Raw genomic sequence first — 71,455 nt, forward strand, 5'->3', positions numbered from 1 at the left:
AGTCTGCACAACTCTGCCAGGACCTAGGATCAAGAGAGACGCTCAAGTGTTTTAGTACTATATCTCTTGACACAATGATGAAAATAATCATGGCCTCTAAACCTTCTAGCTGCATACTGGACCCTATTCCAACTAAACTACTGAAAGAGCTGCTTCCTGTGCTTGGCCCTCCTATGTTGAACATAATAAACGGCTCTCTATCCACCGGATGTGTACCAAACTCACTAAAAGTGGCAGTAATAAAGCCTCTCTTGAAAAAGCCAAACCTTGACCCAGAAAATATAAAAAACTATCGGCCTATATCGAATCTTCCATTCCTCTCAAAAATTTTAGAGAAGGCTGTTGCGCAGCAACTCACTGCCTTCCTGAAGGCAAACAATGTATACGAAATGCTTCAGTCTGGTTTTAGACCCCATCATAGCACTGAGACGGCACTTGTGAAGGTGATAAATGACATTTTAATGGCATCGGACCGAGGCTCTGCATCTGTCCTCGTGCTCCTAGACCTTAGTGCTGCTTTTGATACCATCGATCACCACATTCTTTTGGAGAGATTGGAAACCCAAATTGGTCTACACGGACATGTTCTGGCCTGGTTTAGATCTTATCTGTCGGAAAGATATCAGTTTGTCTCTGTGAATGGTTTGTCCTCTGACAAATCAACTGTAAATTTCGGTGTTCCTCAAGGTTCCGTTTTAGGACCACTATTGTTTTCACTATATATTTTACCTCTTGGGGATGTTATTCGAAAACATAATGTTAACTTTCACTGCTATGCGGATTTCACGCAGCTATACATTTCAATTGAAACATGTTGAAGCCCCAAAATTGCCCTCGCTAGAAGCATGTGTTTCAGACATAAGGAAGTGGATGGCTGCAAACGTTCTACTATTAAACTCGGACAAAACAGAGATGCTTGTTCTAGGTCCCAAGAAACAAAGAGATCTTCTGTTGAATCTGACAATTAATCTTAATGGTTGTACAGTCGTCTCAAATAAAACTGTGAAGGACCTCGGCGTTACTCTGGACCCTGATCTCTCTTTTGAAGAACATATCAAGACCATTTCGAGGACAGCTTTTTTCCATCTACGTAACATTGCAAAAATCAGAAACGTTCTGTCCAAAAATGATGCAGAAAAATGAATCCATGCTTTTGTCACTTCTAGGTTAGACTACTGCAATGCTCTACTTTCCGGCTACCCGGATAAAGCACTAAATAAACTTCAGTTAGTGCTAAATACGGCTGCTAGAATCCTGACTAGAACCAAAAAATTTGATCATATTACTCCAGTGCTAGCCTCTCTACACTGGCTTCCTGTCAAAGCAAGGGCTGATTTCAAGGTTTTACTGCTAACCTACAAAGCATTACATGGGCTTGCTCCTACCTATCTCTCTGATTTGGTCCTACCGTACATACCTACACGTACGCTACGGTCACAAGACGCAGGCCTCCTAATTGTCCCTAGAATTTCTAAGCAAACAGCTGGAGGCAGGGCTTTCTCCTATAGAGCTCCATTTTTATGGAACGGTCTGCCTACCCATGTCAGAGACGCAAACTCGGTCTCAACCTTTAAGTCTTTACTGAAGACTCATCTCTTCAGTGGGTCATATGATTGAGTGTAGTCTGGCCCAGGAGTGGGAAGGTGAACGGAAAGGCTCTGGAGCAACGAACTGCCCTTGCTGTCTCTGCCTGGCCGGTTCCCCTCTTTCCACTGGGATTCTCTGCCTCTAACCCTATTACAGGGGCTGAGTCACTGGCTTACTGGGGCTCTCTCATGCCGTCCCTGGAGGGGGTGCATCACCTGAGTGGGTTGATTCACTGTTGTGGTCATCCTGTCTGGGTTGGCGCCCCCCCCCCCCCCTTGGGTTGTGCCGTGGCGGAGATCTTTGTGGGCTATACTCAGCCTTGTCTCAGGATGGTAAGTTGGTGGTTGAAGATATCCCTCTAGTGGTGTGGGGGCTGTGCTTTGGCAAAGTGGGTGGGGTTATATCCTTCCTGTTTGGCCCTGTCCGGGGGTGTCCTCGGATGGGGCCACAGTGTCTCCTGACCCCTCCTGTCTCAGCCTCCAGTATTTATGCTGCAGTAGTTTATGTGTCGGGGGGCTAGGGTCAGTTTGTTATATCTGGAGTACTTCTCCTGTCCTATTTGGTGTCCTGTGTGAATCTAAGTGTGCGTTCTCTAATTCTCTCCTTCTCTCTTTCTTTCTTTCTCTCGGAGGACCTGAGCCCTAGGACCATGCCCCAGGACTACCTGACATGATGACTCCTTGCTGTCCCCAGTCCACCTGGCCATGCTGCTGCTCCAGTTTCAACTGTTCTGCCTTACTATTATTCGACCATGCTGGTCATTTATGAACATTTGAACATCTTGGCCATGTTCTGTTATAATCTCCACCCGGCACAGCCAGAAGAGGACTGGCCACCCCACATAGTCTGATTCCTCTCTAGGTTTCTTCCTAGGTTTTGGCCTTTCTAGGGAGTTTTTCCTAGCCACCGTGCTTCTACACCTGCATTGCTTGCTGTTTGGGGTTTTAGGCTGGGTTTCTGTACAGCACTTTGAGATATCAGCTGATGTACGAAGGGCTATATAAATAAATTTGATTTGATTTGATTTGATTGGGGATCATATATAAGTTGTCATTTTCCTTTTGGGTTTTGTGGGATCTTGTTTTCTGTTCAGTAAAAATAAATATACGATGTACGCCTACCACGCTGCGCCTTGGTCTCCTTCTACAATCGAGAGCTGTTAAAGAAGATCCCACCAAAAACGGAACAAGCAGCATGGCCAGGAGGAGTGGACATGGGAGGAAGGACCCTGGATGCGGCGTCCAAGGGAGCAGATGGAGGCAGCAAGAGCAGAACGGTGACGATACGAGGAGTTAGAACAACGACGGAAGCCCGAGAGGCAGCTTCCAAATATTTTTTTTGGGGGGGGTACACGGGGAGATTGGCGGAGTCAGGGGTTAGACCTGAGCCAACTCCCTGTGCTTACCGTGGGGAGCGTGTGACCGGTCAGGCATCGTGTTATGCGGTGATGCGCACGGTGTCTCCAGTGCGCATTCACAGCCCGGTGCGCTCTGTTCCAGCTCCCGCATTTGCTGTCCTAGAGTGGGCATCCAGCCAGGACGGATTGTGCCGGCTCAGCTGTCCTGGTCTCCAGTGCGTCTCCTCGGCCCAGTATATCCTGCGCCAGCTCTACGTACGGTATCCCCAGTTCGCCAGCACAACCCTGTGCCAGCCCCCGGCACTTGCCGTGCTACAGGGGGTATTCAGCCAGGATGCGTTGTGCCCGCTCTACGCTCCAGACCTCCAGTGCGCCTCCACGGCCCAGTATATCCTGCGCTGGCTCTACGCACTGTGCCTCCAGTGCGCCTTCATAGCCCAGTACTTCCTGTGCCAGCTCTCCACACTCACCGAGCTAAAGTGGGTATCCAGCCAGAACGTGTTGTGGCAGCTCCATGCACCAGGCTTCCAGTACGTCTCCTCAGTCTGGTGAGACCTGTTCCGGCTCCACGTACGAAGCCTCCAGTGATGATCCATGGCCCGAAGCCTCTAGTGATGATCCATGGCCCGAAGCCTCCAGTGATGATCCATGGCCCGAAGCCTCCAGTGATGATCCATGGCCCGGAGCCTCCAGTGGTGATCCATGGCCGAAGCCTCCAGTGATGATCCATGGCCCGGAGCCTCCAGTGATGATTCATGGCCCGGAGCCTCCAGTGATGATTCATGGCCCGGAGCCTCCAGTGATGATTCATGGCACGGAGCCTGCAGTGAAAATCCAGGGATAGGAGCCTCCAGCAACGGTCCCCAGTCCGGAGCCTCCAGCGACAGTCCGGAACCTGCAGCGAAGGTATGGAGCCTGCAGCGACGGTCCGGAGCCTGCAGCGACGGTCCGGAGCCTGCAGCGATGATCTACGGTCCGGAGTTCCCGGCGACGATCCCTGCACCAGAGGCTTCACCGAAGTGGGGGGAGCCTCAAGCGGAGTGGGGTCTGCGTCCCGCACTGGAGCCCCCACCGAGAGTAGATGCCCAACCGGACCCTCCCCTATAGGTTCAGGTTTGCGGCCGGAGTCCGCACCTTTGGGTACTTTCACGCCCTGATCCTTATTATTCTCTATGTTTGGTTAGGTCAGGGTGTGACTCGGGTGAGAAAGTCTATGTTTTCTATTTCTTTGTTTTTGGTCGAGTGTGGTTCCCAATCAGAGGCAGCTGTCTATCGTTGTCTGTGATTGGGGATCATATATAAGTTGTCATTTTCCTTTTGGGTTTTGTGGGATCTTTTTTTCTGTTCAGTATCTGAGCCTGACAGAACTGTGCGCTTTTGTTTTTTTGTCTTTGTTATTTTGTTTGGTGTCATTAATAAATATACGATGTACACCTACCACGCTGCGCCTTGGTCTCCTTCTACAAACGAGAGCCGTTACAAGGACAGGGATATTTGTCTGCTATACTTTTGGGGGACACAACAGCCTTTTGACTTATTTGGCACATTTATTCTCACATACAGTAGGAAAAGCTGTCACTAAACAGTATCTTTTTCCACTGGATGGCTAGGATGTAAAATCACATAGAGAAGAAGAGCACATGGTTAATTCATTTAGATCTGCTATCATCTTGGGTGACTCTACAAGTCCCATCCACTTCAGCAGTACCAACAGTCCCCGGGGAGATGTCCTTAACCCTAATAATCAGAGTGATATAGGGAGCCTGCTAGGTACAGGCAGGATGCAGAGGGGGTTTCAATTAGTTGTCAACGGCTATTTGGAGGCCCCGTGATGCTGAGAGAAAATGGCTGGGGACCCAATTCATCATCCTGACTGGCTTAATGTTAAGGACATTTTCATTACCAGTCCTGTGTGTCCCAGTTAGACACAACCATGGTATAAATGTGACTGATGGGGAAGGTGCAGGGTGGGGTCGGCTGTCGCCTCTCTTTAAAGTCACCCCCTATTGGCCCGTTACAGATCTCAGCTCAGACATAATAGGCCCCCTGACCTTTCTGTTGTCTCTAATTAACCCCTAACCCCCGCCCCTCCCTGACTCGCCCACCAATCCCCAGACAGAGATAATAGATGCGTTTTGCAGTGTCAGCCTCTCAGAGGTGTTATTTAATACTGAAAACCACTGAGGGCAACAAAGTAAAATGGCTGAGTGTATGTGTTTCACTGGGGCTGCCTGACCAATAAATACATATAACATATTTTATGCCGTTGCGTGTGGGGGACGATGGTGGTTGTCGTCAATCATTTGAAACATAATATTACTAAATATTATTGTTGTTGTCTAAATGCCATAGAGAATTGAGAATATTATCAAACATAAACTAAATTAATGAAACGCCTTATTTGAAATTCCACCTATGCACATCTGTGCCAAGAAAAGTCTGTGTTTTTGAAAACATGTTTGCATGTTCCAGCATGTCCTCAGGTCCCCAGGGCTCTCAGAGTGGATCAAGAATAACCCATAAGGGCTTGACATATTGTCTCTCTCTGTGCCTGACTGACATTCTGTGAGTCTCCATGAACATCTGTACTGTGTTGTGTTCAGAAGACAAGCCAGGAATGAATAGAGAAACGTGCCTCCCTCAGAAGGTTTATTGACATTTACAGCAACAATGAAATACCAACCGTCACATTTGTGGTATTGCCTAATGAACCAGAGTAATAATGGAATGGAAAATTCTCCATAGTTGCATGATTAGACATTCTGTGAGGTTTGTAAGGAGCAAGTTATGCAGGCACACAGGGGCACACAGTGCTTTCTATCATTCTAAATACATGAGAAAGAAACACAGGATGGGAAAGAATATGTACTGAAACTTTAGAAACAGAGGGTAGTTATTTGTGGTTCCAAGTCTACTAATTCATCATTGTCGAGGAAAATTATTGCGACTATAGGCAAAATGCTAATGTCATTTAGCTGGCAACACAGAAGCACCAACACCAGCATGTGTGTGGCATCTTGAATGATAATGACAAAGCATTCCGTATCCCTTGTGAGCAAGTCTGTGGAACGCTGATTACAGATTGGACAGTGTGTCCTCACCCCTATGAGGACCAGGATTCTAATGCTAATCACTGTTGGCTCCCATTGAAATATAATGTTTTCCATGTAGCTTTAAAACACGGAAATAAAACGGAATACACCAGTTACACTATTGTACAGAGCTCTGTGTGTTTTGTCATTTTTATCCCTACTGCATTTTGTATCCCACTTGCTCACTGCCAATTTTAACCAATTGCACCATCTACTGGCCCCATAATAGAACTAGTCTGTTTTTGTGATGAACCAGTCACTGGTCAGACCTTTCAAGTTGAATGTATATGCTCAGATTCTAACAGGAGGAAAGGTAATATATGAATATATGAGGAGTGCTATATGATGATGTTTATTCACTCCTATAGTATATTTAACCAGTCGTCATACAGGTATCATCAGTTCACTCTCAATTTGAAATGCCCTACATGGGATTCATCATCAATTACAAACTGTGAGACACTCCATAAATATCAGACAGCAGACACTTTATTTTCATTCAGGAGAAACATGTCGGAGCCGAGCCCAGTGACGCTCAGCCCAGTGATGCTCAGCTGCACATCTAATATAGGTTAATTGAAAGGAGGGAGATTCAGTGCATTTGTTCCCATTGGCTGGCTGGGTGCAGCTCCTCTGTAGCACAAACTGTCTGTATTAATCAGCAGCCATCTCTTAAACAGCGGCCATGACTATCAGTGAGGTGAGTCCATTGCTATTCAGGACCGAACAGATGATAAATCATTTGTACATAATTAGTGCTCAGCAAGGTTACAACTGACACAGATTTTCATCTTAATTAGGTGGGAAATTTGTTCCATTAATTTAATTTGGTGCGCATGAGTGGGATAGCGCCTAACTAAGTTCATCTTACACCTGTCAGTGTGGGCAAAAAGAGGGCCTTGGATGACGGGTAAACGAAGATTCTCTTCTATCAACTGGCTTGTTTCATATGTATACTACCATTGTGAATGTCGTCTGTTTTCAGTAGTGTTTCACAGTAAGCCATAGTATTGTAGTCGCCCTAAGAAAAACATGTAGCCTATTTTGTTATTCTGTTATAAGTAACTTGCAACATGGCTCCAACATATAAGAAAAACCTTTGGCCAAAAACCCTGTTTTGAGATGGCTGCAGTCCATACACCTCTTGTCAGGTGATATACTGTTCTAAGCGTCTTATGTTTGAGTGAGAGACACTGCCTGTAATGGTCTCAGCCGGGTGGGCATGGGTAGGTCCAAGGACTTGGTTTCTTTTCATTGTTGAGGAGGCAGGGGAGTAGAGTGTATGAAGCTGTAGTAATTACCTGACAGAAGCAGTTCAATACACACAGAGAGAGAGAGAGAGAGAGAGAGAGAGAATGACTGATTTAGGAACTGTGGGTCTCTAATGGAATCCTCCACCTGGGCGCTTAACCTGACAACTGTTACCTGAACTGATGCATAGTCCATTATGGGATCCTCCACTTTAATAGAGTGTCCATCATGTGAAATACAGAGATGGCGGGGGCCAAAGGACTCACACCTACTTGAAGGTGTAACCCGCTCTGTAATGGTGTTCTTTTAGACAATGCTGCAGTATTACTTACAAATATGGTGAATATATTCTTTGTAACAAACATCATACTTGAGACAGAGGCAAATGGGAATTAAATGTGAGTGTTGTAGTGTTCTCTTTCTCTCTCACTCTATCTCTCTCACACACACACACACACACACACACACACACACACACACACACACACACACACACACACACACACACACACACACACACACACACACACACACACACACACACACAGAGAAAGAGAGATTAATCTCAAATTGTATGATTTTGTTGTCTCCAAGAATATTGACAACCCTGTTCAAGTGAAAGATACTGATGTTGAAAGGCTTCAGACCTAGAGCTTCATCTTGTGCACGAGAAGACTTTTCCATTGATTTTTTAGTGGCATTAGCTCTCTCCACTGGACAAATGTGGTATTGCAACTTTTAAAACAGTTGAATCGCTTCAAATGCACCATTCGTGTTACCTCAATACTCACTTTATCAACTCTCTCATCACTCTACTGTGGCCGTGGTACAGTCGATATTTAGCTGAGTTTACCCTACTTGTATTGAAATCGTAAACACAATTTCTCACGGAATGACCAAAGTCATATGCTTTCGTCATGTGACTACACATCACACCAGTCCAACATGGCGGCCACGTCTGTTTTCCAGAGAGTGAGAACAGGGTCGAAAATAGGAGCTCAATATGATCAAGAAGGAAATCTTATTCAGGTAACATAATTAAATGTTACGCTGTAGTCTTTCGTTTTTACAAATATGGTGCGGTTTGTGCCTTTATAACAATACAACATTGCAAGGTTAACATGGCTGGGTTTGCCAATTAGCTACGTTAGCTAGTTCACCGTTTGCTATATACACCAACTGATGTTCGCAACTTTGGCTTGCAGGTTGAAACACGAGAGGACGAGGAGCAGAGTGTCAAGCTTGCAGAAATCCTGGAACTTCTGCTTGCTGCTGGATACTTTAGAGCCCGAATCAAAGGACTGGGACCTTTTGATAAGGTGAGTACTAACAACTTGCGTAGGGGTGGCCAAGGCCAACCCTCCTCCTTGTTAGCTGCAGACTCCTTTCGATTCCCGGTATATCATCTCCTTGCTACCCTGTAGATGACACATCCATATTTCTTCATCCACTTCCCTGAACCATATATTGTCATAGGTGGTTGGAGGGATGACATGGTGCATCACAACATGTAACTTCGACATTGACGTGGATCTATTGTTCCAGGAAAATTCAACTATTGGACAGAAAATGTAAGTAGTTCACAGCCAGCATTATTGTGTTTACTGTTAGTGATGTTGCTGGACCACTGATATATATTGACCTTGTGTTTCTCATTTCAGAGCTCTCACAGAGAAAATAGTGTCTGTTCTGCCCAAAATGAAGTGCCCTCACCGCCTGGAGCCCCATCAGATCCAAGGGCTGGATTTCATCCATATATTTCCAGTGATACAGGTGTGCATTCCTAGACAATAGAGTTTTGTAGTAGAGTACTGCACTTAGTTTGTGACCTGATGTCTGATTCATTGCCTGTGTTGTATGATCTTCAGTGGCTGGTGAAGAGAGCCATAGAGACGAGGGAGGAGATGGGAGACTATGTGAGGGTCTACTCTGTCTCTCAGTTCCAGAAGACACACAGCTTTCCTGAGGTGAGCACTGTTATTGTAGGGTGGCTCCATAGCATGGCTATTAAACTCCAGTGCTACTCATAACATTTCTAAGTGCAACGTTCTGAACGTTTCGCTGAATGAACCTGTCTTATGCACCCTGTCTGTATTGGCCCTCCATCCTAGGATGAAGACTTCCTGCAGAGAAAGGAGAAGGCTGTGAAAGCAGTCCTAGATGTATCGGTGAGTGACTCGCTGACACGTAATTTCTGGGTCACATTATCCCATGTCCCTTCACAATACAGGCCCCCCTTGTTATAGTATAAAACCATTAAAATCACATATACAGCATTTGTTTTTCTCCTATGGTATTGACAGGAAGTGTATAAACCTCAGAGGAAGTACAAGAGACAGGTTGAAGCAGGAGAGCTGCTGGATGAAGAGTCCAGGGTTCACTCCACCTTGCTGGAGTATGGAAGGTAGGCTACCTCTCTGCCTCACTCTTTCTTTCTCGCTCTCTTTCTCCGTATTCAGTTCTTCATATCCAACTTTCTCCACAGTTCATGTCATTTTCACATTGATTATCAGAAGCAATGTGATCTCATCCCATTTGATAATTGTGTTCCTTCCATTTTCCTATCCTTTTCCTGCTTATCATCCATCCTTGTATTAGAATGTCAGATTACCTTCTGTAAGTATGTAAATGGGTTCGTTCATTGCAGGGAGTGTTTCACATGAATGCTTGTTATGTGTGTTTGAATACAGAAGATAGTACAAAACACTTCAAATAAGCATGTAGTCTGTGTGTGTGTGCGCATGCATGCATGCATGTGTTAATGTGTTCCTTATAATGTACCAGTATCTTAACAGTGATTTAATATAAGCACGTATTTCTCCTTGATTTTAGACGATATGGATTCAGCAAGCAGACAAAACAGGACAAGGTGAGCCTCATTGAAATCGCATCAAGTTACAAAAATGTCTTTCATACCTGACATGTGAAGTTAATTGTAGAATTATATGAATTGAAAGCCTAACACTTCTACAGAAAGATGCATACAGGGGCGGCAGGGTAGCCTAGTGGTTAGAGCGTTGGACTAGTAACCGGAAGGTTGCGAGTTCAAACCCCCGAGCTGACAAGGTACAAATCTGTCGTTCTGCCCCTGAACAGGCAGTTAACCCATTGTTCCCAGGCCGTCATTGAAAATAAGAATGTTCTTAACTGACTTGCCTGGTTAAATAAAGGTAAAATAAAAAATAAAAACAGGGACAGTAGGTTGATCATTTCATCCATTATTACAGGGATGGTGACTGGTGGATTATAGGTGTTCTGTCAACTGTAGTAGAAAGTGAAACCTTCATAATGTTCCTTACAGACAGAGGATCGGAAAGCCTCGTTGACCCCGGGCTCACAGGCCACGCCTCAAGGGATGACAGAGGTGTCGCAGGAGGAGGAGGACCTGCAGGCAGCAGAGGAGGTGAGGTCACTTCCCACGTGTATCGCTCTAAACCCAACCATTGCCACATGTCCAATACTTCATGAATGCATCTCTCTGTATGATGATGTCCTGTCATATTTCCTCTCAGATGCGCATCAAAACACTGATGACCAGCATGGCTGCCATGGCGACTGAGGAGGTAGGCACGACTTTAGTTCTTCTCTTTGCCTGCGCCTTTACTGTGTGGTTGCAACGCCAAGGGTTGTGGTTTAAATTCCCATTCAGGCCACCCATAATCACGCATGACTAAGTCTCTTCGGATAAAACCATTGCTTTATGCCATGTTGTGTTTGCCTGCAGGGGAGGCTAACAGCTAGCACCGTGGGCCAGATAGTTGGGCTACAGTCTGAGGAGATTAAACAGATAGCATCTGAGTACGCTGAGAAGGTAAACGACTCTCACATCAGGGCTCACTTAAATGGTTAACTGCAATCAACAGGTTTCTGTCATATTTGAAAGGATAAGTCAATGCCACATTGTGTAGTTAATTTGTTCCCACACACGCATTTCCAGCAGTCAGAGCTGTCTACAGAGGATCGTCCAGAGCGGTACGGGCCAGTCCAGCAACACCGAAGGATGGTAACCTCTCTAAACAAACAGATCCAACAGAAAACCAAGCAGTTGGAGGAGGTGAGGACTGGACTCTGAACTGTACTGTACTTTATTGTGAAATAGCCATTTATTTCTCTAATGGAAGGATACAATGCTCTTTCTTTTAGTGACAGAAGTAAATAAAAGTATGTATTTTGTGTATTTTCAGCTACAAGCCAAGCGCTTGGAGGTAAAATCAGGGTGTGAGCAGGCTAAGAGCAAACTGATGGAGGCCACAGAGCAGACAGAGAGACTGGAGAAAGAGCTGAGTGCCCTAGAAGAGGCTGAGGGCCAGGCTGATGCTGGGTGAGTACTGCACATGCAGACCAACCATAGGGCGTTCATTCAGCGGTTGTTAGTATAGAAAAACCCTGAAATGATAAATGTGCTTTGGACATTTCTCTCCTCCCTGTGTGTACCACAGTCTGTTGGAGAAGCTGAGGGCTCTGGTAGGCATGAATGAGAACCTAAAGCACCAGGAGCAGGAATTCCGAACACACTGTAGAGTGAGTCTGCACACTTTCCCTAATACGTCATAATAGTCCATATGACTTGTTAGACATACTTCATAGATGGACAGTTGAAGTCGGAAGTTTACATACACTTAGGTTGGAGTCATTAAAACTCGTTTTTCCACCACTCCACAAATTTCTTGTTAACCTCTTACCTCTACCTGGGACGCTTGCGTCCCAACTAGAGCTCTGGAAATGCAAATGCGCTACGCTAAATGCTAATAGTATTAGTTAAAACTCAAAAGTTAATTAAAATACACATGCAGGGTATCAAATTAAAGCTACACTCGTTGTGAATCCAGGCAACAAGTCAGATTTTTAAAATGCTTTTCGGCGACAGCATGAGAAGCTATTATCTGATAGCATGCACCAATACACTACAACAGAAAAGCACAGCAGGGGACGTAAACAAAATAATTAGCATTTCGGCGTTACACAAACTGCACAATAAAATAGAAAACAGTCATTACCTTTCACCATCTTCTTTGTTGGCACTCCTAGATGTCCCATAAACACTATTGGGTCTTTATTTCGATTAAATCGGGCCATATAAAGCCAAGATATCGTTATATGTAGACTGTGTGATAAACGAAAAAAACAGCGATTTCACAACGTAACGTCATTTTTTAAAATTCAAAAAGTAGACGATAAACTTTCACAAAACACTTCGAAATACGTTTGTAATGCTACTTTAGGTATTAGTAAATGTTAATAAGCGATAAAAATCATCCGTAGGCGATGTACATATCATTAGCTGTCGTCTTGGAAAAAATTTCAGGAGAGAGCTCTTCCGGAATGATCTGGGCGGAGACCGGAGGTACGTCGTGCCCCTCTTTCGGTTCAACCAAGAATCAAAGAGGATTAAATTCACAAGATACTCGACTACATGGGGATGCTGTGGGAGTTGAATGCTCGGTCTTATCTAATTCGGCTCACTGTTAACAATTGCTGGAAGTGGCGCAAGGATATTTATTTCCATTTTCTGTGATCAGGTTTTCCTGCGCTTTCCGATGTAACGCACGTTATGTAATAGCCACAGTCGTGATTTAACCAGTTTTAAAAACGTCCGAGGGTTTCCTATACACACATTCTAACCATATGAACGTACTATATTCCTGGCATGAGTAGCAGGGCGCTGAAATGTTGCGCGATTTTTAACAAAATGTTCAAAAAAGTAGAGGGTAGGAGCAACTAGTTAACAAACTATAGTTTTGGCAAGTCTGTGCCTTTTTAAACAGCTTGGAAAATTCCAGAAAATTATGTCATGGCTTTAGAAGCTTCTGATAGGCTAATTGACATCATTTGAATCAATTGGAGGTGTACCTGTGGATGTATTTCAAGGCCTACCTTCAAACTCTGTGCCTCTTCTTTGCTTGACGTCAAGGGAAAATCAAAAGAAATCAGCCAAGACCTCAGAAAACAAATTGTAGACCTCTGTTTCATCCTTGGGAGCAGTTTCCAAACGCCTGAAGGTAAAACGTTCATCTGTACAAACAATAGTACTCAAGTATAAACCACATGGGACCACGCAGCCGTCATACCGCTCAGGAAGGAGACGCGATCTGTCTCCTAGAGATGAACGTACTTTGGTGCAAAAAGTGCAACTCAATCCCAGAACAACAGCAAAGGACCTTGTGAAGATGCTGGAGGAAACAGGTACAAAAGTGTTGACATCCACAGTAAAACGAGTCCTATATTGACACAACCTGAAAGGCCGCTCAGCAAGGAAGAAACCACTGCTCCAAAACCGCCATAAAAAATCCAGACTATGGTTTGCAACTGCACATGAGGACAAAGATCTATTTTGTCCCCATCGTACAAAAATAGAACTGTTTGGCCATAACGGCCATCGTTATGTTTGGAGGAAAAAGGGGGAAGCTTGCAAGCCGAAGAACACCATCCCAACTGTGAAGCACAGGGTTGGCAGCATCATGTTGTGGGGGTGCTTTGCTGCAGGAGGGACTGGTGCACTTCACAAAATAGATGGCACCATGAGGAAGGAAAATTATGTGGATATATTGAAGCAACATCTCAAGACATCAGTCAGGAAGTTAAAGCTTGGTTGCAAATGGGTCTTCCAAATGGATAGCATTCTTCCAAAGTTGTGGCAAAATGGTTTAAGGAAACATCACAAAGCCCTGACCTCATTTTTTATGGGATTGAGTGGGCAAAACTGAAAAGACGTGTGTGAGCAAGGAGGCCTACAAACCTGACTCCGTTACACCAGCTCTGTCAGGAGGAATGGCCCAAAATTCACCCAACTTATTGTGGAAGGCTACCATAAATATTTGACCCAAGTTAAACAATTTAAAGGCAGTGCTACCAAATACTGAGTTTATGTAAACTTCTGACCCACTTGGAATGTGATGAAAGAAATCAAAGCTGAAGTCTGTCTACTATTATTCTGACATTTTAAATTCTTAAAATAAAGTGGTGATCCTAACTGACCTAAGACAGGGAATTTTACTTGGATTAAATGTCAGGAATTGTGAAAACTGACTTTAAATGTATTTGGCTAAGGTGTATGTAAACTTCCGACTTCAACTGTATTTGATATATTTCACTAATTTCCTGGTAAGAGCACCACAACTAATATGGAGTGCTATTTGATTCCAGGAGGAGATGGTTCGCCTGCAGCAGAACATTGAGAACCTGAAGATTGAGTCAGGAGATGATACAGAGGATGAGAAGGTAGCACACTGGCCCTGAGAGGAGCACTCCCAAGACCAGCTAACTCTTCTTTGTCTATGTGTAACTCTCTCTCTCTCTCTCTCTCTGTGTGTCTCTCAGGAGAGGAGTCAGCTAATAGAAAAGCAGTACAACACAGACAAAGAGAAGCTACAGAAAATCAGACTATTGATGGTAAAATCTCCAACACACACTGCTGGAGCAGGATTAATTCATGCTTATTCCGCTTGAATTGAGTTAGGAATTTTGTTTGGATCATGCAAATAGTGGTCTCTTACCACTTCCATTATTTTGCTCATGACCTGAGGTCTACTCTCTGATAGGCTCGTAGGAACCGTGAGATCGCCGTCCTGCAAAGGAAGATAGATGAGGTGCCGAGCAGGGCAGAACTGACCCAGTATCAGAAAAGGTTTATTGAGCTCTATGGCCAAGGTGGGTGTCTTAGTCTCATCCTCTGTTTTTGGCATATTGTTTAACAAATTCTTGCATCAAATGCAGTTATACACAGTGTACAAAACATTAGGAACACCTTCCTAGTATTGAGTTGCATCTCTTTTGCCCTCGAAACAGCTTAAATTCGCCAAGGCATGGACTTTAGACAAGGTGTCAAAACCGATCCACAGGGATGCTGGCCCATGTTGATTCTAATGCTTCACCACAGTAGCTTCAAGTTGGCTGGATGTCTTTTGGGTACACACAGGAAATTGTTGAGCGTGAACCCACCAGCGTTGCAGTTATTGACACACTCGAACCGGTGCGCCTGGCACCTACTACCATACCTTGCTCAAAGGCAGTTAAATATTTTGTCTTGCCCATTCATCCTCTCAATGGTACACATACACAATTCATTTCTCAATTGTCTCAAGGCTTATAAAATAAATATTTAACTTGCCTCCTCCCCTTCATCTATAAGAGACCATAGCTTTCACCTGGATTCACCTGGTCAGTCTGTCATGCTTTATACACTGTGTATATTTTCTGTTTTCAAGTTTGTCATATGGACAGGATACACATAATATACACAGTCCAACTAAATGCTTGCTTGCAGGTTCCCTCTCGTTAATGTGACAACAATGAGAAATAATAAAAGATAAGAATATAACTTACTAAGTAAATGAGCTCAATAGAATATAATACATTTTTTTGCATACGTATAAATATAGGAAGGCACTCAACAATTTACAGTACAATATTTATACGTATCGGGGAAGGGTGACTGGAGGGCAAGTGTTTAAATGGTGCAGTATTTAGCAATAATAAATAAGTCTAGTAGCAGCATTCATGATGTGTATGTACCATGAATGTATATGTGTGGTTGCATGTGTGCTAAGGGGCAGAGAATCAGTGCAGATGGTCAGTCCAGTTCAAGGGTTCAGCAGTCTGATGGCTTGTGAATAGAAACGGTCTCTGTGCCTGTTGGTTCGAGACCCGATACCGTCTGCCTTGCGGTAAGGGAGTGAACAGTCTGTAGCTGGGCTGTGTGGGTTCCTGAATGATGCTGTGTTAATAATGTTTGCTTTTTCGTCCTTTAGTTTCAGCAACACATAAAGAGACCAAGCAGTTCTTCACTTTGTATAACACATTAGATGACAAGAAGGTTTACCTGGAGAAGGAGGTAAGAGAAGAGGGTAAACTGTCTCAATCAATTTCATAGAGCCATTGCAGTTGAAATCAGCGGTTTACTCATCATAGTCATCCTCTGTCTTGATCTGTTTCTTTAGGTGAACTTGCTGAATTCCATCCATGACAACTTCCAACAGTAAGTATTGTCACAATTAAACCTCTCTAAACCTATCCTGTATTATGGGTAATACCAATCCAGCAGATTTACTTCCTGTCCAAGCTGTGATTTTCTGTCTTGCTCAGGGCAATGGCATCTTCGGGGGCCAAGGAACAGTTCTTGAGACAGATGGAGCAGATAGTCGAGGGAATCAAACAAAGCCGCATCAAGGTAACCATCTATTATTATCTTTACTGTCTACTGCGTAATGACAGCTTTCACTGAGCATGCCAGGTGCTCACCCCCTGGCCCTAGTGACACATAAATTAGACAGCGATGTGGAAGTGGAAAAAAATTAAGCAGAGCATATTGGTAATGTGATGTGTGTACAGATGGAGAAGAAGAAGCAGGAGAACAAGATGAGGAGAGACCAGCTGAACGATGAGTACCTCGAGCTGCTGGATAAACAGAGGCTCTACTTCAAAACTGTCAAGGACTTCAAAGAGGTGAGGCCTGAAAGAAAAGTGTTCTGGGTCTGTACAGTAAAACATAGGAACTAGTTAACTGTTTTATGAATGTATTTTATTGTAGTCTCCCAGAGCTGAATATTGTTTTCTAAACTGTTAAAGAAGAGAATCACTGAGGTTGTTTACTGATCCAATACTCTTTCTTACAGGAGTGCCGGAAGAATGAAATGCTGCTATCCAAGCTGAGAACTAAGGGTGCTTCGTAACTCAAATCATCTCTTATTGTTTAGAAAAACTCATCTCAAAACAAATCTCATCAGTCAATGACTTTGTCTTGCTGTCTGAATATGTATTCTCCTATTGGAGGTCATCATTGTTTTGTCTTATTCTGCCTATTGTATTGTGCTTTGAGATTCCATGTTTATTTGCAGCATGTGGTTAGGGATGTCACTTGTGGCAGGGCAGAGGGATTCTTGAGAGAAGGACATTAACTGCCCTGTGCACTGTGACGTGAGGAATGTTCACTCTACTTATGTGCAATTGGTACTAACGTGCAGGGCTATCTGTACAGTTGTATTCATTAGCTTTCTCAGATGTTGATTAGAGTGTAACAGTGCAGAATGAGGCATGGTTGACACTGTTACTAAACGACAGCATTTCAAATTAATAAATACTTATGCAGAAATATGGTTCACGTTTATGTTGCTGACAATTTTTTCAATCAAAATCAAATGTTTTACCTGTGTCTTATTCTCTGTCTATCCTTTCCAACAGTTTATTATCAAGTTGGCACTTAATAAAACAAACTATGCAGTCAGTAAGATTTCCTGCTTTTCAATTCTTGATAATTTCAGAAGCTACATTTAAAATGCCTTATGATCTTAATACAACGTGATGTAGCTTTAATCCAATCAAAATCCAGGATATGAGTTGTTGTAGTAAATCAATGTACCCGCTAGTTGGCTCTTTGATAGGCGCAAGGTGAACAAGCCAGTATGGCGGAGGAGGAAAGTGATTTGGAAACAGACAGACTAGAATTGAAACTGGAGACTTTGTACATATACTCTAACGACAACTGTTCAGTACAAAGCAAAGAATATTGCTCTGAGTTTTGTAAGGTAAGCTAAACCAAGGCAATTTCTGGTTTTATCTGGGAGAGAGGCAAGGAGTAGTGTGCTTCCGCCAAGCTAACGTTAGCTAGCTAGTTAGCCAGTTGCTCATCAGTACAAAGCAAGGTACAGTAGCCCAGCTAACTAACGTCAGTAGCTAAAGTAATTATGTAACTTAATAGCTAAAAGATACATATACTAGCTAGCATTAATAACAAATTCAGTCAACCCACGCCGGCCTATAGTTACTATTTTATTTAGCTAACTTAACTAGCTAACTTTAGCTTGCTAACGTTCCTATTTCAATGTGAAGTTGCAAGCTACTATAGTTAACTAGAATTACTAGCTAGCATGCAAATGCAAAACTGTTTGCCTATTAGTGTGAAGTAACCTTAGTCCACCGATTGTGTCTACTAGATAACTGGAATAAATTATAACTAAGGCTCTAAACGTTTTCCTCTCTAGTATGCTAAACCAGTGTTTACATTTAGCCAGTTGGCTAATGATAGGCTAGCTAGTGAAGCTGTCGCACTGAATATAATAACCTATACTTGTTTGCAAAGAGAGCTAACTAGTTAGCAAGTTGTGTTTGGCACTCAAGAGGGCCGGTTGAAATCTGCAACTATCTAACTAGCGACAAGCAATGAACCCCAATTCCAGCTAGCTACCATATAACGTTCCACGACACTTCACCGAAGCGTTCCTGTGACATTTGGCTTCAAATTCAGATAGCTAGCCAGCAGCCACACAGGTCTGCGCCGATCTCTACAATGCCGCACCTGGAAAAAGGTTGATCATATCAGTATTCAGGAACCACATCAAAAATAATCTGGACAGGAATTTGTACCTGAATCACACCCCCTGTATCTGTCTCCCTGTCTAGCTGGTGGAGGAGCATACAGAGAGATGGCAGGTGCCGCTGCCCCAGCTGAAGGTGCTGAGGACAGCTCTTACCTGCTTTACCAGAGCCACTGCTGCCTACCCCGATGACTGTCAGCATGTCAGTTATGCTCTCAGCAGTCTGGCCTTGTAAGCACTTATTTATATGGTTCTTACACTTTCATGCAGACTCAAACTGTGCTGTGTTGACTTGGATATTTATTTTCTACATTGTACAATCCTTCATGACTCGTCTCTAAAATCGAGCTGAACTGGCCCAATGCATATGTCACGTTTTCAGGAGCTTCTTTGAGCTGATGCTGTTCTTCGGTAAAGAGGAGTGCCAGGAGGCCCCCTTGAAGGACATACTAGCCTCTTTTCAGGTGAGGCCAACTGTGATGTAGCATATTTGTTCATACAGAGTGAAACCATGCTGATCATGTGGTGTAACATGAGACCCATCTCCTCCTCTGTAGGCCTGCCACCGCCGCCTGCTGAGACACAGGAACGTCTACCTGCTACAGGTGAGGCAGGTGATCAAAGATGGCGGCCCCTGGGAGAGACCCACTCTGCAGGCCATCCTGAAAGACACAGTCCTCACACAGACAGAAGGTACCTTCACTACTTTTTTTTAGCTTGTGAGTTCTCTATGCATTTCTTATTCTCTCTCATCTCCTCACTCTCTGCTCTCACTTTCCCTCGCTCTCCCCGGTACAGTGGAGAAGTATCTGAGCTCGGAGAAGCCAGTGTTCTTTGAGCTGCGTGTGCGATACCTGCAGGCCTGTGAGCGTGTGCAGGAGGCCATGGCCCTGGCTAAGAGTTGTCTGGAGCACCCAGAGGTGGGGAGGCACCTGTTCTTCCACCAGGCCTACCTCACCTGCCTGTACAAGGCCTCGCTGCATGAACATCTGCTCAAGGAGGTACAGTCACTACCTAGAACTACCTTTCACTCGGAATCTTCAGACAGACTCTAATCAGAGTGGACTGAAAGACAATAAACATAATCGGAGGGGATTCATGGTTGTGTTTCCTCCCTCAGGTGGCTGAGATAGATGGCAGAGACGCAGTAGAGATAATCTGTAACGCAGAGAGCCAGGAGAAAGAAGAGCTGCTGCTGTCTCTTTGCAAAGCCTTCCTCAGTCAACAGCTCAACAACGGAGACATGTACTACATCTGGTCAGTAACACTGATATATATGTACTACATCTGGTCATTAACACTTTGATATATATATATATATGTACTACATCTGGTCATTAACACTATGTACTACATCTGGTCATTAACACTGTGAGATATATATATATATATACTGCTCAAAAAAATAAAGGGAACACTTAAACAACACAATGTAACTCCAAGTCAATCACACTTCTGTGAAATCAAACTGTCCACATAGGAAGCAACACTGATTGACAATACATTTCACATGCTGTTGTGCAAATGGAATAGACAACAGTGGAAATTATAGGCAATTAGCAAGACACCCCCAATAAAGGAGTGGCTCTGCAGGTGATAACCACAGACCACTTCTCAGTTCCTATGCTTCCTGGCTGATTTTTTTGGTCACTTTTGAATGCTGGCGGTGCTTTCACTCTAGTGGTAGCATGAGACGGAGTCTACAACCCACACAAGTGGCTCAGGTAGTGCAGCTCATCCAGGATGGAACATCAATGCGAGCTGTGGCAAGAAGGTCTGCTGTGTCTGTCAGCGTAGTGTCCAGAGCATGGAGGCGCTACCAGGAGACAGGCCAGTACATCAGGAGACGTGGAGGAGGCCGTAGGAGGGCAACAACCCAGCAGCAGGACCGCTACCTCTGCCTTTGTGCAAGGAGGAGCAGGAGGAGCACTGCCAGAGCCCTGCAAAATGACCTCCAGCAGGCCACAAATGTGCATGTGTCTGCTCAAACGGTCAGAAACAGACTCCGTGAGGGTGGTATGAGGGCCCGACGTCCACAGGTGGGGGTTGTGCTTACAGCCCAATACTGTGCAGGACGTTTGGCATTTGCCAGAGAACACCAAGATTGGCAAATTCGCCACTGGCGCCCTGTGCTCTTCACAGATGAAAGCAGGTTCACACTGAGCACATGTGACAGTCTGGAGATGCTGTGGAGAACGTTCTGCTGCCTGCAACATCCTCCAGCATGACTGGTTTGGCGGTGGGTCAGTCATGGTGTGGGGTGGCATTTCTTTGGGGGGCTGCACAGCCCTCCATGTGCTTGCCAGAGGTAGCCTGACTGCCATTAGGTACCGAGATGAGATCCTAAGACCCCTTGTGAGACCATATGCTGGTGCGGTTGGCCCTGGGTACCTCCTAATGCAAGACAATGCTAGACCTCATGTGGCTGGAGTGTGTCAGCAGTTCCTGCAAGAGGAAGGCATTGATGCTATGGACTGGCCCGCCCGTTCCCCAGACCTGAATCCAATTGAGCACATCTGGGACATCATGTCTCGCTCCATCCACCAACGCCACGTTGCACCACAGACTGTCCAGGAGTTGGCGGATGCTTTAGTCCAGGTCTGGGAGGAGATCCCTCAGGAGACCATCCGCCACCTCATCAGGCGCATGCCCAGGCGTTGTAGGGAGGTCATACAGGCATGTGGAGGCCACACACACTACTGAGACTCATTTTGACTTGTTTTAATGACATTACATCAAAGTTGGATCAGCCTGTAGTGTGGTTTTCCACTTTAATTTTTGAGTGTGACTCCAAATCCAGACCTCCATGGGTTGATAAATTTGATTTCCATTGATCATTTTTGTGTGATTTTGTTGTCAGCACATTCAACTATGTAAAGAAAAAAGTATTTAAAAATAATATTTCATTCATTCAGATCTAGGATGTGTTATTTTAGTGTTCCCTTTATGTACTACATCTGTTCGTTAACACTGTGATATAAATACTACATGAAAGACATCTGGTCATTAACACTGATACACAGTGGGGAAAACAAGTATTTGATACACTGCCGATTTTGCAGGTTTTCCTACTTGCAAAGCATGTAGAGGTCTGTATTTTTTATCATAGGTACACTACACCTGTGAGAGACGGAATCTAAAACAAAAATCCAGAAAATCACATTGTATGATTTTTAAGTAGTTATTTTGCATTTTAAATGTTATTGCATGACATAAGTATTTGAAACATCAAAAAAGCAGAACTTAATATTTGGTACAGAAAGAAACCTTTGTTTGCAATTACAGAGATCATACCTTTCCTGTAGTTCTTGACCAGGTTTGCACACACTGCAGCAGGGATTTTGGCCCACTCCTCCATACAGACCTTCTCCAGATCCTTCAGGTTTCGGGGCTGTCGCTGGGCAATGCGGACTTTCAGCTCCCTCCATAGATGTTCTATTGGGTTCAGGTCTGGAGACTGGCTAGGCCACTCCAGGACCTTGAGATGCTTCTTACGGAGCCACTCCTTAGTTGCCCTGGCTGTGTGTTTCGGGTCGTTGTCATGCTGGAAGACCCAGCCACGACCCATCTTCAATGCTCTTACTGAGGGAAGGAGGTTGTTGGCAAAGATATCGCGATACATGGCCCGATCCATCCTCCCCTCAATACGGTGCAGTCGTCCTGTCCTCCTTGCAGAAAAGCATCCCCAAAGAATGATGTTTCCACCTCCATGCTTCACGGTTGGGATGGTGTTCTTGTGGTTATACTCATCCGTCTTCTTCCTCCAAACACGGCGAGTGGAGTTAAGACCAAAAAGCTCTATTTTTGTCTCATCAGACCACATGACCTTCTCCCATTCCTCCTCTGGATCATCCAGATGGTCATTGGCAAACTTCAGATGGGCCTGGACATGCGCTGGCTTGAGCAGGGGGACCTTGCGTGTGCTGCAGGATTTTAATCCATGACGGCGTGTGTTACTAATGGTTTTCTTTGAGACTGTGGTCCCAGCGCTCTTCAGGTCATTGACCAGGTCCTGCCGTATAGTTCTGGGCTGATCCCTCACCTTCCTCATGATCATTGATGCCCCACGAGGAGAGATCTTGCATGGAGCCCCAGACCGAGGGTGATTGACCGTCATCTTGAACTTCTTCCATTTTCTAATAATTGCGCCAACAGTTGTTGCCTTCTCACCAAGCTGCTTGCCTATTGTCCTGTAGCCCATCCCAGTCTTGTGCAGGTCTACAATTTTATCCCTGATGTCCTTACACAGCTCTCTGGTCTTGACCATTGTGGAGAGGTTGGAGTCTGTTTGAGTGTGTGGACAGGTGTCTTTTATACAGGTAACGAGTTCAAACAGGTGCAGTTAATACAAGTAATGAGTGGAGAACAGGAGGGATTCTTAAATAAAAACTAACAGGTCTGTGAGAGCCGGAATTCTTACTGGTTGGTAGGTGATCAAATACTTATGCCATGCAATAGAATGCAAATTAATTACTTAAAAATCATACAATGTGATTTTCTGGATTTTTGTTTTAGATTCTGTCTCTCACAGTTGAAGTGTACCTATGATACAAATTACAGACCTCTACATGCTTTGTAAGTAGGAAAACCTGCAGCTACATCTGGTCAGTAACACTGATATATACAGTGGGGCAAAAAAGTATTTAGTCAGCCACCAATTGTGCAAGTTCTCCCACTTAAAAAGATGAGAGGCCTGTAATTTTCATCATAGGTACACTTCAACTATGACAGACAAAATGAGAGACAAATAATCCAGAAAATCACATTGTATGATTTTTAATGAATTTATTTGCAAATTATGGTGGGAAAATAAGTATTTGGTCAATAACAAAAGTTTATCTCAATACTTTCTTATATACCCTTTGAGGCAATGACAGTCCTCCACGTTTTCTGTAAGTTTCACAAGGTTTTGAACACTGTTGCAGTATAAAAGACCCATTCCTCCATGCAGACCTCTAAGCAGTGATGTTTTGGGGCTGTTGCTGGGCAACACGGACTTTCAACTCCCTCCAAAGATTTTCTATGGGATTGAGATCTGAGACTGGCTAGGCCACTCCAGGACCTTGAAGCAGCTTGGTTTGAAGCCTCTCCATGTGCCCGGGCGGTGTGTTTGGGATCATTGTCAAGATGAAAGACCAGCTGTTTAATCTTCAATGCCAATCTGATGGTAGGCTTTGTTACTTTGGTCCCAGCTCTCTGCAGGTCATTCACCAGGTCCCCCGGGGTGCTTCTGGGATTTTTGCTCACCTTCTTGTGATCTGGGACCACGGGGTGAGATCAAAGCCTACCATCAGCAGATTGAGGGAGATTATCAGTGGTCTTGTATCTTCCATTTCCTAATAATTGCTCCCACAGTTGATTTCTTCAAACCAAGCTGCTTACCTGGATTGCAGATTCAGTCTTCCAAGTCCTGGTGGCAGGTCTACAATTTTGTTTCTGGTGTCCTTTGACAGCTCTTTGGTCTTGGCCATAGTGGAGTTTGGAGTGTGACTGTTTGAGGTTGTGGACAGGTGTCTTTTATACTGATAACAAGTTCAAACAGGTGCCATTAATACAGTTAACAGTGGAGGACAGAGCAGCCTCTTAAAGAAGAAGTTACAAGTCTGTGATTGAGAGAAATCTTGCTTGTTTTATTGACCAAATACTTATTTTCCACCATAATTTGCAAATAAATTCATTAAAAATCATACAATGTGATTTTCAGGATTTTTTTCCTTCTCATTTTGTCTGTCATAGTTGAAGTGTACCTATGATGAAAATTACAGGCCTCTCTCATCTTTTTAAGTGGGAGAACTTGCACAATTGGTGGCTGACTAAATACTTTTTTGCCCCACTGTATGTTACATCTGGTCATTAACACTGTGATATATAATACATGTACTACATCTGGTCATTAACACTGTGATATATATACTACATGTGCTAAATCTGGTCAGAGCTCACCACTTTAAACAGGGATCCATGATGACACAATATTGTAACATAATATAATGTTGCGTTGATACAGGGATCTGGTGTTCCTGTGGAGCAGACTGCACCTCAGGGCCCATCCCGCTAAGCAGGGCTTCCTGTCTGAGTGTCACCAGCTGATGCTCTCCGCCATCAACGCCAGAGCCATCTTCCCCTTCATCAAAGTCATCACAGCAGAGGTGGGTGTATAGCCAACCACCATCAAGTTTACCTTGATTTAGAAACTTTGTTCTGTCATTTACACAATTCAATGTAACACATTGTTCTCATTTCTTTGCCAGATGGGTAGTGAGGGAGTGCCGCTATGTGTGGAGCTGTGTACTGCAGCATTGCAGACAGACCTCCAGTCTGACCCTGTGACGCGCAGCCTGTTGTGTAAGACCATCGCCTTCCTGCTCCCCCGCGACCTGGAGGTGTGTCGCCTCTGTGCCCTGCTGGTGTTCTGTCTGGAGCGCAGTGTGGAGGCCTACAAGACCGTGTATCTGCTCTACACACACCCAGACGAGGAGCCACACCCCCTCCACACTCCTGTCAAAACCAACATACGCTTCTATATCTTACAGGTCAGAGAGCCACCGGGTAGCTCGGAAATATGATGCCAAAGAATTTTGCTCAATTGCTAACTACGGCATCTAGAAAATACAGTAGATTATTGAAACATATACTTTGTCATGAAAAATACTTTTCTCTCTTGTCGAAATGACATAACGATAGACTGTTGTCCTGTATTTTGACCTGGCTTTGAATTTCCTCATTGAGGATGCATCTATTAATAATGTTATGTCTGTAACTGAAACTGTGCCTATCCCTGGTCCAGGTGCTGAAGGAAGGGCTGTTCTTCGACCCAGAGTTCTGGAACCTCCTGACCCTGAGAACCCACTGTCTGGAGCTTATGACTGACAAAGCCATGAGGGAGGCTCTCAATGAGGTGAAGGAGGAAGAGGATTTGGAGCAGGTAGAGGAGGAGTGGATACCAAGTTACTGGATGGAGGAGGAGACCTGCAGGATACACACAGACACCTCCCACCTCCAACCACACACTAACACAGCACTGGAGAACTCTGAGACTGCAGGGCAGGAGCATGAGGAGGGAGAGTATGGGGATGCTCCTGAGTCACAGACAGAAGACTTCCTAGTGAGGAGGAAGAGAAGGTGTAGGTCTGATGTTGACTATGCTGATGACCCAGACATTAAGTACTCCCTCAGACACAATCCCAGTTCTGGAAGCTCCACCAAGCTACCGGCCAATCGGCAGAGGGAATACCTGGCCAGACACGTGAAGAACAAGATCCTGAAGAGACGCGGCAGGAAACCAAGATGGCTGCTCCTGGAGATGACCAGACAGACAGAGAATGTGTCCCCGGGGAGAAAAAGGGCGAGAGGGAAGGGAAGGGAGGGAATGAGAGAGAGGGGTGAGGGTAAAAGAGAGAAATGGGAAAGAGGAGAATGTAAGAGTGAGAGATGGGAGAGGGGAAAGGGGAGAAGAAAGCAAGGGGACGAGGGTAAAAAAGTGAGGAGGCAGGGAAGGGAAGGTAAGAGACCTTACCGCAGAACTATACGTGGCATGGAGCTGTCCTTCCCTGAAAATGAAGTGCCTGTGGACCAGGAGGTGGTACAGAAATGTATAGAACCCAGTATTAGTGTTGCACTGCAGCACAGTGACGCAGAGAACTATGTCAACATGGGACTGCCTAATGGCCTACATGGTGAGAGACCGTTTGAGTATGAACCAGAGACAGAAATAGAGCTTTCAGAAGTAGAGCCTTCAGACATAAATCCTTTAGACTTAAAACCTTCAGTAGTAGAGCTTTCTGTTGTAGAGCCTTCTGTTGCTGAGCCTTCAGAAGTGAAAGTTTTCGAAGGTCCCAGTGAGCAGACCGACCCAGAGCTGGACGGCCCAGCCTTGGACATGGAGGAGTGTCCACTAACACTGTTCCACATCTATGCCAAATCCTCTAAAGGGACAGATGCTAAGGAATTACAGCCTTTGACGGAAGGTAGTGATGTCACAGCGTTGGAGGCGGGACCAGACTCAAACACTCAGGTTAGTGTTATCTGAGGCAATGTTGTTTTGAGAAGTTAATAATTGATGATAATCTACTGCAACTGTCCTATGAATATCACCTGTTAACAGCTTGTTTCTCCAACTCCAGGGTGAAGACACAAAGCCAGGCAAGGCTCCTGTCCGCTCCAAACACCTGCGCTTCCACTGCAACCACTGCCAGAAGCTCTTCAAGGGAGGCAACGTGGTGAGACACACCCTGGCCCACCTGAAGCTGAGGAAGACTAGGCTCAGCTGTGTCTTCTGTGGCAAACACTTCCAACGGTACAACCGTGCCAAGGAACACGTTCTAGAGCACGTAGAGGAACTGAGAACCACCACGCTCAATAGTAAGATCAAACCTGCTGTCAATGGAGATGCAGAACTGTCGGAGAACGTTAATCAAGCTTTGGAGAACGAGACTAAACCCACTGAGAATGTGACAGAGCCCCCTGCTCCGACGGATCAGCCTCCCAAACCCAAACGTGTTAAAGCCAAGCCAGTGGTCAGCAAGCAGAGTAGAATCATTCAGAACCTGAGAAACCTGATCAGAAAGACCCAGAAGTGGAAAACGAACACGGACAACCAGGTGTCAGTGGAAGTGAAGGATGAACAGGTGACTGTGAAGGATAAGGTGGTGATTGTGAAAGAGGTGGTGCCTGGGGAGGAGACTGAGGGAGGAGAGAAGAATGAGTGTGAAGGAGGAGAGCAGGATGGGAAGCAGAAGCAGTACCACCTGTGTCCTGCGGAGGGCTGTGACAGCATCTTTATGAAGATAGGCCCATCGCTGCTGAGACACGCAGTCACCTACCACATGGAGGATGCAGCTGTCCTGGAGAAGACCTTCCAGTGGGGGAAGGGGAAGTGCCAGATCTGCCAGAGGTAAGAAGGGTCTTTCCCCACAGATTATTTTCCAGGTCAGGTGCGAAGGCACTCTGAACAACATGTAGGCCCCACCTAGACCAAAATTGTCAATTGGAACCAATAATAACTCTAAGGTGGGCTGCAACTGATCTCGGTGGGGGCGGGGGTTCTTACCATACAACTGATCTCGGTGGGGGCGGGGGTTCTTACCATACAACTGATCTCGGTGGGGGCGGGGGTTCTTACCATACAACTGATCTCGGTGGGGGTTCTTACCATACAACTGATCTCGGTGGGGGCGGGGGTTCTTACCATACAACTGATGGTGGGGGCGGGGGTTCTTACCATACAACTGATCTCGGTGGGGGGCGGGGTTCTTCCAACTGATCTCGGTGGGGGCGGGGGTTCTTTACAACTGATCTCGGCGGGGGTTCTTACCATACAACTGATCTCGGCGGGGGCACCTGATCTCGGTGGGGCGGGAGTTCTTACCATACAACTGATCTCGGTGGGGGCGGGGGTTCTTACCATACAATGGTGTCATTTTATGTCTCCATATTTTTTGTTGTGCCCCAGGCACCTGCTGGTGTTCGAGCACTACAGAGACCACATGAAGCTCCACGATGCTCCTCTGAAACAGGCGTGCCTCCACATGAGCTGTGGCCAGTGCTTCAAGACCTCCCAGGAGCTCAAAGACCACATGGACACCCACCGGCCACTCCGCGCCCCCTGTGGGTACTCCGGCTGTAGGGAAATCTTCTTTACCCTCCCCTCTCTCCACGGCCACGAGTGGAGACACTACACCCAGCCCCAGTCTAAAGATGAGCTGGAGCAGGGCGCTACCAAAGAGCTGAGCCCTGAGGGCGAGGCCTCCTGGAAACAGAGGGTGAAGAGCCATAATGTGACAGTGCACGGGTGGAGGGAAACGCCTATTCCCAAATCCAGGCGCTCTGATCCTCACATGAAGTGCATTTACTGTAACAGGTAAAAGAGTGAGACTCTCTACACTACTGTCAAATGATTTTTATCACAGCAACATTTCAACCATGAGGTCTTCATCATGCTAGGCCTGAGACACGACTTGCAGAAGCAAATGAGAACACCCCATTTTTACTGCTCTCCAGTATTAGGCTTCATCTGTGTCTGGGGAACTAGCCCATAGATGGTTTAGCCGGTAAATTAAATAACCCCCTATGGTCGATGGTCGGAAATCTAATTAGCATAATAACAAAATCCCCAGAAAAATCTGTCAGTTTAAGATAGAGATTTCTGCGTCTCAAGCCACCGCAACCTCCTATATAACACTTCTGTGGAGGAAGGTGATAGGGCTAGTGCTGTGTTTGTCAAACCATGAGACAACCCGAAAATAGGTCTTTTCACAAAATTGTCTGTAGCGTCTGAATGGTTTGGCCTACAAACTATAATGACCCCTCTATGATAAGACTCTCACTAAGGTGTTCTCCGTTTTGCTCTACGACCCCCACACGCGTCTTGGGGCTCGTCTGAAGTTGGTACAGCCATTCTGCCAACGTCTGTCTGTAGCGTCCGAACAGTTTGGGCTACACACTAATACGACCCCTCTGTGTAAAGGTGAGACTTTCACGAACACGTACAGTACCAGTCAAATGTTTGGACACACCAGTTTTTCTTTCTAAAGACATCGAAACTATGAAATAACACATGGAATCATGTAGTAACCAAAAAAAGTAGCCACCCTTTGCCTTGATGATAGCTTTGCACACGCTTGGCATTCTCTTAACCAGCTTCATGAGGTAGTCACCTGGAATGCATTTCAATTAACTTTATTAAAAGTTAATTTGTGGAATTTCTTTCCTCAATGTGTTTGAGCCAATCAGTTGTCTTGTGACAAGGAAGGGGTGGTATACAGAAGATAGTCCTATTTCGTAAAGGATCAAGTCCATATTATGGCAAGAACAGCTAAAATAAGCAAAGCGAAACGACAGTTCATCATTACTTTAGGATATGAATGTCAGTCAATCCAGAAAATGTCCAGAACTTTAAAAGTTTCAAGTGCAGTCGAAAAACCATCAAGCGCTATAATGAAACTGCCTCTCGTGAGGACCACCGCAGGAAAGGAAGACCCAGAGTTACCTCTGCTGCAGAGGATAAGTTCATTAGAGTTAACTGGCTGCACCTGAGATTGCAGTCCAAATAAATGCTTCGCAGAGATCAAGTAACAGATCTCAACATCAACTGTTTAGAGGCGACTGTGCGAATTAGGCCTTCATGGTCGGATTGCTGCAAAGAAACCCGCAACAATAAGAAGAGACTTGCTTGCGCCAAGAAACACGAGCAATGGACATTAGACCAGTGGAAATCTGTCCTTTGGTCTGGAGTCCAAATGAGAGATTTTTGGTTCCAACCTCCATGTCTTTAAGACACAGTGTAGGTGAACGGATGATCTCCAAATGTGTGGTTCCCACCGTGAAGCATGGAGGAGGTGGTGTGGGGGTATTTAACCAGGCAATTCCGTTAAGAACAAATTCTTATTTACAATGACTGCCAAACCCTAAACAGGACGATGCTGGGCCAATTGTGCGGCGCCGTATGGGACTCCCAATGACAGCCGGATGTGATGGAGCCCGGGATCGAACCAGGGTCTGTAGTGACACCTCTAGCACTGAGATGCAGTGCCTTAGACCGCTGCGCCACTCGGGAGCTTCAAGGAAAATGGAGTGCTGCATCAGATGACCTGGGCTCCTCAATCACCTGACCTCAACCCAATTGAGATGAGTTGGACCACAGAGTGAAGGAAAAGCAGCCAACATTCGTGGGAACTCCTTCAAGAATGTTGGCTAAGCATTCCTCGTGAAGCTGGTTGAGAGCATGCCAAGAGTGTGCAAAGGGTGGCTACTTTGAAGAATAAAAAATATTTGATTCCATATGTGTTATTTCATAGTTTTAATGTCTTCACTATTAATCTACAATGTAGAAAACAGTAAAAAAATAAAGAGAACCTTGAATGAGTAGGTGTGTCCAAACTTTTGACTGGTACTGTACATGTCGGTTGTTTTGATCTCGGACATCTGTTATTCAATGCGGTTGTATGGGATAATAGCAGTATAACCAAATAAACATTTGCATAAAATAATGAAAAAACATTGTTGTGGGGATACTTCAAGGAGTCTTACAATTCTAAATCAGATAGCAAAATTATCCTTGGTTCGACCTTCTTGAAACAATTCCATATAGCTAAGTAGTACCCACCCCACCCCCTGCTCAGTTTAGACCTAGCTTAGAGTCTTATCGGTTAAGGCCTGGTGAAAATGTTGTTGCTTATGTCCATATCTTTTTTTTCTTCCAGGTACCTGTGGAACTACCAGCACTTCCTAGACCACATGAAGATCCATGATGATCCTCTAAAACAAGTGTGTCTCCATCAGAACTGTGGCCGGCGCTTTTCCAGAACCCACCTGCTCTGGGAGCACATGGAGACCCACCGGCCTCTCCAGGCCCTCTGTGGGTACTCCGGCTGTAGGCTGATCTTCTCACGCCTCCCCTCTCTCCATGACCACGAGTGGAGGCACTACACTCAGGGCCAGCCTAAAGATGAGTCGACAGAGGAGCAGAGCGCTACCAAAGAGGGGCAGACTCTGGAATCAAACCTCAACAGTAAAAACAATGACAGCCCTGTGGTGACTCCAGGCACTGGTGCTGTCACCAGACCTCCCAGTTACTGCACACACAAACTAATCAACGGCCATGATGGAGAGGACAAGAAAGACCAAGCCCCTGAGACATATGTCCCTGCCACCACTACCACCTTCCCCACACAACCCCATCCCAGTCTCGTCCAAAACCTCACTGAGCCAACGACCATGAGGGATGTGGACAATATTGTCACTTTGGCTCAGATGATGCCTTGCGGAGAGGAACCAGTTATTGCGGAACATAAGACCTTCAAACCAGAGGATCCTTCCTACTTACCCCTGGCCAAAGCCCCCCTCATCCGCCCGCCCCCCTCTACATACCTGACCGAGGCAGCCCTCAGCATGCGCAAGCGCAGGAAACCCAACGAGGTTACTTCCTGTGGGGCTGGCAAGAAGAATAAGGCTACAGTAAAGAGGCGTGTGGTGGGGAAGAACAATGCGTTGCAGAAGGAGGTGGCGGCTGAGAAGGAGGTAGAGGATGATGGCCCCCCTCAAAGACAGCGCTGCTCCAAGTGTTTCTCCTCTTTCCCTAGTCCAGAGGAACTGAAGAGACACCTCTCCCAAAACACCTGCTCCTCCCTCTTCAACTTTGACTCTGATGATGACAGTAAGTAGCACACATCTTATTCACAGAATTTGTGGAGAAATTAAAATAAAAAAATGTGTTTTTTTTGTTGGTATGTTAAAGCTTTACTCAGAAATGAAGGGAATTAGGTGGAGGGAAATTAAAGAAATTAGGGGGGGAGACAGGCAAGTGGAGAAAGTGTGAAGGGTGGATGCAGGGATTGAACCCTGGTCTCCGGTGTGAGCTTGCACATGTGTTGCATGTGCCAGGGAGTGTTACCACTGCATCACGGTTTTGCACATGAAATCTAAATTCTTACAACAGAATATTGAAAGGGAGAGTTTTGAAACGGCATCAACTTGGTCAACAAACATTTCCGCTTATTTGTAGCAGCTGCTTATATAAATAGCATTTGCATAGTGATGCGACACATTTTGTTTGTAAAGCAACTATTTGTTTATGCAAATATTTATTTAAATATTTTCCTTTCCAGGTTAGTGGTAAAGAGGAATGGGAGTGAAATGATCTTCATGATGTTCAGAAAAATGTTTTGTTGGTGTTCGAGCACTACAGAGACCACACGACACTCCAGGACGCTCCTCTCAGAAAACAGGTGGAGACACTTGTCTATCTGTACTCTCTGAACTGGGCCTAACACAGGCACTGTTAGCACCCAGTCGGCTCTGAGAGCTGTAGGGCCAGTGTCATGGCACACTGTAATACTGGCAGCCGGTCAATAAAAATACAACACAACTCTGGAGTAAGTGTTATTACCACAATACACTGTACATAGGTCTAGACCGAACAGTATCTGGAGTAAGTGTTATTACCACAATACACTGTACATAGGTCTAGACCGAACAGTATTGCATTTCAGTCATTGACACCACTTTGTTTCAACAAGTCTTATTTGCTTTAAAATCATAGTATGAAGATTCACACTAGGTTACTAATAGTGTTTCAAAAGTACTTCTAATTATGTTCTGTTTGGCATACATTTTTGTTCAGTATTTTTAACAGACTTTTTCTAATGACAAAAGAGATGGTTTCACAATGTATTAGAAATTGGTAATCTATGCATTTGATGACAAATATTTTGTAAAAGAGCATCAAAATGAATTTGAGAATAAAAATCACTGAAGAACCCATAATGTGATAAACGATGTGCACTTAACTGCATTCGTCGTTTATTTATATGTACGAATGTTGATATATTTATTAGGTTTGTACTTAATGTAAATATCCTTCTCAATTCAACTCTATTTTTCTTAAAGAAAAATGTATGACTTGTTTTCAATAAACAATTTACAGTATGAACCAAAGAAGTGGTTAACTGCTGGTTATTTACTAACAAGTTAATACTATCTGGGTCAATAAGGGAGAGAATAACAACCAGTGAACTATAAGAAATTACTTATTTCAGATTACAAATTGCATAATTTATCTTAAAATGATTGTTTTAGTTTTTGGTCATAGTTCGATCCAGGCAAAAGCCATGACACTGTTGATCTCTACAGGTTTGCATCATATATTTTTTTCTGACAAGTGCAAAGACCGATGAGTTGAGTTTAGGGAAGTGGAATAGTGAGAGTAGACTGAGCTCTCCTTTTAGGGATTGCTCCAGAGGTCAAGCTCATTGCAGATACATGAAACACCACTAAAGCAGTGTCCATTACTGCTCCTGTAATCAAGGTCTTGTTAAGAAGCTCCAACATATATGGCAAGGCTAGAACAAAAGCTAGTAGTATGGAGTACTAGTAGCTGTGCCACAACAGGTCCTGTGGTAAGGAGTAGTTGGAATAGGAGAGCTAGCTATAGATGTGGCCCGGGTCTGAAATTCTCTCTCAGGGTTAGAAACAAATTGGTTAGAGAACAGGGTCCTATCATACCCTAACTACAGGCTTCATGATCAGAGCATACAGTAATCCATGCATCAAACAAACTTAACACATTCCAGTCATTGTAACATGTATTTAGTGAGTGAATGAGACACTAAAAGTAGGAACGCCTAGTAATAATTATAAACAGTATCTAGGGTTGGCTTTGACCAGTTGAGTTATTCCTCTCACTAAACTAAAGACTGTTTCACTAGAGGTACAGCAAGTCTCTCACAGACAGAAACCCAACAAACAAAGCCAAACATGGGAGATGGAGCAAATGTTTACGCTACATCAGCATTTGACATAAAAATAGTACACTACTCTCTACAGGTCTATGAATGGTACAGACAGTACATGTTAAAGTGATATCATGTTCTCCAGATTTTGCTCACACAGGAAGCCCTCCTCCCATTGCATCATTGTGCAGCTGACCAGAGATAAAAACAAGTGCATTGTGTGAAGCAAGGGAGACATACCACTCTGTTGTTGTACCGTGGGAGAGTTCTCCAAACAGATGGGCTTGGAGAGACAGTGCTGTTACACAGTACCGAGCTCTTTCTAGAGAGCAATGTACTGACAGTGATCTGGTACCTGGCTATACAGAAAGCAGCTACATCTGGTGTGCATAAAACTATTTGGGACAAAAGTTTTACTAAACATATTTTTTTATAGATATAGTCCATTTTTTTCTCTTGTTAGAAAAAGTACAATTGTGTCCAGGAAGTGTTCAATTGGATCATAGACACACATTGAATTATTCAAGCCTTCCTATCAGATACAGTATCAAGAAATATATTTATCATCAATACTAACATTTATTTATAATAAATGGGTGCATGCTAAAATGCAACATTAGCACTTTCAAATGGGTGACCCATTAAGATGAAGTAAAACCAGGATAAAGGTATGCAGTGCATTAGGATTCAGACTCACCTTTTCCCTATTTTGTTATGTTTCAGCCTTATTCTAAAATCTATTCAATAATAGGTCTGTAGGTAAGCAGCCGTCTCTCTGTGCTAGTGATGGCTGTTTAACATTCTGAAGGCCTTGAGATAGATGTTTTTCAATCTCTTTGTCTCAGCTTTGATGCACCTGTACTGACCTCACCTTCTGGATGGAAACAGGGTGAACAGGCTTTGGTGGTAATTGTCCTTGATGAACTTTTTTGCCTTCCTGTGACATCGGGTGTTGTAGGTGTCCTAGAGGGCAGGTAGTCTGCCCCTGGTGATGCATTGTGCAGACCGCACCAACCTCTGGAGAGCCCTGCGGTTGTGGGTGGTGCAGTTGCCGTACCAGTCGGTGATACAGCCCAACAGGATCCTCTCGATTGCGCATCTGGAAAAGTTTGTGAGGGTTTTCAGTGACAAGACACAATGTTTTAGCCTCCTGAGGTTGAAGAGGCTCTGTTGCGCCTTCTTCACCACACTGTGTGTGTGGACCATTTTAGTTTGTCGGTGATATGTACACTGAGGAACTTAAAACTTTCCACCTTCTCCACTGCTGTCCCGTCAATGTGGATAGGGGGTTGCTCCCTTTGCTGTTGCCTGAAGTCCACGATCATCTATTTTGTTTTGCTGACATTGAGTGAGAGGTAATTTTCCTGACACCACACTCGGAGGGCACTCACCTTCTCCCTGTAGGCTGTCTCGTCGTTGTTGGTAATCAGTCCTACCACTGTTGTATCATCTGCAAACTTGATGATTGAGTTGGAGGCGTGCATGGCCCTGCAGTCGTGGGTGAACAAGGATTACAGGAGGGGGCTGAGAACACACCCTTGTGGGGCTCCAGTGTTGAGGATCAGCGGAGTGGAGATGTTGTTTCCTACCTACACCACCTGGTCTGCCCATGCTCTGAGGACGCGGTTAGGGATGCTGTCTGGGCCGTCAGCCCTGCGAGGGTTAATACGTTTAAATGTTTTACTCACGTCGGCCATGAAGAAAGAGTGCCCACAGTCTTTGGTAGAAGTTCGCGTCGGTGGCACTGTATTGACCTCAAAGCAGGCAAAAAAGTTGTTTAATTTGTCTGAAAGCAAGACGTCGATGTCTGCGACGGGGCTATTTTTCTTTTTGTAATCCGTGATTGTCTGTAGACCCTGCCACATACGTCTCATGTTTGAGTCGTGGAATTGCGACTCCACTTTGTCTCTATACTGACACTTTGCTTGTTTGATTGCCTTACGGAGGGAATAACTACACTGTTTGTATTCAACCGTATTTTCAGTTGACTTGCCATGATTAAATGCGGTGCTTTCAGTTTGCGTGAATGCTGCCATCAATCCACGGTTTCTGGTTAGGGAAGATTTTAATGGTCACAGTGGGTACAACATCTCCTATACACTTCCTTATAAACTCACTCACCGAGTCAGCGTATACGTCAATGTTGTTATCTGGGGCTACCTGGAACATATCCCAGTCCATGTGATCGAGGCAATCATGAAGCATGGAATGCAATTGGTCAGACCAGCATTGGATAGACCTAAGCACGGGCGCTTCCTATTTAAGTTTCATGGTCACGGTCAGATTTGCCAAAAGGAAGGCGGGGGAGAGCCTTGTATTCATTGCGGAAATTAGAGTAGCAATGGTCAAGCATGTTACTCGCTCATGTACTGCAGTCGATATGCTGATAGAATTTAGGTAGCCTTGTTCTCAAATTAGCTTTGTTAAAATCCCCAGCTACAATAAATGCAGCCTCAGGATATGTGGTTTCCAGTTTGCTAAAGTCCAGTGAAGTTCCTTGATGGCCATCTTGGTATCCACTTGCAGGGGGATATACACGACTGTGACAATAACGGAGGAGAGTTCTCTTGGGAGATAATACGGTCGGCATTTGATTGTGAGGAATTCTAGGTCAGGTGAGCAAAAGGACTTGAATTCCTGTGTGTTGTTACAATTACACCATGAGTCGTCGGCGCGATGCACTGAAATTCCTGTTGGCTGTACTGACTCCGACAGCATGTCCCAAGCTAGCCATGTTTCAATAAAACAGAGTATGTTACAATCCCGGATATCTCTTTGGAAAGCAACTCTTGCCCTAATTTTGTCGACTTTGTTAACTAGGGACTGGACATTAGCGAGTAATATACTCGGAAGCTGTGGGTGGTGTGCATGCATCCGAAGCCTCACTAGAAGACCTCTCCGGCACCTTCTCCTCCGGTGGCGCTGACAGAGCTCCAGAGTTCCTCTGTGGAGATGGGAGAAACTTCCAGAAGGACAACCATATCTGCAGTACTCCACCAATCAAGCCTTTTAAGAAGAGGGGCCAGGCGGAAGCCACTCCTCAGTTAAAGGCACATGACAGCCCGCTTGGAGTATGCCAAAAGGCACCTAAAGGACTCTCAGACCATGAGAAACAAGATTCTCTGGTCTGATGAAACCAAGATTGAACTCTTTGGCCCGAATGCCAAGCATCACGTCTGGAGGAAACCTGGCATCCTCTTTACGGTGAAGCATGGTGGTGGCAGCATCATGCTGTGGGGATGTTTTTCAGTGGCAGGGACTGGGGGACTAGTCAGGATCAAGGCAACGCACAGAGAGATTCTTGATGAAAACCTGCGCCAGAGTGCTCAGGACCTCAGACTGGGGCGAAGGTTTACCTTCCAACAGGACAACAACCCACAAGCACACAGCCAAGACAACACAGGAGTGGCTTTGGGAAAAGTCTCTGAATGTCCTTGAGTGGCCCAGCCAGAGCCTGGACTTGAACCGATCGAACATCTCTGGTGTCATGACTTTCCTTCCTGGTTGAGGATCATAGAGAGTCCCCCCTCTCACCCACCAGAGAGGAAGAGGGGAAGTGGGCCAGTCTTATGACTTTAACAACCAGTCGTAAACTCTCTCTGGACCTGCAGTACTGAACAACGGAATCTGATGTGTGTAGAAGGATTTGGCATTGGAACATTAGTTTTCAAATACAAACGTCTGGAATGGTTGGTTGAGATCCAAACAATAAATCCTGTCAAAAGTTTGTTTTCTGATATCATTAAGGACGGTAAATAACTGTAACTCTGAAAATATACGCCCCAGTTATCACATTTACATTTAGATGTTGTAAAACTTATATGAATAAATTTGAAACTATTTGTGAGAAGATGAAATGTGATTTTAGCCTTCTAAATAAGATATTTGTTTTTCATTTATGTTTTTGCTTAGTCAGTGACCACGCGGGTATAGACATTTTGGCAACGTGATGGGAACCGCCCTCCAAGGCGAGTGCTTAAAAGGACTCGCCGAGGAATTACCATACCAGACCAGAAAGTGTAGAGCGGTGGCTACATGTTTTAAAATGGTTTAAAACTACAAGACTGGTATACTTGCAGCACGAGCTGAATACGCTGAATTGGTTTAAAACTAACAGACCATATAAATTAATTTTAGAATAAGGCTGTAACGTAACAAAATGTGGAAAAAGTCAAGGGGTCTGAATACTTTCAGAATGCACTGTAGGTTCACATAGTGTAGAAGTGCAGAGGGGGAGAAACAGGAAGGAAGGATTAGGGCTAGATACACAGCCCTCTTTACTGAGGATAGAAGTGTCTGCAGGCTTAACTTTGTGTTTTTCTGTGTTGCTGTGTGTTTCTATGGCTTGTTGCTCTGCCTTAGTGAAAGCTGTTGGTGCTCCAGTTTTAGGACGGGTACAGTAGGTGACTTTAATCTTCCCAGGAGAGGACACTCTGAAGGCTGGACCACTTGGAAGACTCCCCATGTGCTCCAGGATCCATTTCAACAGCTGAAGGAGAGACGGGGCAAGGCTGGGTTAGGACAGGAGATAAGAGACTGTCCAGTTAAAGGTGAAAGGGCAGTGTTGAGGTGCCTTCTCATCCGTGTCTCCGAAGTCTGCCTTGTACCATTTGAGACTGTCTGAGACTAACCTCTCACTTCCCAGAATCTACCACATAGACGTCATCGATCTCCAGGAAGACCTCGGCCGCCATGCGCAGCTGACTATCGATGTCCTGATTTGTCATAGAGGACACCATGCGGCTTTACTCACACAACTCCATTCTCAGAAAATACTGACCCTGGTCTTTAAAACAAATTAATCTGTGCCACTACATTTACAGTATTTGCATTGTAAAACCCCAGTGTGTTACCTGTAGAGTGTATGTTTTGATGGGTGGGACAGTCTTTAGCTTCACAATTCAGAGCCAGATGGATTAGAGGCTCAGTGTCTGGGAGAGCCACCTAGTGGACAAGCAGAGAACAACCACAATCACCAATGCAACCACTGCCACAGATTGTTCCTAGAAAAACACATTTCACCAGTAAATCAGATAAATAAATGTAGCCAGAGGAATGATAATGAGTTGAGCAGTTTATTCTGTCCAGATGAGTAGTATACCTGTAAGCGAGGGTCAGTCTTAGAGAAGGGCCTGAGAAGCCGTGCGACGTCATTTCTGTTCCCCCTCAAAACTCTGTTCTCTATGTCCTGCAGCGTGAACACCTCTCCCCCGATCAGGCAGCTCACGTAGATAAAGAACTGCAAACAACACACAGGAACAAATAAATGTCATTGCTGAACAGAGTATTATTTGTTGTCTTTCACACAATCCTAGATGGTTCTCTTACCCTGGATCTCTGCCACGTGTTGGTTGAGGCTCCCAGCCGGAGGATGACCAGAGCATTGTAGGTGTTGATGAAGAAGGCTAGTTTCTCCTCTCTGGTCAGAGATAGCAGCTCTACTCTCTGTAGCTGAACAGCCAGACAGTAGCACTCAAACACTGGGCTCCGGGACATGGTCTTGTAGTCCACACACTGAATGGACATACACCTATTAGGGCAAAACTGTCATCTCATAATAAATGTGTTGTACTGGAGGGTTCAGTTTGTTCAGTGTGCCTGTTAACTTTCCGTCAGCAGATAGACACTTTGAAAACTTCAGGAACTTATCCCTCAGAATGTCAGACAACTCAGCAGTTGAGAGAGAGAAAGAAGAGACATCTATATTGAATAAAAATAGAAATGCAACATGCAACAACTTCAAAGATGTTGCTGAGTTACAGTTCACATAAGGACATAAGTCAATTTAAATAAATTCATTAGGCCCTAATCTAGGGATTTCACATGACTGGGAATACAGATATACACATGTTGGTCACAGATATGGGCGTGGATCAGAAGGCCAGTCAGTATCTGGTGTGACCACCATTTGCCTCATAGTGTTGATCAGGCTGTTGATTGTGGCCTGTGGAATATTGTCCCACTCAATTTCAATGGCTGTGCAAAGTTGCTGGATGTTGGCGGGAACTGGAACACGTTGGAAGCGGCTTGTGGTAGAGAAATTAACATTCAATTCTCTGGCAACAGTTCTGGTGAATATTCCTGCATTCGGCATGCCAATTGCATACTCCATCAACACTTGAGACATCTGTGGCATTGTTTTGTGTGACAAAACCGCATATTTTAGAATAGCCTTTTATTGTCCCCAGCCCAAGGTGCAAATGTGTAATGATCATGCTGTTTTATCAGCTTCTTGATATGCCACACCTGTCAGGTGGATTAATTATCTTTGCAAAGGATAAATGTTCACTAACAGGGATGTAAACGATTTGTGCACAACATTTGACAGAAATAAGCTTTTTGTGTGTATGGAATTGTATTTCTATCATTAATCATTTAAAAAAAAAAATAATGAGCATATGTCCTAACTGGGAAAGACAGTTTGTTCCAGAAGTTATTTTCTAATGCAAGACAAGAAGAGGCATGCAGAAATGCCAGACTCATTCAATGCCAGAGACATATAATTAGAACTAGTACTTCTTGTCCAGTAACACCTGCCCAGTCTCACACACCTTAGTTCTCTCTGCCAGAGTCTGAGAATTTGAACCATAGAGTGTTTTGTCTGCTGAGAGAGATGTCCTTACATAAACGCTTGGTTTGCCATCGATGTAAAGCTTTTTTGAAATCTGACACGCCAGGTGGATTAACAACAAGCTAAGCTGTGTTTTGCTATATTGCACTTGTGATTTCATGAAAATTAATTGGTTCATCCTTGGGAGCAATTTCCAAACACCTTAAGGAACCACGTTCATCTGTACAAACAACAGTATGCAAGTATAAACACCATTGGACCACACAGCGGTCATACCGCTCAGGAAGGAGACGCAATTTGTCTTTTAGAGATTAACGTACTTTGGTGCAAAAAGTGAAAATCAATCCCAGGACAACAGCAAAGGACCTTGTGAAGATGCTGCAGGAAACAGGTACAAAAGTATCCATAGCCACAGTAAAACAAGTCCTATATCGACATAACCTGAAAGACCGCTAGGCAAGGAAGAAGCCAATGCTCCAAAACTGCCATAAAAAAATCCAGACTACGGTTGCCAAACTGCACATGGGGACAAAGATCTTACTTTTTGGAGAAATGTCCTCTGGTCTGATGAAACAAAAATAGAACTGTTTGGCCATAAGGACCATCGTTATGTTTGGAGGAAAAAGCGTCAGGCTTGCAAGCCGAAGAGACCATCCCAACCATGAATCACAGGGGTGGCAGCATCATGTTGTGGGGGTGCATTGCTGCAGGAGGGACTGGTGCACTTCACAAAATAGATGGCTTCATGAACGAGGAAAATTAAGGGGATACAGTATCGGAGCCTCCAGCGACGTCCTTCAGTCCGGAGCCTCAGGCGACGTCCTTCAGTCCGGAGCCTCCAGCGACGGTCTCCAGTCCGGATCCTCCAGAGACGGTCTCCAGTCCGGAGCCTCCAGAGACGGTTTCCAGTCCGGAGCCTCCAGCGACGGCCTCCAGTCCGGGGCCCGCAGCGAGGGTGCCCAGTCCGGGGCCCGCAACGAGGATCCCCAGTCCGGGGCCAGCAACGAGGGTCCCCAGTCCGGGGCCCGCAACGAGGATCCTCAGTCCGGGGCCAGCAACGAGGGTCCCCAGTCCGGGGCCAGCAACGAGGGTCCCCAGTCCGGGGCCCGCAGAGAGGGTCCCCAGTCTGGGGTCGGCGGCGAGAGTCCTCACACCAGAGGCGCCACCAACGTGGGGTAAGCCAGAGGTGGAGCGGGGTCTATGTCCCGCACCAGAGCCACCACCGCGGATAGATGCCCACCCAGACCCTCCCCTATAGGTTCAGGTTTTGCGGACAGAATCTGCACCTTTACCTTAGAGAGTCTTTTTTATGTCTCTTTTTGGTTTGGTCAGGGTGTGATTTGGGTGTGCATTCTATGTCCTTTATTTCTATGATTTGTTTTTCTATGTGTTGGCCGGTTATGGTTCTCAATCAGGGACAGCTGTCTATCGTTGTCTCTGATTGGGAATCATACTTAGGTAGCCCTTTTTCCCTCCTTTCAGTGTGGGTAGTTAACTTTGTTTGTGGCACTTAGCCCTGTAAGCTTCACAGTTGTTTCTTTCGTTTGTTGTTTTGTTGGCGACATTTTAAAATCAAATCAAATGTACGCTCACCATGCTGCACTTTGGTCCAGTTCTTTTGACAGCCGTGACAGTAGGCCTTGAAATACATGCACAGGTACACCTCCAATTGACTCAAATGATGTCAGAAGCTTCTAAAGCTATGACGTAATTTTCTGGAATTTTCCAAGCTGTTTAAAGGCACAGTCAACTTAGTGTATGTAAACTTCTGACCCACTGGAATTGTGATACAGTGAAATAATCTGTCTGTAAGCAATTGTAGGAAAAATTACTTGTGTCATGCACAAAGTAGATGTTCTAACCGACTTGTCAAAACTATAGTTAACTAGAAATTTGTGGAGTGGTTGAAAAACGAGTTTTAATGACTCTAACCTAAGCGCATGTAAACTTCCGCCTTCAACTGTATTACCTGTTAGATACTGCTGCACTGTCGGATCTAGAAGCAGAAGCATTTTGCTACATTCACAATAACATCTGCTAACCATGCGTATGTGACCAATACCATTTGATTTGATTTGATTGACAGCATGGCCAATGTTGAACATTTATAAATTAAACTAGGAAAAGAGACCCTTAATCTTAGACTTTGTACCACACAGCCACTCCACTGAATAAAGGACTAATGATTGCGTTGCAATGCTTTCAGTTAGCCACTGATTCCTTCCAAACCACTCAATGTTGAATTTGCAATTTCCAACTTGTTGTGTAATGTTTATGTCCAATGGCCGATGAGCACTGGCACGTTTTATCTATAATTCCTCTTCATTATTTCTCTTCATATTACAATAATTAAAAATAATTTGCCAGTAGATTGTCAACTTGATTCATGATGATGACTGCTTGCAGTCCAATCAAAGCTACTGTAAATATAACAGAGATATAGCGCCGACAGAGATGGTCGCGTCTCATTCTTAGAAAACTATGCAGTATTTTGTTGTTTTATGTATTATTTCTTACACGGTTACCCCAGGAAATCTTAAGTCTTATTACATACAGCCGGGAAAAACTATTGGATGTACGAGTAACGTCAACTTACCAACATTATGACCAAGAATACGACTTTCCCGAAGCGGATCCTTTGTTTGGACCACCACCCAGGACAATGAATCAGATCGCAGTAGGCGACCCAAAACAACGGCGCCGTAGAAGAGGTAGATGGAGCGGTCTTCTAGTCAGGCTCCGTAGAAGGGCACATCGCTCACCGCTCCCGAGTATACTACTTGCCAATGTCCAGTCTCTTGACAATTCATGCAAGGGTTGCCTTCCAGAGAGACATCAGTGATTGTAACATTCTCTGTTTCACGGAAACTTGGCTCACTCAGGATACGTCATCAGAGTAGGTACAGTCACCCATTTTCTTCACGCATCGCGCCAACTGAAACAAACATCTCTATGGTAAGAAGAAGGGTGTGGGTGTGTGCCTTATGATTAACGAGTCGTGATGTGATCATAACAACATACAGGAACTCAAGTCCTTTTGTTCACCTGACCTAGAATTCCTTAAAATCAAATGCTGACCGCATTATCTACCAAGAGAATTCTCTTCCATTATAATCACAGCTGTGTATACCCCCCCAAGCAGACACCTTGACGGCCCTGAAAGAACTTCAATGGACTCTATGTAAACTGGAAGCCACATTTACATTTACATTTAAGTCATTTAGCAGACGCTCTTATCCAGAGCGACTCACATATCCTGAGGTTGCATTTATTGTAGCTGGGGATTTTAACGAATCAAATCTGATCAGCATATCGAATGCGCAACCAGCGCTGGCAGCATTCTGGATCATTGCTACTCTAACTTCCGCGACGCATACAAAGCCCTCCCTCGCCCTCCTTTTGGCAAATCTGACCACGACTCCATTTTGTTGCTCCAGGAAATGCCCATGCTCAGGTCTGTTCAATGCTGGTGTCGTGTCTTTGGCATCATTAAACTGAAGATTAGTCTTTATCAAAGATTCTCTGTAATTAGTATTACGTGATTAAACTAATTAATCACGTAACTGTAATTACCTAGGAAGTCGGGGCACCAAGGAAAATATTCAGTTATAATTTTCCTAATATAACTTTCAGATATTTTAATATCTGATCACTTAGTCTTCTGACTAATGAATTAATCTTTATCTCACGTTAGTCTCATTCCAAACGTCGTAAATTGTTGATTATCTGCACAACCCCAGTCTTCACTATGAGTCATCCATATATAAATTGACTTAGATCATTTATTTACTAACTAAGTAATTAATCACAGAAATGCACACACAAACAAACAAAGTACATATGATTACAAGGAAATGAAACCGGCATGGCGGCTTGGTGGACAAAAGACTGAGTGGCGCGAAAGATAAAAGACACTACAAAGTTGATAATTATAACAATTGAAATGCTAATCCTTTGCACATGAACTCTCACTCATTCGGGAATAATTGCAATCAATCAATATATTTACGCTCAGTGTGTCACGTGATCTCTGTTGGAATCGTCCTTCTTTCTGTTGGAAGTTCATCCGCCCGTCTTTCGTGGTTAGAATGGATACTACAGAGTCCCATTCAGAAATGTTGTCGGTCCCATTCAGAAATGCGGTTGTCGGTCTTCCCGTTCAATGATACCGAATTACTAGCTGCAGACTAGTAATTAATATCAAAGACTTGTTCTTATTCTGTTGGTATCGATAGTCTAAGATTTTACCCACGTGGGATGGTTAAAAGATTCAGCAATCTACTTAAACCTTATTTCCCTCTGTGATAGAGGTACTGGCGGGTCTCAAACCTTGGCCCTCTCGTTATCGAGGTAAGCTGGTCTGAAGTGGAAAACCCAGGTGGGGGTTTTATTCGGAACATAGAAAAGGGCTGTCCCATGATGCCAGATCATAACTGTGCTCATGGGCGGTCCTCTGACTCAGTTAAACTCCAAAGGGAATTGGAGTTTCCCTCATTAAACAGTTTAAAATCACATTACATAATTTCACAAATAGTTCCATCTTTACTCATTCATTCTATACAACAATTAGATGTAAGCCTCATAACTGAGACTTTTGTATAAACAAGATTATGGTAATGTGCTGTAATGTCTCTCATGAGTTTCACAACATTGTACCAAATGGACCAGTTCGTAGCTCGTTACTTCACCGATCTTTTATTCAATCTCCAGAACATGAATATTGTTCGGACCTCAAGTTCCATGAGGTGGAAGAAATTCCTTTGTTCTCCCTATGAAAGTCACTCTCTCTCCATACTGTCTGGCCATGAGGAAGATTATCCTCTAAGAATGTACGACTTCTCTGACCACAGCAGCTTGGGTGTAGGAGACAGAGAGAGGGGGATGGTGCTCGCTGTGTCCAAAGAGGGCAACGTTATGACACTGGTCCGACCAATCTGATTCCAAGCTTCAAGATTGCTTCGATCACGTGGTCAGGGATATGTTTGGGATATGTTCCCGGATAGCATCGGAAAACAACACACGTTGACTCGGTGAGTGAGTTTATTAGCAAGTGTATCGGTGATGTTGTACCCACGGTGACTATTAAAACCTTCCGCAACCAGAAACTGTTGATTGATGGCAGCATTCGCACAAAAATGAAAGCACAAACCACTGCATTTAATCATGGCAAGGCAACTGGAAAAATTACCGAATACAAACAAGGATCATATCACCTCCACCCTGCCTGACACCCTAGACCCACTCCAAATTGCTTACTGCCCCAATAGGTCCACAGACGACGCAATCGCAATCACACTGAAAACTGCCCTAACCCATCTGGACAAGAGGAACACCTATGTAAGAATGCTGTTCATCGATTACAGCTCAGCATTTGACACGATAGTACCCTGGTTCTCGATCCCGCCCTGTGCAACTGGGTCCTGGACTTCCTGACGGGTCGGCCCCAGGTGGTGAGGGTAGGTAACAACATCTCCACCCCGCTGATCCTCAACACTGAGCCCTCTTCTGAGCCCTCTCCTGTACTCCCTGTTTGCCCATGACTGCATGGCCATGCACGCCTCCAACTCAATCATCAAGTTTGCAAGCGACATTACAGTGGTAGGCTTGATTACCAACAACGACGAGATGTCCTACAGGGAGGAGGTGAGGGCCCTCAGAGTGTGGTGTCAGGAAAATAACCTCACACTCAACGTCAACAAAACAAAGGAGATGATTGTGGACTTCAGGTAACAGCAGAGGGAGCACCCCCCTATCCACATCGACTGGACAGTAGTGGAGAGGGTAGACAGTTTTAAGTTCCTCGGCGTACACATCACGGACAAACTGAATTGGTCCACCCACACAGACAGCGTGGTGAAGAAGGAGCGGCTGCGCCTCTTCAACCTCAGGAGGCTGAAGAAATTTGGATTGTCATCAAAAGCACTCACAAACTTTTACAGATGCACAATCGAGAGCATCCTGTCGGGCTGTATCACCGCCTGGTACGGCAGCTGCTCAGCCCACAACCGTAAGGCTCTCCAGAGGGTAGTGAGGTCTGCACAACACATCACCGGGGACAAACTTGCAGTAGTTCTAACGTTACATTGTTATTATTTTGCAGTAGTTCTAACGTTACATTGTTATTATTTTATCAAGGAACAGCAACTTTGTGGCCTCATATGTCAAGTTGGCTTGCTACTTCGTTTCAACATGTCACTAATCATAGTTTAAAACCGTTAATCATAGATTTACTGATCCAGATTTAAAATTAAGTGGTGCAACACATCTCTGATGAATTATAAACCTACATTTACAAAACCTAGATTAGCTCTAATCCTAGATGAATTTAAACCATGTTGGTACAACCCACCCTTAGATTTGGCAGGACATAGTGTCCCCATGAGTGATAGAACACTGAGCCAATCACGGCGCAACGCTCAGTATTTTCTGCTGGTTTATCCCACCACCACAGAAAACACCAAGCTAGGCTGAAACATGTTGGAGCTGCTGTACCCAAGAAAACAAAAAAGAGACCATGCTTGTATGGGCTTTATTAACTCAATGATATATATATATTTTTTTACATTGTTTGCAAACTGATATGTGACACGTATTAATGCCAAAATCAAATCAAATCAAATCAAATGCATTTATATAGCCCTTCGTACATCAGCTGATATCTCAAAGTGCTGTACAGAAACCCAGCCTAAAACCCCAAACAGCAAGCAATGCAGGTGTAGAAGCAAAACAGGCAAGCAGATGTAAGATTCAAAACAGGCAAGCACCCCAAATTAAAACTTTTTTGTTGTTGCAAAAAACATGAATAAACAGCCCCGAATGACGGGTCACGACAGGGTATGGGATTTAATTAGCTAGTTCTATACGATCTCTTTCTTTCTCATGCGCTTTATTTAGGATTATATTCCACCGAAGTTGCATTACTTTTAAAAGTTTTGTGCAATAATTGTGTAGTAGTAGACCACCAATACATTGGTTCATAAACCAAATATTTTGCGTTTTTTATAGAGGTTACCAAGTTAACAAGCTTTCTTCTTTTCGGGAAATGAAACCGAAAGTTCCTAGATATGATCTGTTGAAACGGAATTGGTTAGATCGGCATATATTGCTGGCATAATCTGACAGGAAATTGTGATAACAAGTTTCAGCACTAATTTCTGATTTTAAATTAGTTCTTTAATTCTGAAGATGTCAAAGTTGAATTACAAGGAGCGTTATGGTTGCCGACGGCTGTTAGAGATGATGACAAATGATGACATATCCTCACTTCGATTTACTATCACTAACAAAAAGAAGGATCTTTTCGAGAGCACATCAGGTTGGTTTCATCCTTCTTTGAAGCTAGAATCCTTAGTTGCTACATCCGTATTTGGATTTATACATTAATTCTATATACCCATTCATGAAGAATATAACTTATAAATGCCTCATGGGCGTAGTTAATCAATCAGAAACCAAAGTACAAGCTTGTTTTACTCTGTTTGTAAACAATGTAAACGTAAACAAACACTATATAGCCTAAAAAAACGATAATTTGATGTCATTATAACGCATCTCTTCGTCGTCTGACGACGAGTATGAAATATCGGACCAATGCGCAGCGTGTTAAGTGTCCATGTTAATTTATTAACTGAACACACAAAAACAAAATAACGAAGTCAATGGAAGAAACGAAACAGTTCTGCAAGGTAACATACACTAAACCGAAAACAACTACCCACAAGTCATAGTGGGAACATAGGCTACCTAAGTATGGTTCTCAATCAGAGACAACGATTGACAGCTGCCTCTGATTGGGAACCATACCAGGCCAAAAGCAGAAATACAACACATAGAACAAAAACATTGAATGCCCACCCCAACTCACGCCCTGACCAAGCTAAAACAGAGACATAAAAATGGAACTAAGGTCAGGACGTGACAGTCATGGATGGTCAGTACTTGCATCCATAGATGCAATTTGTGAGTGGTTATAATTCCTCTGGGGTGTCTGATTTGTATTTGTTTCCTTGAACAATTCTAGCTTTAAAAACACATTTGTATTAAAACATGTTACTACATTGTTATACAATTCATTAATTTAGCCTGCAATTGGTTTTAGAAAATGTGGATAAAATGTACTTTCTTAGCTCCATGTATTGAAGGTAGACTCAGCAATATCATCATAGCAGGGCGACTGTTTGCAGACATCATCAACAACAACATAATTCACATACGTGCCATTGCCAAGATTTCCAGACAGTTATTGTGCCCTACCTTGAGGCATACCCTATACACACATCACCAGATAAATCATGTTGGATGACTTTCAAACCATGGGTGTATTCAGAGTGTGCCATGTTGTAAAAAAGTATTTCCATAATTTACGAATGAATATCCAGTGGTGGTGTGAAAAGCCTTATCTGTAATTGTGCTGCTCACATATGTGATATCTCATTAGAGTCCTTTGGGTCATATTCTTATGTTACAGAATCAATTGATGCCATCCTTTCAAACACAGAGAATACAGAGTCATTCCTGAAACGCAGGAAAGTTCAACGTGACTTCATATTCAAATACCTGACGGAGGACGAGGGGGTTGTGATACCCAAAAACAGCAACAAAGACCAGCTAGTGAAGAAGGCCCTTGACGTCTGGACTATTGAGAAGGTATTTTTGGAGCAGACACATTTGGACACTTAGGGAACTAAGAGGTAAGGTAAATACACCTCTTTCCATTGTCTCTATTATCTTCAGGTGAGTCCACAAGCGTATGAAGATGTCTCCTTCAGTGCTTTAACAAGAGCAGCAGGTTCTCAGATAGGAATGAGGTTTCCAACAGCACATGTCCCCCCTCAACCTGTCTACTCTAAGCCGCACTACACATCCCAGGTAATAATAATATCAATCCTAATTCTGTGGCATGAAGGCATGCAGTGTAAAAAATATTTTGTATTGTAGCGAACAAAGACATTTCACCTCAGTTCTTAGAAATGCCAAGCTTTGGCCAGAACATTTATTCCATTTTTTAAGAGAAATGTTCTTGTCTGTAGATGTTGGACCTTCAAAGCCCAGCAGATGAGACCAATCCAGGACCAGCTGTGACTATTGTGAGACAAATTGAGACTAGTTTGAGACCAATTGGTCTGAGAACAAGTGAGAGTGTCTCTGTTTCCTCTGAGGCGACATATAGTGCTGGCTTTGACCACCTGGCCTTGGCCAGACAGTTTTGTCAGTGGTTCTTCCAGCTTCTCAACAGTCTGAACCCCTCCCTGGGTCAGCCTCCTCAGGAGTGGGGACCACAACACTTCTGGGAGGATGTGAGGCTACGTCTTCTCTCCAGCGCCGGAGAGCAGTATACAGAAGAGTACGAAGGAGCAGCAATGACCAGCCTGCGTCTCCTGGCCCTGGCGAGGGACGAGAGGCTGCTATTGAGCCCCAACCTGGAGCCTGGTGGTCTGAAGGCCCTGTCCTCCGCCCACGGCCTGGTGCTGGTGGCTGTGGCAGGGACCATCCACAGAGACAGAGAATGTGTCGGCATTTATGAGCAGGCGTTTGGCCTCATACGCTCCCCACTGGACCAGAACAAATGGAAGATCAAGTTCATGGTCTTGAAGGTGAGGGGCCAGGAGGCTCTCAGGGTGGGAGAGAACCTGCTGTCTCCAATATTAACATGGGATTCCAACGACCTGCAGCTCCTCTGTAGATGATGGGGGACCTGGTGTGATCGTCAGCAGGAGTCTTCAACCGAGGGTCCGCAGGTCTGGATCCTAACTATGGAGACATTTTAAATATGATTTAGCTTTATAAAATGGTACAGTAAATTAATTATCATGTAATGCTTCATAAGTTGCCTACTTCTAGGTTTATTCATTGTCAGAAAATTACTATTTAACTGTTCTCTAGTTTGGTACATTTTTCCCCAGCTAATCAATCATGATACTGTAATTGACCTCAGTAACCTCTGATCTATTTATTCTAATTATTTGTAGCCTTTATTTAGGAATCGAGTCATTGAGACCAAAATCAATTTTTTTCAAGGGAGTCCTGCATAGATACACCTTTTACATTATATCTACAAAGTCCAAAAGCTGTGAAAACAAGGCCACCACTACCTTTTTAATTTGTGTTCTTTCACTCTCAATCTCTCTCCGCCGCGCTGTCCTCTCTCACTCTGTGTGAGAGTGTAGCCCATAGACCTGGCTCTGTGTGAGAGTGTAGCCCATAGGCCTGGCTCTGTGTGAGAGTGTAGCCCATAGGCCTGGTTCTGTGTAGTAGGGTAGAGAATGCAGCAGTGACTCTGTGATTTTGGTTGGAAATGTTACATGTGGGTTATTCTTGGCATTCGCATCAAAGGAAAGCTAGTTAATATCTGTCTCTGTAGGTCAGGGCTCTGCACTTTACTGGGCCATAGTTGTGGCAGAGGAAACCACCACGGCCATTGTTCTCTGGCTGTTCATCTCACAGAAAGAATAATAATAAGTTGCCCGCCTCCTGCCTTTATGGCACTTGGCTTCCCTCCATTTAATTAGGGATTTGGCCCATGGAATGGCTCTGACGCAGAGCTTAAAAGATACCTTTCCAAAACGACACATATTTGTTTCGTAAAGACCCTACTTAGTATTTCCCACCACACTTTAGCTGAGACAGTTATTAAAGTTCTCTCTACTGCCCAATATTCTCAACATACCAGTATCAATTATTAGTCTTTAAAAAAGTGATTTGTTTTCATATATTACTTTTAGCCTTTTCTTGTTGGCATAAAAAAAGTGTGCATTGATAAAAAGTCCATATATTTTGAATGAGTTATCCACATTGCAATGTTTTGAATGGTTTCCTCATTACCATACTAACATGACGTCATAATTTGTGCTGCTAGCAGAATTCTAGTCATCAAGTTGCTACGGAAAGTTTCACCACCCATTTCTGATTTTAAATGAGCTCTTTGTAGTTTTGAAGATGGCAGGATTGAATTACAAGGAGTGTTATGGTTGCAGACAGCTGTTGGGGATAATGACAATGCATAACATATCCTCACTTTACTGTCACAAACAAAAATATGGATATTTTTCGAGAGCACATAAGGCAGGGTCAGTAGTTAAGCTTAGTTTTTTTCTTGGTCATTAAAGCTGGAATACTTAGTATCTGTATCCATTTTTGACTTATAAATGAATTGTATCCATTGTTGAAGAATATAACGCAGGTAGCCTAGTGGTTAGAGTGTTGGGCCAGTAACCGGAAGGTTGCTGGGTTGAATCCCCGTGCCGACAAGGTAAGAATCTGTCCTTCTACCTCCGAGAAGGGAACCCACTGTTCCCCAGGCACCGTGGATGTCGATTAAGGCAGCCCCCCGCACCTCTGATTCAGAGGGGTTGAGTTAAATGCTGAAGACACATTTCAGTTGAATACATTCAGTTGGACAACTGACTAGGTTGCCCTTCCCCACCAGAACCCAAAATATAATCTTATTTTACTCCAATGTTTATAAACACAAACAAATACTCTATAGCCTCAACTTGGTTAACAACTATAATTTTGATGTCATAAGGTGGTCAGTCTTTGCATCCATAGCTCTATGAATTTGAGAGTGGGTTTGAGGACCTTTTTACTGATGATTGTGTTTTGCTTTTCATGTATTGACGTGTATATTGATGTCTATTATTGATGTGTATAGTGTGTGTTGATGTGTATGCAGGGCTCATCTGTAAAATAGACCTTGTTCTCATCATGACTTCTTGTTGAAGGTTGAATCAAAACAAGTAAATGATGAGAGGCTGTATGGTGGAACATCATCCTTTCTGCCAAACTGGTGAAACCGAAGTTTATTCTTTAGATATAGTAAAACGTATCCTGTGTCTGTTTTTAACGTGGATTGCTGTTTCATGATGGTTTAATATATATCAAATAGTATAACGTTATATACCGGATAATTATGTCCGAATATTTGAAATGACGTAATGTCATCCTGAAAGAATGATACCAATCTTTGTTCCCCTTTCGGACTTTCAGAGTGACAAAGTCCCAACATTCCACAAGGGGGCAGGCATGCTACATCAAGGAGAATTTATATTTTGATCCTCAGCCAAATCGAATGCTTTTAAAGCGATTACGTGGGGAAAGTAATCAATTCCTAAGCACAGCCTGGGCTACTTTATGTACGCTGGCAGTGTCTTGTAGCCTAGGTCGTGAACAAAACAGTAAATTTGAGAGTTTACCGTGAATTGTCTGCCATTAAATTAATATGGTTGTAAACTATTGCCTTTCAAAGGTATGAAAACACATATTTGGAAACACATATTTGACTAGTTATTGAAGTGCCAGTGAAGTGGATTTATGTTGTAGAACTATAATCAATCAATAGGCAATAATATTTCTCTTCAACGTTGAGTAACAAATCACATTAAGAGGTAAATTCAATCAAAGTTTTTTCAATGTGATTGCCGTCTCAGAAGTGCTACTCATTCAGAGCATTTCCAACATATACAAGCTTTGACAAACTATTGTTGAGAAGACTTGTATAAAAAAATATAAGAAACTTGTATAGGAAAAATGGGGGTTAGGGTGATGGTCAACTAGATTCTGGGCAAGGCCTCTATAGATTGACATATCATGTCACCTTCTCTCTTCCTTTCTTCCCTTTATGTTAGCTAAATAAATGCAGCGATTTACAGCTGACATACTTTTCCTGTTTCAGGGTAAATCGATGTGGACTAGATAGGCAGATATCAGAGTTTCTAACAGTGCTCTGTGCTTCGGCCCGGTGTAGATTTACACTCACATGATTAGCTCACATAAACACTGGAAACCTTAGGACACGGGGGAATGCACAGGATCCCAGGAAACAAACAGGCGAATAGTGAGAGGATCCCGTTGCTGTGACGGTTTAGTTTAGCATCAATTAACCCAAACAACAACCAGAACACTTTCTACAGGAAAATAACTGTATTTATAAAAGGGGAAAATACATGGAGAAATGCACCTAAATACATTAAGCTAACATGGAGGTTTCAATCAGAAGAGGTTCAAATAAACCAGGAAACAATCACTGCTTTCCATCATCCTATACAGTGGTTGAATTGGAGTGGGTGGGGCTGGTGCGTTGAACCAGTAACTCAGATTTTCTACTGATTGAATGCCAGCTCAAAATTGGTTAATCCACAATACATATCAGGGAGTATTAGTGTACAACTTTATTTTTCAAACACACAGCCCTATAGAACATACAGCCCCATCCCACCATTTCCTCCATACTGCAGTGTTCCTCTCTGATAGCCAGGCCTTCACCACGTAGAGCAGGGCCCTGACGGTTCTCTCAGCTTGGCTCTAAATAGAGATGATCACGTTATCAGAGCGTTGCCAGGAGGTTGTCAGCTTGCGTTGGGCCTGCTGGCCATCCTGAACAGAGCGGCCGGTTGGCGGATGTGTGTTGGTGCCAGCCTCCCAGCACCCGTCCTCCAGGACATCTGCCTGCCCACGCTGCATCTTAATCCCCATCTCTCTCAGCCTCTCCCTCCAGCCCTCAGCCCACTGCTCGCCGGTTTGTATTAATTGCCCTTGCCTCGCTCGCTGTTTGCTTCTGATTACACTCATTAATTTCAATTCCCAGGGAACCCAGCCGCCGATTTACACACACACACACAAACACACACACACACTATGACATCAGTGCCTGGACATTTGGATGCTATTAATTGTTATTAATAGCAGCAATGTTCGCTCCCTGCCTCTCTCTGTCTGAAAGTAGACTGCCAGTGTGAAGGGTGAAGATGGGTACTGACCATATGACCTTATGTTCCTATGCCCATAGCCCAGCCTCCAGATACCCAGGAGGTGGCTCAGATCTGGACCCATGCTTAATCTTGAGAATGATTCAATATCCTGTATAACTACTGCTGTACACACTTTTCTACTCACACACTGTCAATACCTCCTTAGAAAATAAGGTGCTATCTAGAACCTAAAGGGGTTCTTCATCTGCCCTCATAGGTCAACCCTTTAAAGAACCCGTTTTAGTTCCAGGTAGAACCCCTTTGAGTTCCATGTAGAACCCTTTCCACAGAGGCTTCTACATGGAACCCAAAATAATTCTACCTGTAACCAAAAAGGATTTTACCTGGAATCAAAAAGGGTTATCCTATTGGGACACCTGAAGAGCCCTTTTGGAACCCTTTTTGAAGAGTGTACTGTCTATAGACACCATTCACATACACATATATTTAGATTCCGGACTCTGGTCCGGAAGCTCATTTCCTGCAATTCTGTCAATTTTCCCATGGGCTTTGTACTGCATATTTGAATACTGTATTCTTGACAGCTGTCTAATATTTTTGCTACTGTACATTGTATTTTAGTTACACTGTTTATACACCACTTATTGACAGGCATACTGGATTTTTGACATAGCTCACTCTTATAAACTCAGCAAAAAAAGCTGGACCCTGTCTTTCAAAGATAATTCGTAAAAATTCCAAACAACTTCCCAGATCTTCATTGTAAAGGGTTTAAACACTGTTTCCCATGCTTGTTCAATGAACCATAAATGAATGAACACGCACCTTTGGAACGGTCGTTAAGACACTAACAGCTTTCAGATGGTAGGCAATTAAGGTCACAGTTATGAAAACTTAGGACACTAAAGAGGCCTTTCTACTGACTCTGAAAAACACCAAAAGAAAGATGCCCATCTGCATGAAAGTGCCTCAGGCATGCTGCAAGGAGGCATGAGGACTGCACATGGCCAGGGCCAAGAAATGCCCCAAAAATGCCCAGTACTAGAAAAAAGTGCTCTTCACTGACGAGTCGCAGTTTTGTCTCACCAGGGGTGATGTTCGGATTTGCGTTTATCGTCGAAGGAATGAGCATTACAAGGACTGTACTCTGGAGCGGGATCAATTTGGAGGTGGAGGGTCCGTCATGGTCTGGGGCGGTGTGTCACAGCATCATTGGACTGAACTCGTTGTCATTGCAGGCAATCTCAACGCTGTGCGTTACAGGGAAGACATCCTCCTCCCTCATGTGCTACCCTTCCTGCAGGCTCATCCTGACATGAACCTCCAGCATGACAATGCCACCAGGAATGTCAGTGTTCTGCCATGGCCAGTGAAGAGCCCGGATCTCAATCCCATTGAGCACGTCTGGGACCTGTTGGATCGGAGGGTGAGGGCTAGGGCCATTCCACCCAGAAATGTCTGGGAATTTACAGGTGCCTTGGTGGAAGAGTGGAGTAACATCTCACAGCAAGAACTGGCAAATCTGGTGCAGTCCATGAGATGCACTGCAGTACTTAATGCAGCTGGTGGCCACACCAGATACTGACTGTTACTTTTTGACCCCCCTTTGTTCAAGGACACATTATTCCATTCTGTTAGACGCATGTCTGTGGAACTTGTTTAGTTTATGTCTCAGGTGTTGAATCTTGTTATGTTCATACAAATATTTACACATGTTAAGTTTGCTGAAAATAAACGCTGTTGACAGTGAGAGGACGTTTATTTTTTGCTGAGTTTATGTCTCCTGTTGTACATATCATTCTTAGTATATCTCGTGTAAATTATTCGGTGAATACTGTATATGTATAGATTGCATTAGGATTACTCTTACTCTGCTATTTGGTTGTGAATTGGATTCTTCTTGATGTTTTAAATGTTGTATTATTTTGTACTGTTTAACACTTTATTGCATTGTTAGGAGCTAATAACAGAAGCATTTTGCTGCACCCGCTACATCTGCTAATCTGTGTACACGACCAATACACTTTGACTTGATTTGAATGTAAAGCCATGAGAAATGTTTTAGCTTTCTCTCTTTCGCTCCCTCTTCCTCCAGTTCTCCTTCTCTCTCTTTCCTGCTGAGTGGAGGAGAGATTAGGACAAATGGAAAAATTGAAGTTTTAACAAATAACTCAGCTAAAAGTTATGATGTATAAGTAGGATGGAAGTTCCTGTGAGAGTATGTGGGGGTAGCTACCACTCTTCTACAGCTGCCTTGCTACTTCTATAACTGTATCGTCAACTGCTGGACTGTTCTACTGAACCTACCAGCAGAAACTCATTCACTGTATTTGGCCTACCAGAGGAGCAGTGAAAGGCTCACCTCCCACCCAGCTGCTGCTCCTCTCCCCCTCACTCTGTCACCTCACAGCCTGGGGCTTTCTGTGAAACCCCGTCTGCAGGAGTGATTCATGTTGCGGCTGTACCCTAACAGGCCTCCAGGGGGCATCACCTCAGGGGTCAGTGCTTTCTGCTCAAATCCCTTGCAGCCTGACTGACTTCCTCACACAACACAACTCACGCACTGTAAGCCAATTGGAGAACAGGAAAAGGAAAAATTCAAATGTTCCGTTCTCGATTTCCCAAGAGAAGAGTGCTATTTTTTTAAATATTTTTTTTCAAGGGTTGTTTCGGCATTTCACCTATAGTGACTCAACAAACCGGATGAATACCACAGTGAGTGTATGTGGGACATCTTAGACATCTGGGACATTTCCTGCTTACTTCAAGACTGTTGGGGTACAACGTATCTCTTCAAGTCTCAGGCAAGGTTACTCACCACTGAACCACCTCTATTATACTTGATTATCTATTCAACGGTTTTCATACTGTATCTGTCACTCTCCAGTACCTTTCTAAAAGACCAGATAATGAGCTCAGATTGTCTCAGTTCTGTGGGTAGTAAAATACAGAGGGCCTTCTGGGGGATGCTGGGGGATGTAGGCAGCTAGAAGGGAGGATATGTGATCTTGTAGAAGAGCATATTGATTGATAGCTGGCCCCATGGCCGGTTTGTGAGTTATGAGTTGTGTTCCCCCTAGTCTTCTGCTGTGCAATGGTGTTGGAGGCCAGACTGCTGCCCACAGGGCCTGGTAACACCAGTTAGAGAAAGGAGAGGAAATCAATAGCTGCCCTGTTCACTCAGAACCCAGCAGTGCATCTCAGTAGTCTAATAGCCTACGTTTCTCCTCTCCTCTGTCTAGATATCTACATGCGGCTGCTGACATCCAGGAATGTTTTCATTCATCCTCATCATCCTCATCTCCTCCACCAGAAACCCTATTTCCCCAGAGGACCCTACCAAAACAGATCTCTCCCCCCCAGCAAGCAGTGAGGGAGCTGCATGCCTCCATGGAGCATTTGTCAATATGTCATTGTATAAGCCAGTTGGCACCGCAAGCTGAGAGGAGAACAGCAACCTGGTCTCTGAGCATTTAATATTATTCTGTACGTAAAAGTAGTGATGGCGCCGGAGGGTAGGGATGCCGTCATAATGGCTCTCACCAATCATGCTATTTTTTTCTTCTTTCGAATTGTTCGTAACTTCTTTTGTACATAATGTTTCTGACACCGTGAACGAAAAGAGCTTCTGGATGAACGAAAAGAGCTTCTGGACATCAGAACTGGGATTATTCACCTCAAATTGAACGAGGACTTTTTCAATGAGTCGGATGTGAGGGATATACCGCAAATACCCGACCAGGCCCCCATCCCTGTGATTCACTGGTGAAGGAAACAGAGATTTCAAGGCAAAAGATCAGGGTGCCTTGCGAGGATAAGGCGACGAGTGGCTAATATGCCTTTGCCTTCCGTTCTGCTAGAAAATAAATGGGATGAACTGAAAGCACGTATATCCTACCAATGGGACATTAAAACTGTAATATCTTATGTTTCACCGAGTCATGGCTGAACGACAACATTAAGAACATACAGCTGGCGGGTTAAACAACAGCGTCTGGTAAGACACGGGGTGGGTGCCTATGCATTTATGTAAACAACAGCTGGTGCACGATATCAAAGGAAATCTTAAGGTTTTGCTCACCTGAGGTAGAGTATCTCATGATAAGCTTTAGACCACACTATCTACCTAGAGAGTTTTCATCTGATTTTTTGTAGCTGTCTACATTCCACCACAAAGCAAGGTTGACACTAAAACCGCACAAAATGAGCTGTATTCTGCCACAAGCAAACAGGAAAATGCTCATCCAGAGGCGGTGCTCCTAGTGGCCGGTGACTTTAATGCAGGGACACTTAAATCAGTTTTGCTGAATTTCTATCAGCATGCTTAATTAATGTGCAACCAGAGGGAAAAAAATTGAGATCACCTTTACTCCACACACAGAGACATGTACAAAGCTCTCCCTCGCCCTCCATTTGGCAAATCTGACCAGAACTCTATCCTCCTGATTCCTGGTTACAAGCAAAATTTTAAGCAGGAAGCACCAGTGACTCGGTCTATAAAAAAGTGGTCAGATGAAGCAGATGCTAAACTACAGGACTATTTTGCTAGCACAGACTGGAATATGTTCCAGGATTCTTCCGATGGCATTGAGGAGTACACCACATCAGTCACTGGCTTTATTAATAAGTGCATCGAGGACGTCGTCCCCACAGTGACTGTACGTACATACCCCAGCCAGAAGCCATGGATTACAGGCAACATTCACACTGAGCTAAAGGGTAGAGCTGGCGCTTTCAAGGAGCGGGACTCTAACCTGGAAGCTTATAAGAAATCCCTCTATGCCCTCTGACAAACCATCAAACAGGCAAAGAATCAATACAGGACTAAGATCGAATCGTGCTTCACCGGCTTCGATGCTCGTTGGATGTGGCAGTGCTTGCAAACTATTACAGACTATGAAGGGAAGCCCAGCCGCGAGCTGCCCAGTGGCATGAGCCTACCAGACAAGCTAAATAAGTTCTATGCTCGCTTCGAGGCAAGTAGCACTGAAACATGCATGAGAGCATCAGCTGTTCCGGATGTGAGTAAGACCTTTAAACAGGTCAACATTCACAAGGCCGCTGGGCCAGACGGATTACCAGGATGTGTACTCTGAGCATGCGCTGATCAACTGTCGTGTCTTCACTGACATTTACAACCTCTCCCTGTCTGAGTCTGTAATACCAACACGTTTCAAGCAGACCACCATAGTCCCTGTGCCCAAGAACACTAAGGTAACCTGGTGTAAATGATTACCGACCCATGGCACTCACGTCTGTAGCCATGAAGTGCTTTGAAAGGCTGGTCATGGCTCACATCAACACCATTATCCCAGAAACCCTAGACCCTCTCCAATTTGTACACCACAACAACAGATCCACAGATGATGCAATCTCTATTGCACTCCACACTGCCCTTTCCCACCTGGACAAAAGGAACACCTATGTGAGAATGCTATTAATTGACTACAGCTCAGCGTTCAACACCATAGTGCCCTCATAGCTCATCACTAAGCTAAGGACCCTGGGACTAAACACCTCCCTCTGCAACTGGATCCTGGACTTCCTGACGGGCCCCCAGGTAGTAAGGGTAGGTAACAACACCCGCCATGCTGCTCCTCATCACGGGGGCCCCTCAGGGGTGCGTGCTCAGTCCCCTCCTGTACTCCCTGTTCACTCATGACTGCATGGCCAGTCACAAGTCCAACACTATCATTAAGTTTGCTGATGATTCAACAATGGTAGGCCTGATCACCGACAACGATGAGACAGCCTATAGGGAGGGGGTCAGAGACCTGACCATGTGCTGCAAGGACAACAACATCTCCCACAACGTGATCAAGACTAAGGAGATGATTGTGGACTACAGGAAAAGGAGCACGCCCTCATTCTCATAGATTGGGCTGTAGTGGAGCAGGTTGATAGCTTCAAGTTCCTCTGCGTCCACATCACCAACAAACTAACATGGTCCAAGCACACCAAGACAGTCGTGAAGAGGGCAAGACAAAACCTATTCCCCCTCAGGAGAAAGATTTGGCATGGGTCTTCAGATCTTCAAAAGGTTTTACAGCTGCATCATTGAGAGCATCCTGATGGGTTGCATCACTGCCTGGTATGGCAACTGCTCGGCCTCCAACCACAAGACACTACAGATGGTAGTGCGTACATCACTGGGGTCATCACTTTGAACCCCCCACACACACACTTTAATAACCCTACCTGCATGTACATAATTACCTCAATTACCTCGACACCGGTGCCCCCATACATTAACACATTGACTAAGTACCGGTACCCCCTGTATATAGCCCCGCTATTGTTATTTACTGCTGTTCTTTAATTATTTGTTTTTCTTATCTTTACTTTTTTAAGGTAAAGGGCTTGTAAGGGCTTGTAAGTAAGAATTTCACTCTAACACGGAACCCGAACCAGCTGCGTGCGTGCGCCATCGTGCGCCATTGTGCATACATTTATTTTGTCCCCCTACACCAAACGTGATTACGACATGGAGGTTAAAATATCAAAACAATCTCTGAACCAATTACATTAATTTGGGGACAGGTCGAAAGCATTAAACACTGAAGGCAATTTAGCTAGCTAGCTTGCACTTGCTAGCTAATTTGTCCTATTTAGATAGTGTGCTGTAGCTAGCTAATTTGTCCTATTTAGATAGTGTGCTGTAGCTAGCTAATTTGTCCTATTTAGATAGTGTGCTGTAGCTAGCTAATTTGTCCTATTTAGATAGTGTGCTGTAGCTAGCTAATTTGTCCTATTTAAATAGTGTGCTGTAGCTAGCTAATTTGTCCTATTTAGATAGTGTGCTGTAGCTAGCTAATTTGTCCTATTTAGATAGTGTGCTGTAGCTAGCTAATTTGTCCTATTTAAATAGTGTGCTGTAGCTAGCTAATTTGTCCTATTTAAATAGTGTGCTGTAGCTAGCTAATTTGTACTATTTAGATAGTGTGCTGTAGCTAGCTAATTTGTCCTATTTAGATAGACAATGCTACCTTATATAATGTTACTTACCCTACATTATTCATCTCATATGCATACGTATATACTGTACTCTATATCATCGACTGCATCCTTACTCTTGGGGCGCCGACTGAGATGGCCGCCTCGCTTCGCGTTCCTAGGAAACTATGCAGTTTTTTGTTTTTTTACGTGTTATTTCTTACATTAGTACCCCAGGTCATCTTAGGTTTCATTACATACAGTCGAGAAGAACTACTGAATATAAGATCAGCGCCAACTCACCATCAGTACGACCAAGAATATGTTTTCCGCGACGCGGATCCGGTGTTCTGCCTTACAAACAGGACAACGGAATGGATCGCATGCAGCGACCCAAGGAAACGACTCGAAAAAGAGGGAAACGAGGCGGTGTTCTGGTCAGACTCAAAAGGGCACATCGCGCAGCACTCCCCAGCATTCTTCTTGCCAATGTCCAGTCTCTTGACAACAAGGTTGACGAAATCCGAGCAAGAGTAGCATTCCAGAGGGACATCAGAGACTGCAACGTTCTCTGCTCTAACTGGGAAGACGCAATCCGAGGCGGTGCAGCCAACGGGTTTCTCCACGCATCGCGCCGACAGAAACAAACATCTTTCTGGTAAGAAGAGTGGCGGGGGCGTATGCCTCATGACTAACGAGACATGGTGTGATGAAGGAAACATACAGGAACTCAAATCCTTCTGTTCACCTGATTTAGAATTCCTCACAATCAAATGTAGACCGCATTATCTTCCAAGAGAATTCTCCTCGATTATAATCACAGCCGTATATATCCCCCCCCAAGCAGACACATCGATGGCTCTGAACGAACTTTATTTAACTCTTTGCAAACTGGAAACCATTTATCCGGAGGCTGCATTCATTGTAGCTGGGGATTTTAACAAAGCTAATCTGAAAACAAGACTCCTAAATTTTACCAGCATATCGATTGCGCAACCAGGGGTGGTAAAACCTTGGATCATTGTTACTCTAATTCCGCGACGCATATAAGGCCCTGCCCCGCCCCCTTTCGGAAAAGCTTCCATTTTGCTGTGCCTACAGGCAGAAACTTAAACAAGAGGCTCCCACGCTGAGGTCTGTCCAACGCTGGTCAGACCAAGCTGACTCCACACTCCAAGACTGCTTCCATCACGTGGACTGGGACAGTATTAAGCGTCAGATGGAAATATTGACGAATACGCTGATTCGGTGTGCGAGTTCATTAGAACGTGCGTCGAAGATGTCGTTTACGATAAAAACATTCCCAAACCAGAAACCGTGGATTGATGGCAGCATTCGCGTGAAACTGAAAGCGCGAACCACTGCTTTTAATCAGGGCAAGGTGTCTGGTAATATGTCCGAATATAAACAATGCAGCTATTCCCTCCGCAAGGCTATTAAACAAGCTAAGCGTCAGTACAGAGACAAAGTGGAATCTCAATTCAATGGCTCAGACACAAGAGGCATGTGGCAGGGTCTACAGTCAATCACGGACTACAAGAAGAAACCCAGCCCAGTCACGGACCAGGATGTCTTGCTCCCAGGCAGACTAAATCACTTTTTTGCCCGCTTTGAGGACAATACAGTGCCACTGACACGGCCTGCAACGAAAACATGCAGTCTCTCCTTCACTGCAGCCGAGGTGAGTAAGACATTTAAACGTGTTAACCCTCGCAAGGCTGCAGGCCCAGACGGCATCCCCAGCTGCGCCCTCAGAGCATGCGCAGACCAGCTGGCCGGTGTGTTTACGGACATATTCAATCAATCCCTATACCAGTCTGCTGTTCCCACATGCTTCAAGAGGGCCACCATTGTTCCTGTTCCCAAGAAAGCTAAGGTTACTGAACTAAACGACTACCGCCCCGTAGCACTCACTTCCGTCATCATGAAGTGCTTTGAGAGACTAGTCAAGGACCATATCACCTCCACCCTACCTGACACCCTAGACCCACTCCAATTTGCTTACCGCCCAAATAGGTCCACAGACGATGCAATCTCAACCACACTGCACACTGCCCTAACCCACCTGGACAAGAGGAATACCTATGTGAGAATGCTGTTCATCGACTACAGCTCGGCATTCAATACCATAGTACCCTCCAAGCTCGTCATCAAGCTCGAGACCCTGGGTCTCGACCCCGCCCTGTGCAACTGGGTACTGGACTTCCTGACGGGCCGCCCACAGGTGGTGAGGGTAGGCAACAACATCTCCTCCCCGCTGATCCTCAACACGGGGCCCCACAAGGGTGCGTTCTGAGCCCTCTCCTGTACTCCCTGTTCACCCACGACTGCGTGGCCACGCCTCCAACTCAATCATCCGGACGACACAACAGTGGTAGGCTTGATTACCAACAACGACGAGACGGCCTACAGGGAGGAGGTGAGGGCCCTCGGAGTGTGGTGTCAGGAAAATAACCTCACACTCAACGTCAACAAAACTAAGGAGATGATTGTGGACTTCAGGAAACAGCAGAGGGAACACCCCTATCCACATCGATGGATCAGTAGTGGAGAGGGTAGCAAGTTTTAAGTTCCTCGGCATACACATCACAGACAAACTGAATTGGTCCACTCACACTGACAGCGTCGTGAAGAAGGCGCAGCAGCGCCTCTTCAACCTCAGGAGGCTGAAGAAATTCGGCTTGTCACCAAAAGCACTCACAAACTTCTACAGATGTCGAGAGCATCCTGGCGGGCTGTATCACCGCCTGGTACGGCAACTGCTCCGCCCTCAACCGTAAGGCTCTCCAGAGGGTAGTGAGGTCTGCACAACGCATCACCGGGGCAAACTACCTGCCCTCCAGGACACCTACACCACCCGATGTTACAGGAAGGCCATAAAGATCATCAAGGACATCAACCACCCAAACCACTGCCTGTTCACCCGCTATCATCCAGAAGGCGAGGTCAGTACAGGTGCATCAAAGCTGGGACCGAGAGACTGAAAAACAGCTTCTATCTCAAGGCCATCAGACTGTTAAACAGCAATCACTAACATTGAGTGGCTGCTGCCAACACACTGTCATTGACACTGACCCAACTCCAGCCACTTTAAAAATGGGAATTGATGGGAAATGATGTAAATATATCACTAGCCACTTTAAACAATGCTACCTTATATAATGTTACTTACCCTACACTATTCATCTCATATGCATATGTATATACTGTACTCTAGATCATCGACTGCATTCTTATGTCACTAGCCACTTTAACTATGCCACTTTGTTTACTTTGTCTACATACTCATCTCATATGTATATACTGTACTCGATACCATCTACTGTATGCTGCTCTGTACCATCACTCATTCATATATCCTTATGTACATATTCCTTATCCCCTTACACTGTGTATAAGACAGTAGTTTTGGAATTGTTAGTTAGATTACTTGTTGGTTATCACTGCATTGTCGGAACTAGAAGCACAAGCATTTTGCTACACTCGCATTAACATCTGCTAACCATGTGTATGTGACAAATAAAATTTGATTTGATTTGATTTATCACTAGCCACTTTAACTATGCCACTTTGTTTACATACTCATCTCATATGTATATACTGTACTCGATACCATCTACTGTATCTTGCCTATGCTGCTCTGTACCATCACTCATTCATATATCTTTATGTACATATTCTTTATCCCCTTACACTGTGTATAAGACAGTAGTTTTGGAATTGTTAGTTAGATTACTTGTTGGTTATTACTGCATTGTCGGAACTAGAAGCACAAGCATTTCGCTACACTCGCATTAACATCTGCTAACCATGTGTATGTGACAAATACAATTTGATTTGATTTGATATCTCAAAGTGCTGTACAGAAACCCAGCCTAAAACCCCAAACAGCAAGCAATGCAGGTGTAGAAGCACGGTGGCTAGGAAAAACTCACTAGAAAGGCCAAAACCTAGGAATAAACCGAGAGAGGAACCAGGCTATGTGGGGTGGCCAGTCCTCTTCTGGCTGTGCCGGGTGTTGATTATAACAGAACATGGCCAAGATGTTCAAATGTTCATAAATGACCAGCATGGTCGTATAATTATAAGGCAGAACAGTTGAAACTGGAGTAGCAGCACGGTCAGGTGGACTGGGGACAGCAAGGAGTCATCATGTCAGGTAGTCCTGGGGCATGGTCCTAGGGCTCAGGTCCTCCGAGAGAGAGAAAGAAAGAGAGAATTAGAGAGAGCATATGTGGGGTGGCCTGTCCTCTTCTGTCTGTGCTGGGTGGAGATTATAACAGAACATGGCCAAGATGTTAAAATGTCCTATTTAGATAGTGTGCTGTAGCTAGCTAATTTGTCCTGGGATATAAACATTGAGTTGTTATTTTGCCTGCAAGGCGACGTGAGCAATGTAGTCAGCCTGTTAGGTCTACACCTGTGGTATTCGGCGCATGTGACAAATACAATTTGATTTGAAATCCAAGACACTCCATTTAGTATGATATGTTACATTTCTTATGGTATGTATTATTTTGTTGATGTCCATCATCCATTTCTTATGATATGTTATGAATTACAATTTGCAGGATATGTTACAAATTTGCAGAATGTTCAATATGTTATGAATTTGAAAAAGTACAATATATTCCGAATTTGCAAAACGTATGATATGTTACAAATTCCAATTCGGTGTGTCTATAGTTAGCTAGGTGGCTAACTCTAATGTTAGTTAGCTGGCTAACATTTGCTAGGCTAAGGGTTAGGGGTTAAGGTTAGGGTTAAGATTAGGAGTTAGGTTAAAGGCTTAAGGCTAGGATTATGCTATGGGAAGGGTTAGCTAACATACTAAGCAGTAAGCTAAAAAAGTAGTAAGTAGTTGAAAAGTTGCTAGTTAGCTAAAATTGTCCTTAATGAGATTCGAACACACAGCCTTTGGGTTGCTAGAATTTGTCCCGGAGTGTCCCGGATTTCTGTTTACTATATTACATCTATGATACCAGGCTGAGCAGAGAGGAACAGAGCTGTAAGCAGCAGAGATTTGTGAGCAGATCTATTCCTCTAGCTCGCGTCTCTCTCTCTCTCTCACACACACACACACACACACACACACACACACACACAACCCTTGTTGTGTTCTCTAGGAGAGAAACATATAACTCAGCCGGGTCCTGGTGGAGTTGGACTCATGATTAGGTTGTCTCTATTCAGTAACTCTGTTACTGTAATGGAGAGGTATTTGTGATGAACAGACACGTGGCCATCTGAGACACAGCGAGCTGTGTGTGTATGTGTTTGTGTGTAGAAGCAGTGAGACACAGAGAGCTTTGTGGGTGTATGCAGCAGTAGTAAGCACTTCTGGCCTAAACTAGGTGTGCTGACAACAGTGTTCCAGCTAGCAGAGAAAAAATAGCGGATTCCTCAGATGATACCTCTTCAATACAAATGTAGGATATCAATAATTCACCTGTGTGTCTTTGTGGTGCAGTGGCTCACTATGAGGGAAGAGGCAGGGTTTGGCTCTGTGTTAGCCTCTTTAAACTCATCCTTTATCTTTATTCACAACATCACTCCTGCCCTTTGGATGCTGAGAGGAAAATACACACCAGGGTCTGTAGGAGCATCCAGTGTAAGCCCCAAACACTGAAACACTGATGAATGTTAGTTGTGAGTTTGAACTGTGAATGTGCTGCTCTGGCTCTTTTAAAATACTTCCCAGCCAGCACTCAGCTCTGCTTGTACTGTGCTTTTTTTTAAACAGACACATTCTGTGTTATGGTGTGTGCATGTAAACAATAATCATCCATTAATTGAAACCAGACATGATGTACCATACTGTCAATTGAGTCTGTTGCAGTATAGCAGGGCAGCGTTTAAGTAATACGCTATAACCTTGCTATAGGAGTTGAGAGGAATTTCTTTGTCATTATTTGAGTCTGAGTGACAAACAGAATCAGAATCAATCTCACAGTTTGTCATCCGAGTCCATTGTGTCCGGGGCTAGGACAAAGAGAAGTGCCAATTTGTCTACAGTTCAGAAGAGAAGAGAGAGGGAGTGGAGGAGGAGCGGAGGAAAGGGGAACAGAGGGAGGGAGAATTCTCCCTCCCCCTGAATGCCCAGCAGCTACCCCCTTCCTGCTAAATTACAGGAAATTGCAACTTTGCTGCTGTTCTCCTGAATTAATTCTGTGTATTCAGGAGGAGATCTGAGTGAGAGCAGCACACATGCTGGCCCAGCCTCTGTAGACTAGATGATAATGCACATCTAATGGGGAGTGAAATGAGAGTAGATTTCATTGGAGGAAAACACAGCGGTAATGACAGAGATGATGACTGTGATAATATCAGTAACAATTGGATTTTAAATATTTTGTTTGCTTCCTCTTAGTTGAGTTGACTCACTTAATCCAATTGCTGTGTTTTTTTCCAAACATTGTGGTTGTAATGGAAACCATGTTACCTGCAGTAGTGGGTGGACAGCTGTACCAGGCCCAGTCTAACTTGAGATGCACATTTCCCGCAAATCTCCCATTCACATCAATGCATGGTCAACATATTAGTGGAATATACTCTATCAAAGTTATGGATATGTCATTGGCTCACAATGCTTTCTAGATCTGTGATAAAACTTGGATTGCGTGGCTTTTTCCAAAGGGAGGGTCATCCATCTTAATTTTCTCTCTGTCCATTACTTTACACCATAACAGCAAGTCAAACAGCTTGCAGTGTTTGGATAACTCACTGAACTGGCCTAATCACAGAAAACTGTCTGGAATGACGTCCATCAATCAAATACGATTACTAGAGTATCAGGTTCCCTCTTGCTCTCTCTCTCTCTCTCTCTCTCTCTCTCTCTCTCTCTCTCTCTCTCAGGATCCCCCCTCTCCCTCTCTCTCCCTCTCTCTCTCTCTCTCTCTCTCTCTCAGGATCCCCCCCCCCTCTCTCTCTCTCTCTCTCTCTCTCTCTCTCTCCCCCTCTCTCTCAGGACCCCCCCATCTCTCTTCCTCATCTTGCAGGAATTACAGTAGTTGCACAAAAGCAAAGTTAAGTGCACTGCTATTTTAAATTACATCAATAACCCTGCATTACAATAAGCCCAGGAAAATATTTGTTTTGTCATTCAGTAGACAGTCATATCCAGAGAAATGAGGTTAAGTGCATTGCTCAAGGGCACATTGACAGATTTTACACCTAGTTGGCCCAGGGATTCAAACAGTGACCTTTCACACTGCCCTTTGTCAATCTGATTTTCACACTGCCCTTTTGTCAACTTGAAAGATACCCGTACCTGGAAGATACCAGAGGCAGGTAAGTAAGTCACATGATTAGGTTTTTTTTTTTCACAGAATATAATGGATTTTGAATTATCTTCACGTTTAGATTATTTATTCAACATAGAAATGCTGAGCATAAAAGTTTTATCACTGGGAAAATAATTTTAAAAAATCAAAATACCACCCCTCTCCAAGTATAGAGCAGCACATTCTCTGTGGAACACACCGGAAACACGCAGCTTTCCACTTGGGCAAGAAACTCAAACAATAAAGACAAGATGCAAGTTAATAATGCCATTGTAAGACAATGTGAACAAATGTATTTTACAGTTGTACATATCAAGAGTTGATCAGACTCTTGCAACCATTTAAATTTAAACAGGTTCTCCGGCACAAAATGCGTATCAGCCAATTAAAATGGTTGATTTCCTTCCACTTAACAGAACACTAAATTGTAGCTCTTCCCATCAGATAACAAGGCACACGTTAGCCCTACGCTAACCTCAGCAGGTGGCACTGATTATATCCTGGCACAAGTTCTGCATCATCCAATTCAAATCGTAGACGTGGTTGGACGTGTTCCAACACTTGTTCATGGAAGAGTCCTTAGTCTAACAGCATGTTCTGATCATCAAAGCAACTATCATGTGTATTTGACTGACTGGACAAATTGCTCTCTGTGCAAAGCAGTTGAGTAAAGCACTTACCGTAACTATAAATACTTTAAAGTACTACTTAAGTAGTTTTTTGGGGTATCTATACTTTACTTGACTATTTACATTTCTGACAACTTTTAATTTTACTCCACTACATTCCAAATGAAAATAATGTGCTTTTTACTCCATACATTTTTCCTGAAAAAAAGAAGAAGTATTAGTTACAATTTGAATGCTTGTTAGGACAGGAAAATGGTCTAATTCACACACTTATCAAGATAACATCCCTGGTTATCCCTGCTGCCTCTGATCTGGTGGACTTACTAAACACAAATGCTTGGTTTGTAAATGATGTCTGGGTGCTAGAGTGTGCCCCTGGCTATCCATACATTTAAAAAGCAAGAAAATTCTCTGTCTGGTTTGCTTAATATAAGGAATTTTAAATTATTTATACTTTTACTTTTGATAGTTAAGTATATTTTAGTTATTACATTTACATTTAAAACCAAAAACTTTGACTTTTACTTTAGCATTATTTTACCGGGTGGCTAACTTTTACAGGTACTTTTTCCACCACTGTTGCAAAGTGCCTAGGCCACGTAGATGTCACAGATTGTGTCAGGGGTTCAAATCTTACACGAGTCCCCCCCCTTTTTTTGAAAGGTAGATTTGCATGTATTGTGTTACAAAAAGTTGGTGGTTTACCCAATATATTACTGGGAGCTTGTATATAGAGTGTGCTACTCTCTTTATTTATTTTCTACCCTACTGTTTACTGGCCTTTGGTCAGCATCTCTACTAACCTCTTTTGGTGTGCGTCAGCTCATGCTTTTTATTAGTGTGTTGAAAAGGGACACCTACAGCCAACAGCTTGAAAATTAAGATTATGAATGAATTTAATAACGAGCTACCTCTTTCTTCAGCCTTGCATACCACACACTGCTACTGCTTAGTGATCACAGGCTCTATGACATGAACATGTACAGCTAAATGTCGTCCTACAACGTTTTATATTTGACAATCATCTGCTTTGTCACATATTATTTAATTCGAGGAGGATCAGCATTACAAAGTGTACAATAGGATTGTAGTTATCATCCTACAGGCAGTATTGCAATTATTTGAAATAAGTTTATCGCGAGTCCACAGGACTCCAATCGACATTCCCACTTGGCACAAACTGGTTGAATCAACATTGTTTCAACTGAATTTTTCAATGTGTTTTGATGTGGAATCTACATGGAAATACAGTGCCTTCGGACCCCTTGAATTTTTCCACATTTTATCACATTACAGCCTTATTGTATAATGTTTGTTTTTTTATCCTCAGCAATCTACACACAATACCCCATAATGACCACACGAAAACAGGTACAGTACATAGAGTTTTTGGCAAATGTATTAAAAATAAAAACAGAAATACTTTATTTACATAAGAATTCAGACTCTTTGCTATGAGACTCGAAATTGAGCTCAGGTGCATCCTGTTTCCCATTGATCATCCTTGAGACGTTTCTACAACTTGACTGGAGTCCACCTGTGCTAAATATAATTGATTGGATATGATTTGGAAAGGCACACACCTGTCTATATAAGGTCCCACAGTTGACAGTGCATGTCAGAGCAAAACCAAGACATGAGGTCAAAGGAATTGTCCATAGAGCTCAGAGACAGGATTGTGTCGAGACACAGATCTCAGGAAAGGTACCAAAAAAATCTGCAACATTGAAGGTTCCCAAGAACACAATGGCTAAGACCTCCTAGAGCTGGCCACCCGGCCAAACTGAGCAATCGTGGGAGAAGGGCCTTGGTCAGGAAGTTCCTCCGTGGAGATGGGAGAACCTTCCAGAAGGACAACCATCTCTGCAGCACTCAGGCCTTTATGGTAGAGTGTCCAGACGGAAATCACACCTCAGTAAAAGGCACATGACAGCCCGGTTGGAGTTTGCCAAAACGCACCTAAAGACTCTCAGACCGTGAGAAACAAGAGTCTCTGGTCTGATGAAACCAAGAACTCTTTGGCCTGAAAGCCAAGCATCACGTCTGGAGGAAACCTGGCACCATCCCCACGGTGAAGCATGCTGGTGACAGCATCATGTTGTGGGGATGTTTTTCAGCGGCAGGGACTGGGAGACTAGTCAGGATTGAGTCAAAGATGAATGGAGCACAGTACAGACAGATCCTTGATGAAAACCTGCCCCAGAGCGCTCAGGACCTCAGACTGGGGCGAAGGTTCACCTTCCAACAGGACAACGACCCTAAGCACCCAGCCAAGACAACGCAGGAGTGGCTTCGGGACAAGTCTCTGAATGTCCTTGAGTGGCCTAGCCAGAGCCCGGACTTGAACCCGATCTAACATCTCTAGAGAGACTTGAAAATAGCTGTGCAGCAATGCTCCCCATCCAACTTAACAGAGCTTGAGAGGATCTGCAGAGAATAATGGGATAAACTCCCCAAATACAGGTGTGCCAAGCTTGTAGCGTCATATCCAAGAAGACTCGAGGCTGTAT

At 44.1% G+C, this 71,455-nt stretch overlaps 3 protein-coding genes and 1 pseudogene across 5 annotated transcripts; 3 read left to right on the forward strand and 1 right to left on the reverse strand.

Annotated features, from left to right (window-relative positions):
- Positions 1–8,178: 8,178 nt before the first annotated feature.
- On the forward strand, positions 8,179–17,506 carry ccdc93 (coiled-coil domain containing 93). Of its 2 annotated transcripts, XM_029659090.2 has the most exons (23): positions 8,205–8,316; positions 8,493–8,606; positions 8,764–8,858; positions 8,949–9,060; positions 9,156–9,254; positions 9,399–9,455; positions 9,591–9,691; positions 9,886–9,903; positions 10,120–10,156; positions 10,589–10,690; positions 10,800–10,850; positions 11,012–11,098; positions 11,225–11,341; positions 11,472–11,608; positions 11,727–11,808; positions 14,431–14,505; positions 14,605–14,676; positions 14,826–14,934; positions 16,035–16,117; positions 16,224–16,261; positions 16,369–16,453; positions 16,615–16,728; positions 16,899–17,506. In XM_029659090.2, exons 1-23 carry the CDS (start codon positions 8,233–8,235, stop codon positions 16,953–16,955), a joined length of 1,926 nt encoding a protein of 641 aa, XP_029514950.1. In that variant the 5' UTR covers positions 8,205–8,232; the 3' UTR covers positions 16,956–17,506. The 2 variants fall into 2 exon arrangements, with proteins under 2 accessions (XP_029514962.2, XP_029514950.1); XM_029659102.2 differs by lacking the exon at positions 9,886–9,903 and having other exon boundaries at positions 8,179–8,316.
- Positions 17,507–17,660: 154 nt separating this feature from the next.
- LOC115105328 (zinc finger protein 654-like) lies at positions 17,661–33,026 on the forward strand. Of its 2 annotated transcripts, XM_029627684.2 has the most exons (13): positions 17,661–17,807; positions 18,682–18,827; positions 18,979–19,060; positions 19,154–19,289; positions 19,395–19,597; positions 19,717–19,853; positions 24,604–24,745; positions 24,848–25,129; positions 25,384–26,610; positions 26,720–27,489; positions 28,048–28,455; positions 30,797–31,749; positions 32,201–33,026. In XM_029627684.2, exons 1-13 carry the CDS (start codon positions 17,685–17,687, stop codon positions 32,203–32,205), a joined length of 4,614 nt encoding a protein of 1,537 aa, XP_029483544.1. In that variant the 5' UTR covers positions 17,661–17,684; the 3' UTR covers positions 32,206–33,026. The 2 variants fall into 2 exon arrangements, with proteins under 2 accessions (XP_029483544.1, XP_064873987.1); XM_065017915.1 differs by lacking the exon at positions 32,201–33,026 and having other exon boundaries at positions 30,797–31,757.
- A 5,155-nt stretch (positions 33,027–38,181) lies between these two features.
- On the reverse strand, positions 38,182–39,917 carry LOC115105967 (uncharacterized; annotated as a pseudogene).
- Positions 39,918–47,455: 7,538 nt separating this feature from the next.
- Positions 47,456–52,236, forward strand: LOC115128978 (uncharacterized protein C3orf38-like). The gene is made up of 4 exons (XM_029659117.2): positions 47,456–47,709; positions 48,862–49,040; positions 49,128–49,262; positions 49,424–52,236. Exons 1-4 carry the CDS (start codon positions 47,580–47,582, stop codon positions 50,078–50,080), a joined length of 1,101 nt encoding a protein of 366 aa, XP_029514977.1. The 5' UTR covers positions 47,456–47,579; the 3' UTR covers positions 50,081–52,236.
- The last annotated feature ends 19,219 nt before the right edge of the window (positions 52,237–71,455 follow it).

Source organism: Oncorhynchus nerka, linkage group LG1 (assembly GCF_034236695.1).
Source record: "Oncorhynchus nerka isolate Pitt River linkage group LG1, Oner_Uvic_2.0, whole genome shotgun sequence".
Taxonomy (NCBI): Eukaryota; Metazoa; Chordata; class Actinopteri; order Salmoniformes; family Salmonidae; genus Oncorhynchus; species Oncorhynchus nerka.

Bases quoted from the DNA above. Each gene is read 5' to 3' on its own strand.
- LOC115128978 (XM_029659117.2), top strand. From the start codon at position 47,580: ATGTCAAAGTTGAATTACAAGGAGCGTTATGGTTGCCGACGGCTGTTA. The intron at 49,041-49,127 runs GTATTTTTGGAG...TATTATCTTCAG, and splicing joins ACGTCTGGACTATTGAGAAG to GTGAGTCCACAAGCGTATGA. The intron at 49,263-49,423 runs GTAATAATAATA...TCTTGTCTGTAG, and splicing joins AGCCGCACTACACATCCCAG to ATGTTGGACCTTCAAAGCCC.
- LOC115105328 (XM_065017915.1), top strand. From the start codon at position 17,685: ATGGCGGAGGAGGAAAGTGATTTGGAAACAGACAGACTAGAATTGAAA. The intron at 17,808-18,681 runs GTAAGCTAAACC...CTCCCTGTCTAG, and splicing joins ATTGCTCTGAGTTTTGTAAG to CTGGTGGAGGAGCATACAGA. The intron at 25,130-25,383 runs GTCAGAGAGCCA...TCCCTGGTCCAG, and splicing joins TACGCTTCTATATCTTACAG to GTGCTGAAGGAAGGGCTGTT.
- ccdc93 (XM_029659102.2), top strand. From the start codon at position 8,194: ATGCTTTCGTCATGTGACTACACATCACACCAGTCCAACATGGCGGCC. The intron at 9,061-9,155 runs GTGTGCATTCCT...TATGATCTTCAG, and splicing joins ATATATTTCCAGTGATACAG to TGGCTGGTGAAGAGAGCCAT. The intron at 11,609-11,726 runs GTGAGTACTGCA...TGTGTACCACAG, and splicing joins GAGGGCCAGGCTGATGCTGG to TCTGTTGGAGAAGCTGAGGG.